Here is a 70,522-nt window from a genome sequence, read left to right on the forward strand (position 1 = left end):
GTGCTACCAGTAGCAGCAGATAGCAGTGAAGTTGCCGATACTCCCTGGACACAGAGCACGAGTTTAAATTGTAGTGCAGCTGCTGAGACAGTGTGCCAGATACGAAGGAACGCAACCAGGTACATTGCTGTTAACCGGAGAGTGGAGTGTTCCTTGCAGCCTCGATCTAGTCTTTTTAATTCTATTTATGTACTGTATACCCCCACCCCCTGCTGTTATTTGTTCATTAAAGTACAGGAAACCGTATATATTGTGTTGTGTTAATTTGTTATAATCGTTACTGGTATATTTCTTTCTCTGCACAGTCTCAGTTGTGGTGATATACATTCCCCAAACGATCCCCACCCCGTGACAGCGGACGAGCTGAGAGGGAGGAGAGTTATTAGATAAGCACGCTACCAAAGACAAAGACTATTAGACCGGTATTAAAAACAAGCTCCCTGATCCTGAATACGGTGTAGCCCCATAAAGGCCCCCCCCCGCATTTAACGTCACAATATCTACATATACTCATCAATATAGTCTTCGATGAAATGAGATAGTACGTAGTAGATTACAGTAAATATATTTTTTCAAGTTACATCTGAATTGAATAACTCAACAAAAGCTACATATTGAAAGAATTGAAACAACATTAACAATTTACACTATGAAGCACAAGATTTACAAGATTTATCAAATTACAGTTTTCTTTCAGTGACACAGTGATCAAAATCGTATATGCAAGCTTAGGAGCTAAGGATTATGTATCTAAAAAACGATGCGAGTTTTAAAATAAGCAACTTACATCTCAGACTGGTTCTGCTTGTGGTGAATGCTTCTTCTTTCTTCGTAAGGCAGGGAGTGTGTTAAAATCTATATTTACGGCGAAATTACCAGGAGATATAAAAACGAGTCGGTGTTTATACCCAGCTTTAACAGACAACACCTATCATCTAGTGTGTAAGTATATCATTAGTAAATATTGTTTTCACCTAGTGATGACGTGTTCATTTTTAATATTGTGTGTGTTACTTGATAGTATTTATGTGTATTTTTGTGAATTCGGCATTTTAAATTTGCTATTGTTTTTAGTATATGCTATTATAATGCTCGAGAACATGCTGTGCGTGTAGACTTTTGAGGTGATATAAAAACAGTGTCACAGTGATCGGGTAATTCAGCGTATTTTTGCAGTTTAATGTGTTCGTTTGTGCTGGGCAAGATCCTACTTCCTGTGACTGGAAATCAAAGTGATGGAAATAATGTTTGTAGGATATGCTGTGGAATATTCGGGCCACAATCGTTTTAGGATAGTGGGTCAATCAGTTCAGTGAATACAAGTGGGAGGGGAGTGGCTACGAAACCAGTTTCTCCTTGTGTTTTGGTTTATTTACCCCACTGCTACTTTTTAACATTAATTGTGACATTAACTGGTGACCCTGGTGTAGTCAGTGTGAACAAACAACAAACGCAATCATGTACTATCGGTTTACGGTTTATTCAATAAAGGTCAATATTGTTTAAGTTACATCGCACAATGCTCAAATCCCAACAGGGATACCAGTCAGACTAGAACTATGTGCGTACAAGTCAATTCAATGAAAATGTACAAATAACCGAAAAGGTCCCCCCTGGCCTATTTCAAAATCCTATTGTTGAAAACTAAATGTTGCGACTGCAAGTATAACTTCGAAAATCACAGGTAAAATCTTAATTTTGATTACATACCACAAATTCATAGTTGAAATTACGTCAAAAACCAAATGTTAGAATTCAATAATTAATAGAAGTTAGCCGTCATTACCCATGGACGTATACTCTACCAGGTAATCAAAATAGTATTCTTTAGGTTTAACAAAAAATATCACACTACGTAATTAAAATAGTATTTTTTTAGGTTGAACAAACTATACTCTACTACACCTGCTATTCTAACAAGCTATATCACTTAATTAAAATAGTTTAAGAGCATCGATGATACGGACATTCGATTCATTGGAACTTCCCAACTTGAATTTTGTAAAATGTAATCAAAACAACATACTCATGAATAATTTAACAAGCATTGTCAAATCTCGTCTCTATTTTGTTTTCACAGAATTACGTTCATATGTGCAAATTACGTTGTATAACGCAATATGTATATATATATAAAGATCCTTATCCAGAAATCGTTAAACGAATTCAAAATCTTTGTGCTGTACCAAAACAAATGTTCTAAATTTTTTAATTGAACTGAAAAAAATATTTCTTCACTTGTTACCTTATAAGGTAACTCCCAAATTGCCTTCCATTTTCCTGCTATGTCCCGCCCATAATTCATTGACCCATATTTAGTTTTCGCGCTTAGGGGTTCAAATTTACTTTTTACCAGTATTTTATAGAAATCTTTTGTTTTACCTTTCCCATAATCAATTGTATTATGAACATTCTGTCTAGTTACATAGACGTGGTCGTTAGATTTCAAAATATTTTTTTTTCATTTTGATGGAATTGCCGAAATAATACTTGTATATGTTATAAAATTCACAGCAATATAATATTTTTCAGTACTGATGTGCCATTTACTGTAGTATACAGAGCTTCAATTTATCAAAATATATTTATTATTCTAAATTGTATGCGTTACAATTTTCTGTACACAACTCGGCTCTTTCTGTTTATTCATCTCACTCCAATATATAATAATATCCATGTAAAAGGGAGGTTTTCTATCATTTATTTGGCCCAAATCCTAATTGCACTAGAGTAAATATTTCAAACCCCCATAATTTCTAAAAATAATAATAACTGAATAGTTGATTCTGTACATATAATTTTTACAGCCCAGGAAAGTTTTATTGCTTTGTTCAAAATTGCAATATCCACGATACGAAGGCCTCCTTGATAGTTAGGGCTTTACATAGTGTTTTTTACTAAGCCACAAAAAATCTTATCATCAAAATTTAATTTTCTATTATTTATGTGGCCCAGGTAAATGCCTAAATATCTAATTGGCTCATCAATGGGAGAAGTGCCATTGCCCTTTCATAGTACCTACTAATAAAAGTTAATCCTAAGTCCAGAACACTCATGAAAATACTAACAGAATAAGAATGTGCTTAACTGACACCTGATTTCGCCAAAAGAGCGTGGTATCATCTGCATACCCCAAAATTCGAATTGCATTGTCATAAGGCAAATGTATTCCTTCAATATTCTTACTCAATGCCTTAAATATAAAGTTTTCCAAAGTATCGTAAGCTTTAGAAAAGTCCACAAATATGACTGCCCCTGTGTGCTTATACTCTTCACAATAATCGATAACATCAGAAATAAGCCTAATATTATCCATAATTTCCTCGCGAAATAAAAGCTAATTGGTCTTCGTGGATAATCTTGGGCAAAATAGTTTCATGACGTTTTGCAATGCACCCACTGACTAGCTTATAATCACTATTCAATGAAGAAACTCGTCTCCAATTGCCTAGCTGAAGCTGGTCTTTATCTGGCGTTGGCAATAAGGTAATGACTGCCTGCCTTCTCTATAACCATGTATAGAGCTACTGGTAATACCTATTAATTTCTTTTAAAATGTCTTTTTCACTCGTCAAATATTATGTTCTTTGCTTCAACTCAACAATGGTCTTTTTGAATAATTATGTTTCTCTAAATTCAAAAAGAATTTTGTACTTTTCTCACCATTTTTAAACCATTGAACCCTCGACAGTACAATTGAACCTCTGATATTATTATCATTTATTGCATCTAATTCTTGGTTTTTATTATCGTATTGGGATAATATCATCTCATCTCATATCATTCTGTAGTTCAAGCATTATCCCCGTACCTTATTTCGTCTGTCTTGTGCTTTCTTTTTTGAAAATTCAACTGTCGCTTCTCTAATGTTATATTTTAAAAACTCGAACAAAGCTTGATCATCCATATTTTTATTTTATCCACGACACTAGAGATCAGCATTTTAATCATTTAAGAATATGAATTATCAGTTAATAAGTCACAATTAAACCTGCTTTTTACCAATGTCATAAGTTATTAAAATTGCACCATGGTATGATTTAGTACAAGGCATGATGTCATACTTCCTAATATTTCTAAATACAGTTGGCGATGTCAAAAAATAATGTAGACGAAACGCAGCATTACCTCTTCGCTGAGTAAACCTATACTGTGCTGGGTTTAATTTACGGTAAACATCAATAAGTGATAAGGAGTTAATAAATGTATAAATGTATACATGTAACGGGACTATCACCTCTTCTATTCATTACTGGATCAAGGGGGATATTTAGATCACCTCCAATTATCAAATTGCAGTTTGCAAAGTTATAATTAATTAAACCTCTTACAGTGGCTAAGAATTCAATGTGTTTCTTATTGGGTACACTTCAACAAAAATATACCTCCCATCATTATCCACCACCTTATTTCTAGTAGTAAAATTTAAATATTGCTACCCCACACCTATTTTGTGTGTCATGTGAATAAATGGCATTGCCACACCACTCCCTCTTTCACACACTCTCCGAATTAGAACAACTATGAGTTTCTTGAACCAAAATAATGTCACCCCTTTGTCTAAGAAATCTAAAAAACCCTTATTTATTATAAGAATGTCTCATCCAACTAACATTCAAACGTAAAATTTTGAATTAAATCATAATAAATTATACCTTAAAAAAATAAATAGAATGAAGAGAAAAAAATGATTTGCACTCAAATATTACTAACAAAATATGTAATAATGCAATAATGCTGCAGTTCCGTGAATCATACTTCACATTCCCAATAACACACAATATTGTTTTAATAACAAAAACAACTAGAATTATGATACCAAATTAAAATCTTACACTTAATTATACATCCAAAATGAGATAGAAACTGTATGTTAATTACAACACTAGAAAATAACCATAAACAATTTGGTAAATAAATCATATATAAATACATAATTCAATAAAACTCGACATTTTTTTTCCTTACCTAATGTCGGATCTATAGTTTAACTATTTTGTTTGGAGTCAAATAGAAAAATGATACAAAATTAAAATCTTACACTTAATGATACCAACATAAGATAGAAACTGTTTAGTAATTGGCACTGATTTAGTCATAAAGTAAGAAAGTTATATTGCCAGTCTAGCACAACCTTAAAAAAGACCATAAACAATTTGGTAGATAAATCATATATAAATACATAATTCAATAAAACTCAACATTTTTTTTTTCTTACCCAGGGTCTAATTTTAACTTGTTTGTTTGTTCTTCTTCTTTACATTACAGCACAACATCTTACTGCTTTCCATCAATACTGCTTTCCATCAATGTACAAAACACACCTTCGAAAAATAGGTCGTTTCTCATCATCGTAAGTACGTTTAATAACAGTGTTCAATGTTTTCTTTACTTGAAAGTCTTCAATAATCCTATCCCACTTTACGTATATTCTTGTGTTCTTTAACGCTATTCTTTGTTTTCGTACGATTTCTTTCTTTAGGCGACTGAAGAACTTCACGAATACTTGTCTTGGGTAGGGCCGGTTCTCTGTTTTAGCTACTTCACCAATATTTATCTGGAGAACATTTTCCACTAAACCCGCTTGCATAACAAATTTACAACACACTTCTCGTTGTCACCTACCTGTATATCGTGCAACTGCAAGTTATATTCACGCAAATACCTTTCTTGATTCTTTTGTTTCAAAACTGATTTTCATTCTCCAGTTCAGGAACACGTGTCATAAGTTCATTGACCCTCTTATTCACATTCTCAAACGACAATTTCTTGCTGATGTTCCTCCAAATTCTCCTCGTTCTTTATTAAATCACTCTCAACTGCATCCACTCTGCTGTTAATAGTTATATTTTCTGATACTAACTTCTCCAAATTTTTATCAATGTGTGTTATTGTATTTATCATAAACTCTTTGATGTCAGGTTCGCTGCCGTCACCTGCCATTACTGTATTGTTTTTATTCATGAAGTGTGTAATTTTACCTCAAGTTTCCAATGGCCTTTGAAGAAACATCTTGGCTTTCTACCATTTTTCTCTTCTCTTCTCTCGTTCGACCATTTGGCATCTAAATATTTAGTTATAAATATCAGTTCTACCTTCCAGACATGCTATCAGCTATTCTAAGACGGGTTGTACAACCAATATAGCAACTTTCCACGGGCCCACGTGCACTGCACCTATATGTTCATGGCAGCGCCCTCAACACATAAAGGGTGATGTTAGTATTGTTTCTGAATATGTTGCTTGCGTCCATAAAAATAGTACGTTTTAACACGAACATGTGGACATTTGTAAATTTTTTGATAACTTAAATTTGATAGTGGACTATATATTTAACTTTACCACTGTACGATATTTGTCAATGACAGTTCATTTAAATGTACCTATTTTTATAACACGTACAAATGTGCATAAACTAGTGAGCAAAAGTAAACAATCGCATGACATTCAGTGGTGTCCATTGACAGTGATATGGTCGGACAGTAGTCGCCAGTCATTACCTGCAGGATGTCCAGGGTCAATAAGCTGACATAGAGCTAGACAGAGGCTATGAGGTAAGGCAGGCATCCCACGTGTTTCTGTTTTTTACCCGAATATTCATTACTTGGCTGTTTCGTATTCTAGAATTAAAATTATGATACATACAAAATCTACATATAAGCACATGGTAATAAAATTAGTAATAAATTTAATATCGCTCGTCATACAAACATCGGAATTGTACATTTTGTGCGCGTGTGGCACCTTTAAGACCTTTCATATCGAATAACTGAAACAATAAAATAACAGTTCACCACCAACTTTGATAATTTATAATAATTTTTATTGATTGACGATTATAAATCGAAAAGATATCGATGCATTAAATGGTTTTCAAGTCACATATCCATATCACAGTAAATATAATGATAATGTGATGGAGGTAGTGGCATATTGAAAATATGCAAATGGATCAATATTCTTATAGCAAAATCTGCGTAGAAAAACAAATTTTCAAGATATTAATACGTTAGTGGAAATTCACGCGTAGCATTGTGAATGTGTATTACTATATTATCCATCATGCTAAGATCTGTGGATAGGAAACTCAAAACAATGTTTTAATTAATAAACACATCAATTGGGGAAGAATATATGCATTTGAATATGCACCCCCATCAAGGGAACGCCTTACCATATCATGTTTTTTGTATTATGCAGAACTATTATTTCAACATCATTTCAAGATTATTACAAATTAACATAATTATACGCTATGCTCTTATAAAGATTGAAGTTACGTGCGAATATCTGCATATCATAACAAATACTGATATTTGATGATCTGCGCTGTATTTATTATACGTGTAATGTGACACACTGATGATATGCCATGGTTATTTATGACAATGATCTATTGTCTCAGCATATTGGCAGGATACATACAATCCATCAATCATTATGTGAGTATAGCGAGTGTGGTTTGAATAGACACCGCAGATCCAATTTAACACTTGCTGCATATTTTCTATATTATTATTATAGAGCCAATGAAGGGAAATCAAGGCATACCAAAAGAAGGTAAATTTCAGTACCAATAATTAAAGCCAATAGTGTTATATCAACCTAGCCACAGAATACATACATCCGTTTAATCTGTTAAAGGACATAGTGTATTCAATTCAAATAAACACAGCCACCATATATAATATAATTCATGACGAGTATATGGAAAATACTGTATAAAATTGCGTATCAAGGGTGCGGGGCATGAGAGCTGGCGAATGTAAATTTCTCTGAACAATATTTTGCTTCTAGTCAAATTGTCAATACTTTGTACTTTTAATTTACGTAAAATCTAGCAGTTAACATTGTCTGTTACATCGATTACCAGTGTCTGTTTTAATGATGCTTACTATTTAATTTCAAAAAACGAGACACAACTTGTGTCGTTTATTGGAAGTATCTCAAATGTAGATCAAAATCCAGGTTTGTATGATTTCCGAAAAAAACTGCAGGATCGAGCAATGGTAATAGAATTGAGCTGTATATGGCATGGTACTCTGTCACTGGTCAAGGTATTGTGGTCTTATTATTGGTTCCTCTCTACCCAGCACTAAATGGAAACTTGATATGAAATATTGGTACTTAACCTAAGCAGCGCCCCTGAGCGTGATGTTCTTAATCAAAGCAGCGCCCCTGAGCGTGACGTTGTTAATTATACAGTCCCTATGTAAATATCTACATTACAAATTCACTAACTCCATTAAAAAGAGTCATGTTATTGGATTATTTGACATCAACCTTTTCGTGTGGGAACAATTAAAAATAATTAAAATATAATTTTCAACACAGTTTTTAGGTTAAATTACCTCTCACCACCCATCACATCATATTTCTTACGGTATTTTGAGAAATAGCCGATTTTTTTGTATGCTTTATACAAACTATAGAGTTTATGTGACAACAATTTCATTAGATCCAAAATTTCAGTAAAACTATTAGCAATATACATGAAAATTATAATGTTAAATAAAAATGAACAGTAAGTAATACGATAATACACTTACAAAGTTCTCCATGTTTGATTACATTAATATATTTTGTTCATATTACTATCAATATTATCTTTGCCATTATTAAAATTACGGTTGATATAATAAGAGATCGACTATCATTTTCCAATCATGGTATCGATTATCGTTCAATAACACAGAAAAATACTTGAGCCATTCTTCAGGAAAATATAATTCGGAACACCAGGATTATTGTTAATTGTTTGGTGGTAATTGCAATACGCCCAGCCACATCAAGCTAAATAACATTTAAATCATACGTTATGGTGCCAAAGTTATCAATACAGTTAGTATCGAGACTGTGGTGAAATATCATTTCCACTGTAAGTGTAACTGCTACCAGGATGCATGTCACATAGAAATACAAATAGTCTATATCTATTACATCACCTCTATTACCACGATGCTTAACAATTTCCAAATACAATTACAGTGCTCTCACAAGTAAATTTTTATTGACCAAAGCGACTTTACATTAACGTGAGTTCACATTGGGATTAAAATAATCGGAAAGAATAAATTCTCTATCATCGTGGTCATAGTAAACTTCTAATGTAAGCATTAAAATAACTGCATTTAACAACTCAACGTTGATTTTACCGAACGGTATAATTAGTTTACTTCTTTTCGTACAGCAGGTATAACAACAAGTAAGCAATGCATACCAAGTGAATAACGTAACCGTTCTTTTATTAATCTAATCATACCCAAAGAAGTTTTTCGATTGCACTCGGTAAAAGGATGGAATTTTCAGTGTTTCTTTCTCCAATGAAATAACCACATGAATGTCTGCGTGTATGTCTAATTTTGTTTTCAACCAGATAAAATAATAAATAATCATGTGAATATTTATGAAATAAAGTCCTACTCAAGGTACAATTTACATTGACAATGTTATCATCAACACATTGAGAAGTGTTTTTATCATAATTAAAATAAAAAAAGGACCTGCATTTGTCTTTGAGTATCTTTAGCCATGAGCAACCAATGCTCGGAGACAACAACATCGCCACCCTGGGTGATATTTTTAAAATATTAGTCCAAAGTTTCATTGAAATCAGTTGAATAGTACATAACAAAAACGTTAGAAAGATTAGAATCGGCTAATTAAATGAACTAATTGATATGCACAAATTTCAACCAAACCTAGCCAGGTCTGAGTATTATCTTAGAACATTTATTTACCAAGTTTCATTAATTTATACATGTATGTCTATAACTGGCTAATTAATATACGAATTAGGTAATAAGTGTACACGGAATTCAATCAAATTTCATTAAAGTTTAATAGTTGCTTCTTGAGATAGAAGTGGAACAGATGCAATAACCGCAAAGACTCCCATAGCGTGCTTCGCACACGAGAGTCAAAAAGTGTCAGCAAATGTTGTTCTTCTGTCTTGGTGTTGTAAATTAACAAAAGTATTAGACGCACAGTGACGTATTTTGATTTACATTTGCGAATATGCACGTCGCTGCCAACATATTTGTTCAGAAATAAATGGCATCATATAACTACAATAAATATATCCCGTAAGAATAACATCAGGCACGAAAATGAATATCGCTTTAATTTTACGTGGAATGCGATTTTTAAATGACGATGCAAGACATGTGTTTTATTACAATGATCTTTAAGATCAATATATATTGAGTACATTGGTGACCTTTCTATCGTTTAAAAGGAATAGCTAGTTTGTTTAAATAAACATCTTCTTTTACGCGAGTGCATATTTTCTTACTTGAAGTGGCAGAATCGAGAGATTTGGTACCAGATAAAGGTAAAATCAAGTAATTGTACTTAAGCCCAACAGCATTATGTATATTATTTTCACATTCACATTTCACATCATTTTGTGCAGTTATGTATGTTTGTTTACATATTGCAAAACAACATTTGCATCTTTCACCATAAATGTTGTGCTAGAAGAAGAACTAAATTTTGAATCATGTAAAAATAATATGCTATGAAGCTTTTTGATTTATGACAATTATCTATAATTACAACGTACTAGTAGAATACATACGACCATTCTAATCGTTTCAATGTCATAATGATTGGTTATAATAAACACTGCCAATCCAATTTAACGCTTGGTGCAAATTCGTTTTAGCAACATTGAAGCTTGGAGTGAATCGTACTCCGTATACAGAAAACACAAAATCCATATTTTACTACAAACGATAGTGCATATGTAACCATTTGCGCAACCGTATAAGGATCGAGAATAATTAAGATCAAATATCGCATAACTTGCCCTTTACCTCTTGAGCATTTCGAAAACATTGCCAATTCACGTTGCATATTTTCTTAATTGTAGAGACAGAAAAAAAGAGTACACTGAGGAAGAGGTAAATATATTATTCACATCGAAACACAAAAGGTTGTTAATTGACAGATAATAGAAAAGTAAACTCAAAAGTGTGTTTCAAATAGTATACAATCACACAAACTGACGTTATTTTGTGTTATTAACATGCGACACACTTAGGCAATTTTGAAATACAACATGTGCATTCACTACATGTTTGTTTCTCTGAACAGGAGGTGACCGTTCCCAGTTACTTATTGTTGGTGAGTAGCCATTCTGAAATTCTGACTTTGGAAGCATACACAATCATCGCCAGAAATGGGTGGACAAAATGGCCGACTTTCGCTCTGACCAGTGTTCCCCAGTCAAATAAACATCACAGAATGTGCCATAGAGAATGCCTTGCATAAACGTATATTAAAACAAAATTTAATTTTGAGTTTATATTTTTCATTTTTTCACTTTTGTGTGCTTCGTAATAGACAGGTGACGTTTCAAACTTTCGATATGTTATAGATGTTTCAATTAAAATTCCACCATTAAATGCCCAACTTGCCGTAAAACCTGATGATAAATTCTACACTGGCCCATGGACGATGTGTATTTGTGTGCCATACATAGGAAAAGGCAGTAACGCAGGTAACGATCAATATATTATATCGGCCGTTTTTCCTTTTTATAAAAGAGGGGTTTCGTCACACTGTCTGTCCGTGTGTTGTGTATTGTTCCACGACAGTCTCGACTTTTGTTTTGTAATGCGTCAAACAAACGTAATTTGCATACCAATCACCATTGACGACCACAATGATACTTACACGATTGGTCTGTTCACATATTTTTGTATTAAGTATATAATAGGTGGCTCTTCAATGCGATCTTAAGAGTGTACCAAAAAACATCTGGTCCTCTGGCAACCACAACCATTTATTACATGGCTTCATATGATCAGCTAACAAATACAAGTGGGTACGGAACAAATGAAACAAAAGATTACCTCACTTACTATTGTTTCCAACCCCAAGCTGTGAACTACTTAACATAACAATAGACTGTCAATTAGGCTAAACAATAGACCTTTAAAATCTATGACATCATCCGTTGTCTTGAATAATTTTGCATGTAATTATAGTCACTGCAATGGGATAGACAGGAAATCCCTACTTCACCAGATTCCATTGTCCATTTCTGGCAATGTTGATGATTTATTATACCCACAATATACCTGTTTAGCATTATTATCTTCATGATTTGACCTATTTACATTTTAATATTTGTTCTTACACAGGGCCGTTAACCAGGAAGCTGATATATCGCTAACCATGGCATGTCATTATACTGATAACAAACACATTGGAATAAAGTTGTGTAGTACGCATGATATAAAATGCACTTGTCATATTTATCAATTAATAAAGTAGAGAGAAACAAGTAACTGTGTAATTAAGTTCCTCTTTACACAACCATGTTTCTATATTTTCCAGAAAAGGCCCTCTAACGTTTGCATGTAAACGAATATGATTACCTAATTCCGTGTTTATCATAATTCGAAGGATAATTTAATATAATTTTACAAATTAACTTCATAGGTGTCAGTTTAGGTCAACTTTCTTAAAAATAAAAACCCCTAATAATCGTTGGAATCAAGGCCATGATTATCAAACTTAGTACTATAATTACATATTGACTAATCAAAATATATGGACAGGAAATAAATATAGACAAATATATGACACCGACGCCGACTATATAGTGCATGAATACGTGGTGGCAGAGTTCGTACGGGTTTAAAATTGGATAAACTGCGTGTAAATAATGTACGGGTGGGAATGTCATAAACGATGTTGATCTGTCAAATTCAAACCAAAGTGTTGAGATCCCTGACACGATTCGATTCATGAATTTTAAAGATTGTTTATGAAACGTTATATAAGCCAGGTTTCAAGGTTGTTCACTGGTTTCCCACTTCATACTAATGGCGCCACCATATAACCTTAAAAACAAAGGTGTATTTGTATCTCGATGAGGGCGCCCTTACATTGGGCGCTGACGACAATCAGCATGCACGATGAGGCTTTATATTTTGAGATTTTAAGGCCAGTTATGTTAAATTCCGCATAATAGGGTAGGACCAAACAAGACTGTGGAAAGTCCATGCGTCCTAGTTAAATAAACTACTATAATATTTCAGTCAAAGGTTATTCAATGTGTACGTGAGCTTTCATATCCGATTTTTTTTTAAAAATGTCATCAAATTAAAAGTCACCAACCATGCAGCCATTTTCATTAATATTAGTCTTGTACTTTTAAGTGATTAAACGTGCGTACTACATTTCTTGGCTGACCTTTACTGGTCGAATCACTGAGGTGAGCTGCTATTGTCGCGATAGTACTTGCTTTACTGTTTCAGGTCTGGCTGCATGCTGTATGGCTTCTATTTTATCTGACAATACTTACAAAATACTGTATAACATGTTGAAATAGCTGCATGCAATTTTAGCGGATTTGACTCTTGGCATGAATTAACAGAATCTTAATTTAGCGTCTTAAGTGTCGACTATCTTCCTGTCAGAATATACTTTCTGTTAAATTAGCTACATGTTGAATTAGCGAATTTACAGACTAGCTAAAGTATCTAAAATGCAAGCTAAAAAGACATGTTTTACAGTACCTTCTCCTACCTTGTGACCAATAAACCAGTGACCAATTAGTAAAATCAAAACCAAAGTAGGTCTTGCGGTTAATCCTGCCTTCCTTAAAGAAAACGTCCTGTGCAATCTGTACATGCTCCTTCCATGATTTTGAATAAATTAAAATGTCATCAATTAAATTACCAACAAAATACGCACCATACAGGAGGAAGAGGCTGGTGCATTCACAAGTCCGAATGGCATTCGTCGAAACTGAACTAAACCATTAGGCTGTCTTTTCTTTAGCCTCATGTATTGTTGTAATCAGTAACTGTTACAAAATATAGAGTAAAAATTGGTGATTAGTGTTGCAAAGTAATGCAGCGATTCACAAAATAACGAATCATGTATCGACAAATGACATGACAGAACAGCAACAAAACTATTGACACACAGCAACACATCAGAATAAACCATGGCATGATTATTCACGACTTTTATATCACCAGTCTACGAATATAATATGTAGTCCATACACTGACTAGTGATTATTTACGAGCTGTCTGTTACACTGTAAATCTTGGAAGCACTTACATGTTTTTTTAATTAAAACACACAGTTGTAATTGAAAGCACATTGATGTAAATAAAAAATACCTTTATTTTTTTATCAAAGCAATAGTGTTTTGGAAAGTTATTAAAACATTTTAATGCAGAAAATGATGCGCATTGCAAACACACAAAAATACTCGTTTTCATAATGTTGTACGGGGACATACATGTGTCATTGAAGTGTTTATTGACTGGAGGCATTTATGGTCTAATGCATTCAACTTTATTCAAGCATTAAGCATTATAAACAAAACATTATTGTATATATGACAACTGGAAAATCACCGAAGGTGACGTAATTCAATGCAAAATGAGATGGGTCATGGCATGACATTTAGAAAATAATTTTATGTCAAACACCAGATTGTGGAAGAATTAATTGCATGTACGTATACGCCTATATGATATTGCCAACAATATTGTTTTACCAACCTAAGTGCAACTACAAATCGAGAGGCGTGGTGAATTAAGTATTAAGTGGCCTGACAGATTTTGATACAATGATGCTTCAACCTAAAACATAAGACTATACATGTTTCACACAGTGTCTCATACATTCACATTTGGGTTTGTTTGGGAAAAAAATCTTTGAAATACACTTACAGATTTAATTCCAGGACTTGAAAGAAATCATGCTCAACTCGGGTGATCATAGTTATATCACTTGGGACATATGTAAGATTTACTAGTATATCAGCGTATATATTTGAATGTTTTGATATGTTGTCATATTCAGTGTTAATCGCCCATTGACTTTATGTATAGTCTGACATTATGTTTTAAGTGTCACTTCGGTATATTACAACCATCTGTTTTCTTTCTGTGTAATATGATACATTTTGACAATGATGCAAAGCTGATAGATACACAACAGTATATATGCGTTCAATATTCCTGATCTCCATACAGCTTAAATATCTTCATGCTTGTGTGCAAAACTATACCATAGTCACATAAGAGTACATTACAAATGTTACTTAATAAAATTCATACACTTGAACAAACGAGTGGTTTGATATCCCCTAAAACTATTACCAATAGAATCTTTGGTGCGATCTGTACTCCGGTGGTTATTAGCCTAAATGTTTCATCATTTGCTGAACTATAATCCATTCACAGGAACAGCACAAGACACATTATTTTCTACAAATGGGGCGATAATATGAGCATAAGGGAAACGGGGAATTGTCAATGACCTTTTCCTCGAGTTAACGAATATAGTTTATGCTAGGTATACCATTATAAAGAATGTTTAGGCGTGTCATTTGAATTAAAGGAAATATTACACTGATAATAATACCATTGGCTTAATTGCTAACTATGTCATCATGGAAGATTTATCTTAAACTGTATCAGTATATTCCGAAGTTCTGTTATAGCAAACAGATTAGTATCAGACATCCATCATCAACATCATCTGCATCACTATCGAGGAAACTACAACAAAAAGCCATTCGTTTTAACCCAATCAATGAAAATAAATAGTTAATCCACTGAGCTGAAGCAGTATTGTAGTTTTAAACTTTAAGTAGATATTTTAGATATGTTGCCATAAGTTATTTATGTATAATGTGGATTATCATATTGTCATTGTGAGTGTCTTTTCTTGAATTTATCGCTTTTTGTTTGACTCCTCAATAGGTTAAATCAATAAAAAAACGAAAAAAATAACGGATTCTATCGGATATCAATCAGATCCTAAATCAAATTTACCACTTAATTTCATACTTTGTAATACCTTGCAGACTGTATACGGGCGTTCTGACTATATACCCATCTGCTTCATTTGTCGAAATTAATTCTGCATTGCATTGTAAGTGTTTAGTAGCTATCATAAACGTGTGTACATGTCGTATACATACACACTCATGAAAAATGCATAGTAAAGTGTTTTACCGTGAAACATTACATATGTGTTTGTTTTCTGAAGTGCTTCAAAAAGAACAGTTTGGAAGTAAAGTGTCTAGTAACTATCATGAACTTATATACACGTCGTATAAATAAACACTTGTGAAACATGCATAGTCGCGTGTTTTACCTTGAAACCTTGCATGCGTGTTTGTTTTAGGAAGAAAAGTATTTTAGTCACTCTAATGAACACAAATGTCTTACATATTAACACTTTGCAAAACATTTACAGTCTGGTGTTTTGAGTTGAAACATTGCTGGCGATGTTGGTTTCTGTAGTGCTTCAAATTGCACAGTTTCGAGAAAAATGTGAGAATGTTCAGATGTGATTGGAACTACAACAACTGTTCACCAAATGCAGAGTATCAAAATCTATTACGCTATATAATTTACCACGTGTCTTTATATCCAGTTGTATTATAGGTTGGAAAGACCATATAAGCGTACATGCAATTAATTGTTTCCACAACCTCGGGCTTGATATAGAACTATTTTTTAAGGTAATGTCTTGACCATCACATTATGCGTTGAATTAGGTTACCTTCGGTGATTGTAATATATACATTATAATACTTACCTACGAGTCTCCAGACTTTTCACCCACTTTGTAAATATTACTTGCATAAATTAATATGTGAATAAGTTTCAACAGAAGTTATAAAAAGTCTCAATGATTTTACAGGCTGTTGAAAACGCAGTCACTTCTTTATGTATAGAATCATAGAAATTACAACGCTACGCCAAGAGATATTTTATGATGCTACAACTGAAATAAGTTGGTAACCGTGCGAAGATTGTTTGTATTTATGCAAACGTAACTGCAAGATTTCACGATTTGCATCATCAAACAAACACTGATATCAAGAAATTACACACTACTATTGAGTACCACTCAATCAAGTAGAAACAAAAATCGTTCAAAATTAGAAGAAAATGCTATGCATGATTATTTCGTGATAGATGTTGTCGGACACACCCGGATAGTTCCCTGTTCTTTTATTTGAAATACCCACTCGCTTTTATATCTCCTGGTATTCACAACAAAAGTGCTAATTTTAGAGAAGAGACTAAACCCACTCCCGACCTATGACACACTCTCAGTCTGACGACGAAAGAAGAAGCATTCATCACAAATAGAGGTAGACTGAGCTGTAAGTTTCTTATTTTTTTACAGTTTTTTAGATTCATATTCATTAAATACTAAAAATGGATTACATTGATATTTATCAAACGGGAATTAGACCACTGTATCTGATAGAAAACTGTAAACATATGCTTCAGAGTGTAATTACTATAATAGACGTTGCAATGTTACTAATGAACAGATGATTTATTGGGAGGTATAACTGCCACAAAATAATGGGATCAAGTGACATTTACTGCAATTCACCCAATACTACTCCGTCACATATAGCGATACAGAAATGTAAATGTAATCTAAAAATACATATTTGTATTCAATGAGTATTGTAAAATATCGGGCTCACGTCGCATATGTTAGCATATTGGAAAATGTGCTTGGGTGTTTTGTGCAAGTTGAAAGGAAATCAACCATACTCTGATACACACACACTTAACATATAGGCGAATCATGTAAAACAATAGCAGAATTACGTACACGATCATTTACCAAAGTCTGTGTTTACACTTACTGACAACCTGTGTCGCTCCCTCACAATAACATACTACTCAAAAAAAGAACAGTGGAACATTGCAAGCAAATGCGGTATATATTCTTAAAATACATACTGGTATCAAGATCCACACTAGAATGAAAGAACAAAATATTTAGAAACGAGCACTTTGTTACAAGGTGAGATGATATGCATAAATTGTTGTTACCATACACAAACTCCTGGTATGTACATCTGAAATAGGAATTTAACATTTGGAACTCAAAGCCGTCACTATTTATAACATTTTTTTATAAGCAACAGTCTGGATTCGAACCAAAGATTTTAGGTTTTTCCGTTCAATGCAACATGTTGGTCCCGTTTACAATTATTGGATATGAGTGACAGCATCAAGAATAAATAACCTGAATGCAAATATTCTCCAACGCAATCCTAGAATGAACATGTCCATGAATAATAATGCCACTAATATCAAATTCAATTTCAATTTCAACTTTTCTACAGATGTCAAGCTATAAAGCAATGATGGTATTATGTGTTGTTTTACTTTTGGTCGTAACTAAAAAGGTAAGGATTTCCGGTATCGTTGTGTAGTACATACACCTAAATCCCAGATGTACCGTACTTGATTTACTCATCACAAATGAATAAAATAAACTCAAATATGCCACAAATCAAAATAAAAATCATATGCACTATACCAACATTTTAAAATATAGCAATGTAATACACTCTCATACGTGAACAATAACACAACAATAACAAATGAGATGTGTGTGTGTTTCTATCTATTAAGATTGTTACTAGGAGTGGGATATCCATTACAATTTATATGGATAACATAGAAATAGCACTTTATCAAATACTACTGTATTGTTACAAATATGTACATACTGATTCATGTACACATCGATATCAGAGCAAAATGACGATTTCAATGTGCATACCATTTACATATAAGGTCTCCTACAGAATTCACGCCACAATACAAATTGTTATCCCATCAAAATTTTACATCCGTTTTTCGATTATTTTTTCAGCTCGTAATGATAGCATCAGGTATTTTACAAATGGCACATTTTCAATCGAAAAGCTTTTTGGCACAATTTTATCGCAAAGACGATATTTTCATTGCCCATTGAATATTAATGCAAAAGAGACGATTTTCTCCGTAAATCGTATCACACCGTATCATCGTATCGTATATGTTTGCGATTACCAAAAGTTTGTGTGTGTTAAGTATTCCCAATTATACACATTTGATGTTTTTTTTTATTTTAACATTGGATTATATGACAGGATATCATGTAAATTGTTTTCCATTAAGTATTTATAAATTCATACAAAATATCCAACTGACACATTGAATGACATACGAGCTACTTCATTGAATACCCACAACAAATACTTAACGTGGGCGTCAAATCGTACAGATTTTTAACAACTACGTGCTATAACAATTTCCTATAATGCGTACTGTGTTACCAATATTTTAATTCAGTAATCCGTAATTTGAGCACTGTCTATAGCTGTTCTTTGTTGGCGATCCGCTCCGCTAGGATTGCCCTTATAATCACTTTTGTCGTTTTGTGTGTGTGTGTGTGTGTGTGTGTCTGTGTGTGTACATTTCCAGTGTTCCAGTGTTCACATATTATTTCTTCTGTGATTTTTTTGGCTTGGCCGATTTCGTTCAAACTTGGCAGGTAGGTCACACCTTAACCCTAGTTATAAGGAAAAATCTGAAAAATTTTTTTGCCCCACCGTTGCCATAGCAACAGCCAAAAAACTGATTTTTGGATAGCTTCGCGCCAAATGTATCTCCTCCTACAAATTTGGGATAAAACACTTCAAACATAGCTCATTCTACTCAGCTTGAGTGTGGGCACAAAGTTGCCATTTGAATTTTTGATATCTGTTTTCATTACCGAGAAATTTGACCCCAAAGTTGGGGTAACTTTTCACCAGCAACGGCTCGGCTGGTTTTGTTCATACTTCACAGGTAGGTCGTGCCGTCACTAATTGGAAAAAAATCCTGGCCCACCACTGCCATTGCAACATCCAAAAACTGATCTTTGAATACTTTCGCCCCAAATGTATTACCTCCTTCCAGTTTTGTACACATTCAGCTGGCATCGGTGTCGCTGGGTGTATATGATAAAGGGAAGTTGTGCAACCAAATTTGCCGAGTTCGCAGTTTTTCGCCAATAAAAAAATAACTAAGGCAACAACTCACGGTTTTTCAGCATTTTTGTAATAAAGACATTATTCTCCATCAATAATCCGCCCAAAACAGGAACATTTCTACTAATTCTTGTGTTTTTTCGACGTTTTTCGAAAAACCTGCGATTAGGCTGTGAAAGTAGAACATTCCGGATGGAGCGAAATGGAAGAGCCATATTTAACGCGTAAAAATAGAACACGTATTTTGACCTCTATGCGGTCGTCGCCAAAGAGCCCGCGTCCATCGCCTGGCAATGCTCTTCCGTTTCACCAGTTGCGTTTTTTTGACTAGAATTTGGGCAGTACTGTCAGTCACGAAAATTGATGAATAAATTAATACACATAAAATATGAATCACGGGCTAATTCAATGGTCACCGAACACTCCACTGTGGCAAGATAGTAGCGTACTGTATATTTGACCCAGATTTGACAAGCGTGGTACAGTTTTTTGCGCGTGTCCGTAATAACGCGCACAAAGGATTGTGGGACAGAGTCCTTTATTTGCTGGCATTCTTGACTTTTGACTGCAGTTCTTTTTTATATTTTAGAGTGAATGCTTTTGATATGCTCTTAGGTTTCTTAATATCCGTCTGAAATTCTGGACTGTGGTCATATTTTTCGATTACGAGTCGTATATTTAAATAACTCACCGTGACTAATGTTTTCCATTATGAAGTATATTATTATGAAGGTCAACACACTGTACTTTAGGTAAATATTTACCATCTCGTTATTTCATTATTTCGCTTTCACGCATTTACAGGAAACGCTTTATTCTAGAAAATGCTATCGCAAAATGGTTGGAAATAATAAATGTAACAGCAGAATACGTCCTAGCACAGTCACACGACTAGGAGAGTGATTGTGGTCCTAGTAATAAACTAAGTGACTTCCAAAAACTGAATGGTGTTTGCGAACTTCGTATTAGTTATAAACTGACGTTAGCTTCACGTTTATGTCACACCATGGAAACAGCCAAAAACATGGTGCTTGATTTTGAGCGGAGCGGATCGCCAACCAGCCTACCGGCTTGTTGTTAGTACTTTTAATATTTTACCTGTTATTTAGGAACACAACTCAAATAAAATTTAAAAATAGTTGTGACTGAACGGGTTTTTAAGATGATCATGTCAAATTATAAAAGCATATTCAAAACAATGTATATTGCCACCAGTCAACGGGCAGATTTCTGTTTTATATATGTCACCATCGTTCATGTAATAAAGGAACTTCTGATTTTTGCATATTTTTGTTTTTATATAAACAGGCCCAAGGTTATCGACTTTCGCTAAGAAGTAAGTATTCATTAAATGTTAAGCTCTCATACGTCATAATCCAGTTTTCAATATTTGTGGAGTGTGTAAGCGTTTAAAATCAGATAATAATACAATGTTTTGCTGGCGTTGTTTTGTATGTATGTGTGTTTGTATGTTTGCTTGTTATTTTAAAATGATTGCATGTTTATTAATGTTAACTACCATAATTATAAATACCGTATATTTCAGCGTACATTGATGTATGTTGTTTGTCATGTAAGGCATCATGCGCATCTTCGATAAGAAATATTGCTCCAAGATCAGAACAAACTCTTGTCCTATTATGGACTGTGATGAATAGTATTTTAATTAGAATTTTTAGATTGTGACATTGTAATAATAAAATCACTTTACTGTATCACTATGATGCTTCATGACAATGATAAATTATATTAACATTATACAATATGCATGCAAATATTTATTTGTTTAAATGACAAAGCGAGTATGATTTAAGTACAACCTATCTAATCTAACGCTTGGTGTATATTTCCTTTTATATTTGTTGCGGCAGAGGAAGGATGGGTTCAAGAACAAGAACAAGGTAAATCTGAGCAATTTTAACTTAAATGATCATTATTTTGTATATTTTATTCACATCCACAGCATGATAATTATGATTCACTTATTGAAATAACAATATACATTTAAATTGACACAGGATAGACACACTTTAATTCATTTCACAGTATTTTGTTGACGACGTTGGTTCATTGATAGCTCAAAAACTATGAAATATTTGTTATGACATATATGAAAGTAGCTAACTTTCAGACGCATAACTATATATTAAAATTTGGATAAAATCTCCCTTTGACATCCATTAACGCGGATTTATTTTTCAATGATATTATCATTGCAAAACAACTTAAGAAGTTGTGGAACACACACTTGCTGAGAAAGAGTTGTGATTCATACAAATTTGATGAATTAAATTTTGTTTCAATTGCAATGAAAACAATTGTTTAGGAATAGCTTCATCAAAACGGTTCGGATGAATTGACGTCAGTTTTTATGAGGAATTTTCCTTGCTGTATTATTCGCGCTTGCTTCATATCTTCGTTTCAGTCAAGAACGTTGCATTGAGGATATTCAAAGTTCTTATGCCATATTGAGATTATAACTTGTATGTTCTGTTATTTGATAACAAATATGGGACCTCTGTGAGTGAAATATGATCACTTGTGCTCTATTAATATTGCCTATCCAAATATGCTAATTTTCTGCAAACCCCGGCCTGTCTGATTTTTAATTATGTTAAAAGCCACATGATATCAAAATATTATATATATAGTGCACATATCAATTACGAACAACGCAAATAATTATCTAATTGTAGACAATGTATTTGACAAGTGATTAACTAATGCAAACAAATAAGTTTCTGGAAATAAAGTGTGCGCATATGTCACTAGAGAATTACGCGACTTTTCATGTTTATTCACTGTGCGATCAAGATGGAACACTACCACGAATGATAATTGTATATATATATATATAAATTTGTATATGTATATTAAAGACAGATTAAAATTATTTAAAAATTTGAGATTAGCCTTTCAAAGAAGAAGCTTGGCAAATTATATTTGTCTGTTATCTGATATACGTGAATATCATTATCGAAATTAATATTGCTTACAGCAGATATATTTGATTTTACATCTGTTGTTTTCAGTCTGATTAATTTCAGAGAACCTCTACCACCAATTTAATTTAAAGCTGATTTTTTTCAGATATCAAAAATGTTTTTAGAACACCCCGATGAATTTAATTTAGCAAATTAAGCAATCATCATGGATAGAGTTAGGTCTGTGCATTTGTTCCTGTGCGCAAGTTTCATTATAATATGGTGATTAATCCTCAAATTGATAGAAACCTGGAAATTAAATTATTATGCATAATAGGTGTTTATCATGGGTGTATATAAACCCCAAAGTAATTAGAGTACCGCATTGTCTTAGAGTATAAATGTACCAACATTCATTGAAATAAGATATGTAGATATATTGATGAAAAGCTGAAAACAAATTATTATGTAAATCATGAAATTCATAAGCACAGATGTAATGTAACAGACCATCTATGTACCAAGTTTCATTGCAATGGGATAATTAGTATTTGAGGCCGAAAATTGGCTAATTAAGCACATTTGGTTATTTATATTTAGCAACTCCCTCCCAGGTATGTGCATAGTCATTGAACATCAAAATGGATTTAAATGTAATGATTAGTACTTGAAATATTAGCAAACAAAGCTAAAAATTTACTAATTATACAAATTACATCCATCACTACTTGAAATATCGGAGGAAAGCCAAAAATAACAAATACTTATACAAATTAGATAATTAATGTGCATGAATTTTCACCCTAAATTAACCAAATATTTGTATAAATCCAGAGCATCTATGTACCAAGTCTCATCATAATCCAATGAATGCACGTGGATCTTTAGGTATCAGTGGAAGAGTGATAGAATAGCTTGGAATGGACAAAAAATTGATAATTATCATGCAAAGTAGGTAATTAATATGTAAAAACCAAAACCTAATCATAACTGCGCATTAGCTCAAAGCATCTATGCATACAAAAATAAGTTTCATAAATTTTCATATAATTCATGAGATATCATAGGAACGAACACACACACACACACACACACACACACACACACACACACACACACACACACACACACACTACATACATACGTACTAACTGCAATGGTTCCCATTGTATGCATTGATTTACGTTTGTGCACCCGTTTTCACAACAATTTCTAGTAACAAATATTTTGCCAGGAAAAATAACACATGGCGATGATTGAAACATAGTCACACTACTGTCACGCTATTATGATTGATTACACTAATCTATGATATCAACATAATTACAGAAACTATTCCATCGTTTAAAGAACATAGCAAAACTTGTTTAAATAACAATTGTCTATCCAATCTAACACTTGGTGCATATTCTCTTGTTTAATAGTTGTGACAGAAGAAGGGTTGGTATCGGAACAAGGTAAGTCTGAGTAACATTAATTTAAAATATTATTTTGCATATATTACCCCCCCCCCACAGCATGATGATAATTATAATCTGTATGAAAAACACGAAATACATTCGAATCGACTAAATATAAACTCACTACAATATGTACATGATATAACTGTTGATAACACGAAAGGAATGAAAGAATGTTTATGACATATTTGAGGGGAGTTAAACTTCAGACAAAAACTATAGATTAGATTGTGAATAAGATCGGAATTTATGACCTATCAAAACATAATTCATTCCAATGATTCGTTATTGTAAAGTAACCCACAAACTTATAGACGTATATTCATGATTGTCGATACTGGTCGTGCTTCATAGAAATCCAATCATTACGATTTTGGGTCTAATTGTGAAGGAAACAACTGGGAAAGAATCATCATAGACAATTTAAAACCGTTCGAACGAATTGTCATGTGTTTTATTCTTTGTTGCAAGTTTTTATGAGGAATTGTCCTCGACGTATTTTTCGCACTTTCTTCCACCTTCTTCTCCATAAATGATTTTGTACCAAGGTTATTCAAGGTTGTCATTTCATACTGTCCTTTATTTACGCGTTTATTTGTTCATACAATCAGCACCTGTACTGGTTGCACTACAGCTAACTCATTATTCAGTTAATGCAAATTATTTGAAAAATATGATTATTAGTTCAACCTACATTGATTCTCGTTTGTGCACACATTGGCACAATATGTACAACTGTAGTCACAAATACTGTGTCATAACAAGATTGTTCACACGCCTATAACAATTAAATGGCGATGATTCATGCTTTGATTAATATACGCGGATAGTGGAAGCATAAATCCGCACTACTGTCATGCTATATCTTATTGCAATTATCCACGATATCAACATAATTACAGAAAACATGCAATGCTCCTGTCGTTTAAAACATATAGCGAGGGTTGTTCAAATAACAACTGTCTATCCTATCTAATGATTGGTGCATATTTCCTAATTATAGAGCCAGAAAAGAGACGGCGGCGGCCATTTTCAAGAGGTAAATTTGAGTATTAATAATTTAACCCATTAGCATTATATTCTATCTATACGACATCGAGCATGATCCATATAGCAATATACAATACATATACATATCAATGTGTAAAATATATACAAACATCAACGTCCATTATGCCAAGTATGTTAATATGTGTCAAGAGAAATTATTAGCTTGTAGTTGATAAAATATATCAGACAACGATCATTAAATTTAAAAATCCCACACAATCATAGTCAACAGTGAGTAGATGTAGACATGGTTGCAAGAAATTTAATGGGTGGGTTTTACATTATCACGCGACCCGTACAAATATGAATACATGCAAGGAATTCGGGCTATTTATGAAAACATCATATACATTCATTATATCTATATTTTTTCTTAGGATGGCAAATGAGTAGGTCATGGTTCTAGCTATTTGTGTTTGGTAAGTAAACATCCTTAACATTAACTTTGAGGTATGTACAACTTCTACGTGTGTTTTGCAACAATCGTAACAGTATAGACATTCAAGAATACCACATCCACTATATTTTTGGTGTGGTTTATTTGAAAAAGAAATTTAAATCAAACAAATTATAATACCATTTAACCATTTTTTTCACACAGGAATATGAAGTTACTACGTTGTCTGCATAATTATTGGAATGTGATTATGCTGGTACTGAATTTTCAAAATCATTAGAATAAAGTAGTTTAATAAACATAATATAAATATACATTCGTCTTATATGGTGATTATTATAATTTGTGATTAAATAATTTGTTATGCTATTTTTTACTATCTTTGTCTCCAAAACGCCCCCTAGATGACATTGAAGCTAATATAATTGTAGTAACCCGGAAGGTACTTTTACCTACGTAAATATATACTACATGAGTGTAAGTTAAAATATATATATTTACAATGTTGTTGAATATACTATGCTTTTGTAAGTTGTATGTGTTGTCAGTGTGTGTACTGTGTACTTTTTTCTCTCATTCTCCCAGTCAACGCCAATTTTATAGTTTCCATTGCAATCACCAATGTGTGAAAGTATTTGTGGCAGAGTGCAGCTCACCCCTATATAATAACGCGTGTAAATACAGCACCCATTTCCGATAGCAAATGTCATTAGACCATCTTTTAATAACATGCGAAGTGCATCTGTGTTTTTTTTCACTTTTAATTTCAACAGCAAATCAAAGTACTCATTCTTACTATATTGATCAATCTAAGACAAAACAAATTGGACAGCTTTGATGAGCATCGAAAACTCGGGAACACTACAACGCGCCATCTTCCTTTGTAACATACTATGATCAATTAATAGTTCAAAAGGAGAATCATAAAATTGGTGTTTGCAAACTACTCAAATTGTTTAAACGGTCACTGGTAGCATAGTGGTTGTTCCATCAGACTCATGATCGAAAGAACCAAGTTCTAATCCTGCCTTAGGCTGAACATCAAAGAATCGATCCCTACCCTTGGTGAGTGTGCCACAGACTCAATAAATGCTTATGTTCGACCGAGCCTGGTTGACGCCAGGATAGCGCATTAAAATTGCCATTTGACATAGAGATGGTCGCATAGCCCTGTCATGTAGCCCCAAACATGAATACGGCTTCTGTGGCAAAATGTGTTAGCACTAGCACTTGCAATTTGTGATACTCCAATGTCCAGTGACACTCAGTATCCAGAGTGACACTAAATGCTCAGAACTGTCGCCCGGCACAACAAAATTATTAAAAAAGAAACTACTCAAATATCAGTGACATTGGGAACAGGAGAAGAGATATGGTTATGAAGTTAGGTGATTGCATCCGACTGGCAGACTTGAGCTGGGACACACTTACAAATATTGTTGTCTTAAAATTCTATAATTTAAAAAAGGGTCATTTTTTTTTAAATTGTCGTATTTTATAGAAGAAATATAATAAAGTGTATCACTTTTTTATGGAAATCCTAGAGACATGCATGCTTTCTCATCAGTGTCAATACATGAAACCCCAAATATTCTGTCATAATTAGCTTCTAATTGACATGTACATTAACAATAATGATTTGACTCTAGTAGGTAAAATAAAAATTAATAGCTTTAAGGAATTAAATAAATAGTCGAGTCGCTTATAATTGACATTGCTAGTAAAAGGCAACTTGATATGCTATTGAAACGGTAAGATAAATATTAAGATAAATTTTATGTACATAACATTTCATCTGTTTAATTTATTTATTTGCCACGCAGTACCAGAATATTCTTTCTTTATATACCGTGCACTACGCTGGTGTATATATTGCACTTGGTACTATATCTTTTATGTAGATGGAATATTACGTAATGCTAATATTTTCTGGACGAGATAGCTGAAAGCGTAAGTACGTATACAACATAGGAATGCACTGAATTGTCTTTCCAAATGAGTGGTCGAATCGAACTGATCGGTAAACAGTATTATTAACCAGAATCACTGCTGACGAGGGCAGTACATGCTTCTTCGGGAATAGGTATCTCATTTTTCTTCTGCTTATAAAAGAGAAACTTGAGTTAAATTAGGGAGGATATAACTACAAATGTTGATTTGGTATCTCACACTTCAACTTCAAATCTATAAATCTGCTGAGCTCTGATAACGACAAAATTATTTTTGAATAAAGAAATCTGTAAATTTATATCTAGTTTATGCACATGTGTACGTGTTATAAGCACATTTAAATAAACTGTTATTGTACCACATAATACATTGATAACTATTGCACAGTGGTTAGGTTACAGAAATTACAGAAAATAAAATATGTAGTTCACTACCAAACTTAAGCTATCAATAAATTTACAAACGGTGTTGGCAACATGTTCGTTTCAAAACATACTAATGTTTATAGACACAAACAAAATACTCAGAAACAATTCTAACATCACCCTTTATGTTCTAAAAAATCTACTGTATATAATTACACTAAATAGGAGTCTTGACCCGGACAGATAGAATGACTATTCTACAATTCAAACACAAGTACCGTGATCTTTATTTAGAATAAGTAAACATCATACTCGTTAGTGATATATACATATTGCGTTATACAGTGCGGTTTAATTATACTATTTTGCGCATATAAACGTAATTCTGTGAACAAAATGCAGGTGAGATTTGATAATGCTTGCTAAATTATTCATGAGTATGTTATTTTGATTAGATTTTACAAAATCCAAATTGGGAAGTTCCAATGAATCGAATGTCCGTATCATCGATGCTCTTAAACTATTTTCATTAAGTGATATAGCTTGTTAAAATAGTAAATGTACTAGAGTATATTGGTAAATACTATTTTAATTACGTAGTGTGGTATTTTTTTGTTAAACCTATAGAATACTATTTTGATTACGTAGTAGAGTATAGGCCCATGGCTAATGACGGCCAAGTGAACTTCTAATACTTTTTGAAATCTAACATTTTGGTTGTTGACGTAATTTCGACTATGAATTTGCGGTATGTTATCACACTTTAGATTTTACCTGTGATTTTCTAAGTTATTCCTGCGGTCGCGACATTTAAAGATCTCCACACGTTGCCTCAAAATATAAAAAATACCAGAAAATAACTCAGACGGCCCGCAACGTTACTCTGTCTTGTATTTTCCAGATTGACAACTAAATTTTGTTACAGACATTGGAAAATGTTGCTGTTCTACAGCGTAATTCGCTGATGTGTACCCTTGGTTATCTTGTAAATGAAGCGTGGGTGCACAATCGGCTGGTAACATTGTTGCTTGCGCTTGTCTATTTTATTTTTGTGCTCGCCGTTGACTGAAAATGTACAAATAACCGAAAAGCCGCCCCCTAGCGCTCCAATAAATGAAAATGTTAGACTCCAGAAAATTTTAGAAATTCTTTTGGCCGTCATCAGCCACGGACCTCCTAGGTTTCATGGTACAACATAAGTAAGTGTAGCTGTCTTCAGAAGTATTATTTTTTCATTTCCTTTTTTTCATATTCAAAACCAAGTGTTGATACCTTGATTGAGTTTGTATTTGATGACACCCCGGTATCGTGGCATATTATGGACATTTTTGGTATAATTGCGAATGGTGCACGATTGTCTTCACACTAGTAAAACAAAATAGTTAATTTTCTTTTTAGAAAAGTGCTAAATATTAATAAAATGCGGCGATAAACGCGTGTTATTGTTATTTTGCGGGCTTAACGATGAGACTAATTAAAATAGATTGATAAGTTCTGCGCATGCTCCACTCATTCAAAACATCAACAACATGGCTGTCGCCGGTGCTAACGTGTTTGTATCACAAGTTTCTCGTAATAAAAAGAAATCTTGTACGCCAGAAGAAAAAAAACGCATGAATGCAGAGGTACAGTTCGACCTAAAATTATCAGAGTTTATATAAAATTCAGTAAAGAAGTTACGCCATTTTACCGGGTAGTTTCCAAAACTTCGTTGTATTTCTCCCAAAAGTATCCGTCGTTATTTTGGTCGATTGGGATGTCAAAGATACGAGTATTATCCAAGCGAATTACAATCATGAAAAAATAATTGTTTCAAATAAGTTTCCATAGGAGACAAAAACATGCAAATTTGCCGTTTCCGAGCCTTTAATTTTGGCACTTCAAGCAATACTTTAACAAGCCGGTGGGCTGGTTGGCGATCCGCTCCGCTCAAAAACAAGCAACATGTTTTTTGGCTGTTTCCATGGTGACATAAACGTGAAGCTGACGTCGGTTTATGACTAATACGAAGTTCGCAAACACCATTCAGTCTTTAGAAGTCACTTAGTTTAGTACTAGGACCACAGTTACTCTCTCCTAGTAGAGTGACTGTGCTAGGACGTATTCTGCTGTTACATTTATTATTTCCAACCGTTTTGCGATAGCATTTTTTAGAATGAAGCGTTTCCCGGAAATGCTGGAAAGCGAAATAATGAAATAACGAAATGGTAAATATTTACCTAAATTGCAGGGTGTTGACCTTCATAACAATATACTTCATAATGCAAAACACTAGTCACAGTGAGTAATTTAAATATACGACTCCTAATCGAAAAATATGACCACAGTTCAGAATTTCAGACGGATATTAAGCAACCTAAGAGCATATCAGAAGCATGTACTCTAAAATATAAAAAAAGAACTGCAGTCAAAAGTCAAGAATGCCAGCAAATAAAGGACTCTGTCCCACAATCCTTTGTGCGCGTTATTACGGACACGCGCAAAAAACTGTACCACGCTTGTCAAATCTGGGTCAAATATACAGTACGCTACTATCTTGCCACAGATTGTTTAGTAGTGGAGTGTTCGGTGACCATTGAATTAGCCCGTGATTCATATTTTATGTGTATTAATTTATTCATCAATTTTCGTGACTGACAGTACTGCCCAAATTTTAGTCAAAAAACGCAACTGGTGAAACAGAAGAGCATCGCCAGGCGATGGACGCAGGGCTCTTTGGCAACGACCGCATAGAGGTCAAAATACGCGTTCTATTTTTACGCGTTAAATTTGGCTCTTCCCTTTCGCCCCCTCCGGAATGTTCTACTTTTGCAGCCTAATAGCAGGTTTTTCGAAAAACGTCTAAAAAACACAAGAATTAGTAGAAATGTTTCTGTTTTGGGCGGATTATTGATAGAGAATAATGTCTTTATTACAAAAATGCTGAAAAACCGTGAGTTGTTGCCTTAGTTATTTTTTTATTGGCGAAAAACTGCGAACTCGGCAAATTTGGTTGCACAACTTCCCTTTATCATATACACCCAGCGACACCGATGCCAGCTGACTGTGTACAAAACTGGTAGGAGGTAATACATTTGGGGCGAAAGTATTCAAAAATCAGTTTTTGGATGTTGCAATGGCAGTGGTGGGCCAGGATTTTTTTCCAATTAGTGACGGCACGACCTACCTGTGAAGTATGAACAAAACCAGCCGAGCCGTTGCTGGTGAAAAGTTACCCCAACTTTGGGGTCAAATTTCTCGGTAATGAAAACAGATATCAAAAATTCAAATGGCAACTTTGTGCCCACACTCAAGCTGAGTAGAATGAGCTATGTTTGAAGTATTTTATCCCAAATTTGTAGGAGGAGATACATTTGGCGCGAAGCTATCCAAAAATCAGTTTTTTGGCTGTTGCTATGGCAACGGTGGACCAAAAAAATTTTCCAGATTTTTCCTTATAACTAGGGTTAAGGTGTGACCTACCTGCCAAGTTTGAACGAAATCGGCCAAGCCAAAAAAATCACAGAAGAAATAATACGTGAACACTGGAACACTGGAAATGTACACACACAGACACACACACACACAAAACGACAAAAGTGATTATAAGGGCAATCCTAGCGGAGCGGATCGCCAATAGACGTCTGACGTACGCCGGATCAATGGATCAACAGTTTATTGTTTTCACAGAGGATTCTCATCTAGTACACCAAAAACTGTACGTATCGCATTGTTCGATGAACTTATTAAAACGGCAGTAATCCTGAGTGGAATAAAAACGAACGGTTATTTATTCATCAATTGAAAAGTTTTCACTTCTGACTTCCATTTTAAAAAAACAATGCTCGCATTTTGCAGTCCGGACACGGTCTGATTTCCAGTTTGCTGATCAGTTTATAACAATAGACATAATGTCTGTTTCCGTACCTCTGTTTTGAGTGAAAACACTCAAAAAGGCTATTTTTGAGAGAAAAATACATACACTTTTCTAGTTTTAGGGAAAAAACACAATTCACACACGGAGCTACCTGAAAATATATAAAATGTAGGTAGTCAAATTCCAACTGCGAAATACAAGTTTGAATGTAAGCGCCCACAAACCTAAGTCTCATCCTCAAATTTGCAGTTAGCAATTTGCCATTCCGTATGTTTGTCAATTCTCTTATTTACTATTAGAACTTTTTTTCTATAGTTTACAAAACTTGTTGGGTATATGTATGATTATTCGATGAACTTATTGAAACGACAGAAATCTTGAGTGGAATAAAAATGAAATGTATTCATCGGTAATGTATTCATCAATTGAAAAGTTTTCACTTTTGACTCCCATTTCAAGAAAACAAAGGCTCGTATTATACAGTTCGGACACGGTCTGGTTACCACTTTGCTGGTCAGTTTATAACAATAGACAGAATGTCTGTTTTTGTACGTCTGTTTTGGGTGAATACACTCAATATGTAATATCTTATATATAAGCGCCCACCAACCTGGGTCTCATCCCTAATTTTACAGTTAGAAATTTGCCATTCCATTTGTTTGTCAATTTTCTTATTTACTATTAGAGCTTTTGACTTTATTAATTGTAATTTTCCATATTTCACAAAACTTGTTGAGTATATGTATGATTTTAACATTAATGTATAATGCAAAGCGTATTGGCGTCAAAACACATTCTTGTCTGAGGTCTTCATTCATTTGAAAACATCTGGCTTCCATTATCCATGGCAACGCCCGCAAACATTTGTTTTTAGCGGAGCAGATCGCCAAACTTGTTCACGTCAACACTATAACAACATGGCAATAATGGAGGCACTGCTATTCAATGTAACTCGTGACTCAGTAACTTTCAGGAATTTAAATGAAAAAGTATATTCATGAAGTTATATATGACCAGTATCAGTGTGGTTGAAAATAAAATCACTGAAACAATATCTCATTATTTAATTAACGTTTTAAAGTTTCAAAATGAGAGATTGTATTTTAACAGATTGAACTGAGATTTCACGAAAAACTGTTTCAACATTTCCATCGGGAATCGTGTCCATTAATATTCCGCAGATGCCTGCCATTTTTTGTAAACTATTCAATGCAAACAGATGTACTATTAAAAGTAACACGAATAATTGGTTGTGCTTACTATTATACTATTATATCAAACTAGTTATCGAACATCATGGCGGCAAATCAGTCTATAGAGTCATTTCCCCACGATATGGAGGTGCTAAAATTACTTTTGTATTTGTATTCAATGTATCTTCGGGAAACTTATGCAGGTGAATTGAATCACTGTCCTATCATAAAATATGTTTTGAGTCATGTGATTTACCTTATAAAAAGACATGTTACTAGGGGTGGACAGATTTATAAAGACTCAGACAAGAACACACCGGACCTGGTCCAATGGCTTTAGCCGTTTGGCCAACGCCCAGATACAACTTTTGACTCTATGCTTCGTTTTCCCGATGTCTACATCCGAATAAAGATCACTGGTTCATACCACTTTGCGCTACAGTCGAAATTCAGATACCTGACAGATTCCCGGTACAATGATCCATGTGCTGACGCCATTGCGTGATCGATTGATTGGGCGAGACAATACACACACCTACTACAGACAGTGGAGCTTTACTCGCCATGCACTTTTATTGAACTTTAAATCTACATGTATTAGATAATTCTTTTATTAGTTTATAGCCAGCACTATTATGTCATGACTTCATCTTGCAACAGGTTGTATGTATTTTCACCAACAATCCAACACTCAGTTAGAAAGCACGCGGTTATTAAATGCATTCATGTCTAGGCAAACATTTGAATTCCATCGAAATAAAAAAAAATAACAATCTGTAAAATCCTGAAATATTTAATATACTTACTATTTGTATTTTAGTGAATCGTTTATTGGAAATATATATGAATGACGTAATCAAATTACGAGGAGTGGTAATACATGCGTGTTCTCGAGGCGGAGCTACGTCACAGGACGTTCTATGTTGCTTGAAGACTCGCATAACTGTACCATGTATTTCTATGGGCTCTGCGCGAGCTGTTGGAAAACGCCAGTCGAAGAGCCGGTGAAAAAGGCTATAGTCGAGAATACATGACAAACTCAATTTTGAAGTTATCATATATAACGGAATGTATACGTGTTGCACACATAGGGGTAATTCTATATATCACTAATGGTTTATTTCAGTTTCGACGAATGCTATTCGGGCTTGTGAGTGCACCAGCCTCTTCCTCCTGTATGATGCGTATTTTGATGGAAATTTAATTGATGACATTTTAATTTATTCAAAATCATGGAAGGAGCATGTACAGATTGCACAGGACGTTTTGTTTAAGGAAGGCAGAATAAAACGCAAGACCTTTAAAGTGTTACTTTGGTTTTACTAATTTAGAGTTTATTGGTCACATGGTAGATGACGGTACTGTAAAACATTTCTTTTTAGCTAGCATTTTAGATACTTTAGCTAATCTGTAAGTTCGCTAATTCAAGATGTAGCTAATTTAACAGAAAGTATATTCTCACAGGAAGATAGTCGACACTTAAGACGCTAAATTAAGATTCTGTTGGTTCATGCCAAGAGTCAAATCCGCTAAAACTGCATGCAGCTATTTCAACATGTTCTACAGTATTTTGCAAGTATTGTCAGATAAAATAGAAGCCATACAGTCATTTTTAGGCATGGCTGCATACTATCGCAAATTTGTACCAAATTTGGCGACAATAATAGCAGCTCCCCTCAGATAATTGAGCAGTAAAGGTCAGCCAAAAAATGTAGTCTGGGGAGATTCCTAAGTACGCATCTTTAATCACTCAAAAGTAAAAGACTAATATTAATGACAAATGCTTCACGTTAAATATTGATTTTGTAATATAGGCCATTTTCGATCGTCGAATAATGAATTCCGCGTGCAATACGACAACTTGATGACAACCGAAACTAAAAAACTGCTTTTGGGCAGACAGACATCTCTCGAATCCCGTAGCTGTTATACTTATTACATGTATATATATTACATATATGTCAAAGACGCAAATCATATATACGATGCATTTATACTAGTGACTATACAATCTATCAAATCTGTGGCGGTATTATGCATTTTGTGATTATGCGCGAATTAGCGAATTTACTAAATACAAATATTGCGTATCTTAAAATTGATATTACTGCAATTGATTGATTTCATATTCGTATTTGATAAACGTGCGATGAAGTAAAGCACAGTCCCTTCATAGATACTACAAGACAATGTACACATTCCGAGGACAATCCGCCTAGCAGTATTAAGTTATACATTTCACGTGCCCGGATAGAATAAGACATACCCCTTGTCTATACCACATTCAACAACCGGAATGCACGAACTCCCAAATCTCAAAACAATGGTTTTTAAGACACGACAATGAAAACGACTATAATACAACGTCTACATCATCAACACCAAAACGAACACGTTGTTCTGCCACCCGCATGGTTGGTGCTTTTTAATTTGATGAAAAAAATATTTAGAAAAATCGGATATGAAAGATCACGTACACATTGAATGACCTTTGACTGAAATATTATAGTAGTTTATTTAACTAGGACGCACAAACTTTCTACAGTCTTGTTTGGTCCTACCCTATTTTGCGGAATTTAAAAGAACTGGCCTTAAAATCTCAAAATAAAACGTCTCATCGTGCATGCTGATTGTCGTCAGCGCCCAATGTAAGGGCGCCCTCATCGAGATGCAACTACACCTTTGTTTTTAAGGTTATAGGGCGCAAAAAAACAGTGTGAATAGCGTCATTAGTCATGTATGAAGTGGGAAACCAGAGAACAACTTTGAAACGAAACTATTATAACATTCCGTAAACAATCTTTAAAACTTAAGGAATCGAATCGTGTCAGGGAGTCATGTGGATCTTAACATTTTGGTTTGAATATGACAAATCAACATCGTTTATGACATTCCCACCCATACATTATTTACACGTATTTTTATACAGTTTCATTCAATTTTAAACCCATACGAACTCTGCCATCACAATATTCATGAACTATATAGTCGGCGTCGGTGCCATATATTTGTCTATATTTATTTCCTGCCCATATACTTTGATTAGTCAATATGTAATTATAGAACTAAATTTGATAATCATGGCCTTCATTTCACCGATTATTAAGGGTTTTCTTATACGAAGGTTGTCCTTGGGATTATGATAAACACGGAATTAGGTAATCACATTAGTTTATATGGAAACGATAGAGGGCCTTTTCTGGAAAAGATAGCAACATGGTTGTGTAAAGAGGAACTTAATTGCACGGTTACTTGTTTCTCTCTACTTTATTAATTGATAAATATGACAAGTACATTTTATATCATGCGTACTACACTATTTTATTTCAATGTGTTTGTTATCAGTATAATGACATGTCCATGGTTAGCGATATATCAGCTTTAACGTCCTGGTTTACAGCCCTGTGTAAGAACAAATATTAAAATGTAAATAGGTCAAATCATGAAGATCATAATGCTGCACAGATATATTGTAGATATATTATGATCGTCAAATTGTGTATGCTTCCAAAGTCAGAATTTCAGAATGGCTACTCACCAACAACAAGTAGTTAGGAACGGCCACCTCCTGTTCAGAGAAAGAAATAGTCTAAGTGTGTTAATAACACAAATTAACGTCAACGTGAATTGGCAATGTTTTCGAAATGCTCAAGCAGTAAAGGGTAAGGTATGAAATATTCAATCTTAATTATTCTCGATCCTTATCCGTTTGCTCAAATGGTCACGGATGTACTATCGTTTGTAATAAAATATTGATTTCGTGTTTTCTGTATACGTAGTACGATTCACTCCAAGCATGTAGATGTCAATAGAATATACACAATGTTGCTACAATTTACCATCTCCTGGTCTTCAGTCTTTCTTTTCTCCCGTTACAATTAAGCGAATATGCACCAAGCGTTAAATTGGATTAACAGTGTTTATTCTAACCACACATTATGACATTGAAACGATGGTCGTATGTATTCTACTAGTATGTTGATATTATAGATAATTGTCATAAATCATTAAGCCTCATAGCATATTATTTTTACATGATTCAACATTTAGTTCTTCTACTGGTACAACATTTATGGTGAGAGGTGCAAATGTAGTTTTGCAATATACATACATAACTGCACAAAATGATGTGAAATGTGAATAATATACATAATGCTATTGGGCTTAAGTACAATTACTTGATTTTACCTTTATCTGGTCCCAAATCTCTCGTTTCTGCCACTTCAATTAAGAAAATATGCACTCGCGTTAGAATGTAAAAGATGTTTATTTAAACAAACTAGCTATACAATTTAAACGATAGAAAAGTCACCAATGTCCTGAGTATATTGGTTCGCAAATGTAAATCAAAGTAGATCACTGTGCGTCTAATAGTGTTTATACTTCTGTTAATTTACAATAATAACTAACAAGACAGAATAACAGCATTTGCTGACGTCTTTTGACTCCCGGGTGCGAAACACACAATAATGGTCTTTGCGGTTATTACATTAATTATCAGATTTATAGACATACATGTATTTTAATGAAACTTAGTAAATAAATGTTCTGGGTTAGTACTCAGACCTGGCTAAGTTTGGTTGAAATTTGTGCATATCAATTTGGTAATTTGCATGTTAATTAGCCGTTTCTAATCCGTTTAACTCTTTTATGTACTATTCAACTGATTTCAATGAAACTTTGGGCATTTATATCAAAAATATCACCCAAGGGTGGCGATCTTGTTATCTCCGAGCATTGTTTGTACATGGATAAAGAAACTCAAAGACAAAGGCGGAGCCGTTTTTATATTAATGATCATAAAAACACTCCTTATTGTGTTGATGATAACATTGTCAATGTAAATTTCATCTGCTGGAATGTTAATGAGTTAGGTTGATATCACACTATTGGCTTCAACTATTGGTACTGAAATTTACCTTCTTTTGGTATGCCTTGATTTCTCTTCATTGGCTCTACAATATAGAAAATATGCAGCAAGTGTTAAATTGGTGTCTACGGTGTATAAACCACACTCGCTATACTCACATAATGATTGATGGATTGTATGTATCCTGCCAATATGCTGAGACAATAGATCATTGTCATAAATAACCATGGCATATCATCAGTGTGTCACATTACACGTATAATAAATAAAGCGCAGTGTCTTGTCATTCGTCAATTAAATTATTATATGTATAAAGATCATGATTTATATCGTGCATGATAGTGGTTTGATCTTATCATTCAATGGTCACATAATGTATGTAATAATTCGTCGCCGTGTGTCATATGACGCGATATAGTTCTCGACCCTTCGCATACACGTAGACAAAAGAATATGATATTGCGTCGAAATGATTATATCACATGTCATTGCCATAAGCATCATAGTGTAGGAGTATTGTGTTTTCGCGATTGAAAAATCACATTACATGCACAATAATTAAAGCTTATGTCATCGCCGTTCGTCGTCAGATAAAGTTAGTTCTGATATATATAGTATATATTTATGTTTGTATTTTGGTTAATAAATAATCGGGAAGCTGCAGTTTAAAATGAAACCAAAATATAAAAGAAATAGAGAATCAAGGACTTAAATAAATATATAAAAAAAATCATTTAGGCTATATTATATGTTTGTCAATTAGATAATGTCTTGTTTTTTTTCTATAATTGGTTAATTGTTGATATCATTTATTATTGGTGTGTATATTATATCTACAGTTTGTTAACATATTCTGTCTTTATATACTTCATCGGGTTTTAACATGCATCTGGCAGTTAAAACGAAAAACAAGGGCATTTTGTAACGAAATATATAAACTGCTGGTAATTGAATATTTTTCGAGAAAATACTAATTGAGCACAAGTTAGCTCATTTTTTTAAACAAAGAATACAATTTTTATACTCACAATATGAGAAAAAACCAAACTCATATCTATCTCATCTTCATATGTCATAACACAGTTGTTAACATTAATAATTGTCAATGAATAATCATCAACAAAATTCGTTGTTTTAATGGTGATCTCTCCGAAAATCTACGAAATTGTTTGTGTGTGTGTGTCAATCACTATTATTTGGTCCATAACATACATCTTTGTTTGCATAAGCAACAGACAAAACAATCAAACAAACGAAACTAACGCCAGCAAAAACTATTCTACGAATAATTTGATAACTGGATTATGCAAGGATTTACGGTGAATAGTATTATATGGTTTGTAATCAACAATTACTGAATACTAACCTCGAAAATCGCTACCACGTTGAGCCTATTTATATAAATATCAAGGTATGTAAAAGTAAGATTATCATTATTAACAACAATGTATTACAAGAAGGGTCACAAAAATTAGATCGAGAAGATTTGATGTGAAGTAAATTTTTATGAATATAATGTCACGAAACTCACAATTGAAATTCTTCTGAGTAAAGTGTTATGTCACAATTATATTTAAATTTCTTCCATGAATGACAGATGAAAGTATTATATGTGTTTGGCAATTGTGAGGCGAACAATACAAACCGTACATAAATCAGTTTGATAAATTAGTTTAATTGTCTACATATGCATATTTGATGTTGGTAATTGGTGTAGAAATTTATATGCAACATGATCTATTTTATGGATTCATATTCATAAATAAACATTTTCGAAATTATCTAACAAATATTACATGCATTCATCGACCAATCAAGAGAATCATGTTCAATGCAAAGAAACACAAAGTGCATGTGAAATGAACATGCGTGTACATGCTAGTTCAAATTGACATGTCTGAAGTGTAGTTTGGGATATGTATAGAATGGTAGCCAAAGCATGTAAAGTTAACTGACAATGTCAATGACTGTAGTTTTTGTAACAGTTTGTTTTTGATTTAACACATAGGCAATAACTGCTAATTTCAATTTGGTTGGTATCTCAAGAATCAAATAAAAGTTAATGCTAGTTAGGTTGAGCGTGAAATGAAACATAGTAATATTTATTCTAAATTTAGCAGCAAGATTTCAGTGTAATTAGAAATACGGTTTGATACAGGACTGACTGAATTGACATCAAATTAAAATACGACCAGAAGGCGATACTGATAAATACACAGATGAAGACGATGACAATAAACCAGAATTGATATCCACAGCAGCTTTACTGTGTGTTACTCAAGACAAAACAACAATAACAAATTACTACTACTGAATCTCAAAATAACATGAAAAGATTAAATGTTTTGCGGATGAAACTATGTGTCATTAATTACTTTAGATTGAGATTAAAAAATAAAATAAAGAATTTCAAGAGGAGAAGAGAGAGAAAACCCGGATCCACCACATATAATTAAGTGATAGTTAACATTGTTTATAGTATGAAAATAATCATAAGAATAATAGAGTTTGACTCCCGAACTTTGATGGTGAGTGGCAGAAATCATATATCAGAAATATGGAAATATGACATGGTAGAATGCAATGAGCAAAAACCACAAAGCATAGTCAATATGGTCCATGGATTAAAATAGGGAAAGATTATTATCAAACAATATAGCTGAAGAGCTCCTTGGCTTGTAGGGTACATCACCACAGTTCGTACATCACCACAGTTCGTACATCACCACAGTTCGTACATCACCACAGTTCGTTAACCCAGAGAAGAACAACACCACACAATCATCCCACAAACTGTCTTGTATGTCATTTATCATTGTGGAGGAATTATAAGCAAGCGACTATACAAAGATGATGGGATAGACAAACGACGTATAATGTGATAATCGATACAATGTTTCAATGAATTTTGAAGACATTATTAGAACATCCAATATTGAATAAATTAATTAAATTAAGAGTCATCGCCACTGGAAGTGCAGTGATGCAACATGATGTATCAGTATCATTAACACATTAATATGATACATCAGAGGAAGCAGTTTTAGGCAGAATGTTTCTTCTTGGGACTGACATCATATGTTAGATATTATGACCCACAAATGATGTTATGATAACAGAGGTTTGAAGAGTTGAAAAGATGATTAATCAACACCCAAATACTGGCATATAAAGATGAAGAGAGTGACAGTCATGATTGGATAAATTGGATGATAGTTTCTGAGCTGCACTGATGATATTGATACTGATGAGTTCGTCATGCAATAGATGCGTATCAATTGATATATCAGAATGTAGTTATTAAAATGGCGTCATCATTCATCATCTTTGCAAAACAAAACATGGAGTCATTATTGACAAGAACATGCAATTAAAGCAGCACGTGTAAGTCAGCTAGTGTTGGTATTCATAAAATTGAGTATGATTTATAATGTCATTCATATGCAATGTGTAGTTTATATGTTACATAACTGTGTGTACTATAACATATATACAAATTATACCTTTATATCTGCGACCAGAAGTAACACAACACATATTACCATTATTGCTTTATAGCTTGTCATCCTTCTGTCATAAAAATGAGAGATGTTCAATAAATTGTAGTTGTAATCAAATTGCTGTTGTCATGACGATACTATGGGGCGACGCCCTCAGTGGTGGAGTCCACATGCCGTCATGACAATGCATGCAAAGTATTAAGACTATTGGTTGAGCGATTAACACTCAGTGTCAATCGGGCTTATGGCGACGATTGAAGTTGTCATAAATATCTGGCTGTACTATACTACTGATATCCTTATGACTGAATGGTGCGTATAAGTGTCGAGCGATCCTAGAGTACCACTCACTGTCTTGCGAGTTACCCATTCCCCGTTACAACTACTTCCCGTATATTCAACCTGACGAGCCATCCATCTATAACAACCCTGATAGACGAACCCTGCATCGTTTACACTCGTTAAATAACATGCTTTATTATATTTTATGTATTCGTTCTTGGATCTTTTAATCCAGCATATTTATTATTTCTATATTTCAAACATAATATTGTATGATGATATGTGGCTTAGTGTATTATGCCCATAACATCGATAAAATAAAGTAAAGTTTGAGTTTTGGCCAAGCAAATGTGTAACCATATTTTAACTTAATATCCATTATGTGCATAGTTGATAGTGGACTGTATTTGCAGATTTATATATAGTGAACAGCGTTTCAACTGTTTTTCATATATAGGATGCTGGACAACATTACATTCTCTGTCAATAGCGTATGATTTGTATATGACTACAATTTTACAGGCGAGACCAGATCAATATCTATATAAGAGAGTATGGTGGACTGTACTTCAACTATGCCAAATAGATTGGTAGATTGGGACAACCCCTGGTACCCATAACAGAGAACCGGGATTGTTATTGTATGAAGTTGATTGTGATGTCACATGTGAAATTTCTTTTTTAATTTGCGCTTCTACGTTGTGTTGTACTACACTTTTGGAAAGCATTGTGCGACTACCATTTCATGCAAGATACAGTCTATACCATAAAAGCATTACCATGCTAACTACGTCGCTGCCAGGGTACACCCCAGGAAGTGAATCACGACGGTTTATTGTAGAAAAAAGAAGCATTATATTGCGCACACACAAACACTTATTGGTATATCCAATTAAGGGAGGGGTGGGGTGATTATAATGGTGTATACTATACATTGCGCTGTCAGCCAGAATAGCTATCATTTCATTTCATTTGTTTAATGTGCGTTTGATCGTATTTGTACGTATTCGAAATTGTGTATTGATGTGCATAATACATATTTATATAGTACATTTCAGGAAGGTGAAAAATACGTCTGGGAAGGTGGTGGGGAATTACATGATCAGCAGAGAGCGGATAGAGCATACCAACTAAAACTAGTTAGCATGTGAGGACAGCTAAAGACAGATATAGAACTATGGAGATTAAATAGAAAAAAAATAACTGGCAAATTTTTCAACCACTTTTCCACCAAAATTCCAAAACTTCCAGACTGTAAGGATGGAAAAGGTATAGATGTTTTTCACATGTATAGCATAATAGCATATAACATTTTAGTTTCATTTTGGACTCCAATCATATTTGACCTTAGTAAAATGTTCAATTCCAATTAATTAAAATTCCAATTAAAACTGTCGTGGAGTTCAATTTTTCTTTTTCACCAAGCCTTACAGTGGCAAAACTTAAACTTTGTTTTGCCCTGAATTGCATTTACTGAATGCTGATTTAGAGTGAGATGCGGATACAACTAGCCTAAAATGTTGCCAATGTGTCGTTATAATCGTGAATACACTCATGGCTCCAAAAATAGTGATTACTTTAATCGCACCCGATAAACTCGATTTTGTTAGTCACCACTGTAAAATCGCCATTTGTATTGTAAATACCCTGAAATATATCAAAACATGTGGGTGTCAACATTTCGATATGACGTGGTTATTGAGTTCGTCATAAGCAAACGTGCTCACACCATTGGGGTAATAGAAAACAATGGGTCTGTTATCCGGTAATTTATGCGTGTTTTGTTTGCACGATTTGGTGAAATTGTAAAGCCACGGATGGTCTGTGCGAGGCGTGATCAAACGTCCTGTCACTATATGGGAAAGTAACAAGATGTCGGGTCAGGTTCTGTGCATAGGAAAGCTGCTTATGGGAGGGGCGTATATTATATGCATAGAGAAGCGAACGATGCTATTAATACCATGTATAAATGTATAAATGTACATATATTGTATTCCAGTACAAATATAGTGAGAATAATGCAGTACGTATTTCTACAAGCAAACGAATGAGTTTCCAGTGATGAACTGTGGTTTTAATAACAGTGTACAGAAAACCTATACAAATACAACCGATATATATAAATTGTTCTAAGACTTTGTTTCCAGTGATTCACATAATTAAAAAACGAGACAATTATCAATATATTAACGGAAATTTGTGGACACTATCTGAATATCATAGTACATAAACACAATTGTTTTTAAAGATTCTGTATTATCTACATATGCTACATATAGTCCTCGATGTAAGGAGTATGTATTGGATTACGGTAAATATCACTTAATGCCACCACAAGTCAAACATATTGGACACATTAAAGTGATCATATACATTTACATTCTGAAACATTTATCAAATTAGAGTTTTCAATCAGTGATATATTAGTCTAAAATGTATATGGAATTGTTTTGTTACACATTGATGAGATTTTTTGAGTAGTTGAAGGGTGGTAGTCGAATTTAATGTAAATAAACAATGTATTTTACAATTTTACACGCGTTGTGTACGTTGCTATGAGTCCATATTGAACAGAACGCGGCGCGACGACCATTGCCCTTAAAGGAATATGAATCTGAGAAAAAAAAAACGTATGAGTGTTGAAATAAGTAACCTACATACTAGTCTGGATCTGCTTGTGGTGGCTGCTTCTACTTTCGACGTAAGGAAAGGAATGTGTTTAAAAACTATATTTACAGTGAAAATACCAGGAGATATAACAACCTGGGGGTGTTTGAAAAACCGAGTGCAGGAAAAATACCCGGATATATCAGACAACGTCCATCATCCAGTGTGTATGCATATAATTAGTATGTCATTAGTATGTCATTTGCCCGCCTAGTTTGTTTGTTTCTTTGGGTCAAATTTGCATAAACAATGGGTAAATAGATAGCAAAGATAGCGGTCCACCATCCCCTGTATACATAATGGTGTGTTCTGGTTGTAGATGCAATCACATAACACTAATGTACTCATTCCGTCATTCCATAGACAGGCACAATTGAATTTACTGTATATTTGTGTAAACAAAGTCAACTGTCCTTGGTGTACATGTAGTTTAGATGAAGACTGGTCTCTTTTAGTTATTCTAGCGTCTCTTGAGACAAAACCACATCACAGAATAAGCTCAAGATCTGGCAGACACTCCGCTCGCAAGCCGTCCGGCATATGCACAAAAACAACACGCCAACAGACTCAATCACTAATCGATTATTTTTCAGCTACATCCAAGGTCTGTGTTTACACTAACTCAAAGCATGTTTCCTACAGTCATAATAAACTTGACTCAATAAACAACGAAACATTGTAAACAAACACTGATATAAAGAAATTACACACTACTATTGAGAAACAAAAATCGTTCAAAATTAGAAGAAAATGCTATGCATGATTATTTCGCGATAGATGTTGTCGGACACACCCCTGTTCTTTTATTTGAAACACCCACTCGCTTTTATATCTCCTGGTATTCACAACAAAAGTGCTAATTTTAGAGAAAAGACTAAACCCACTCCCGACCTATGACACACTCCCTGTCTGACGACGAAAGAAGAAGCATCATCACAAGCAGAGCTAGATTGAGCTGTAAGTTCCTTTTTTGCAGTTTCATAATCATTAAATCCTAAAAATGGATCACATTGATATTTATCAAACGGGAATTAGACCACTGTATCTGATAGAAAACTGTAAACATATGCTTCAGAGTGTAATTACTATAATAGACGTTGCAATGTTACTGATAGAAATTTTTGAACAGATGATTTATTGGGAGGTATAACTGCCACAAAATAATGGGATCAAGTGACATTTACTGCAATTCACCCAATACTACTCCGTCACATATAGCGATACAGAAATGTAAATGTAATCTAAAAATACATATTTGTATTCAATGAATATTGTAAAATATCGGGCTCACGTCGCATATGTTAGCATATTGGAAAATGTGCTTGGGTGTTTTGTGCAAGTTGAAAGGAAATCAACCATACTCTGATACACACACACTTAACATATAGGCGAATCATGTAAAACAATAGCAGAATTACGTACACGATCATTTACCAAAGTCTGTGTTTACACTTACTGACAACCTGTGTCGCTCCCTCACAATAACATACTACTCAAAAAAGAACAGTGGAACATTGCAAGCAAATGCGGTATATATTCTTAAAATACATACTGATATCAAGATCCACACTAGAATGAAAGAACAAAATATTTAGAAACGAGCACTTTGTTACAAGGTGAGATGATATGCATAAATTGTTGTTACCATACACAAACTCCTGGTATGTACATCTGAAATAGGAATTTAACATTTGGAACTCAAAGCCGTCACTATTTATAACATTTGTTTATAAGCAACAGTCTGGATTCGAACCAAAGATTTTAGGTTTTCCGTTCAATGCAACATGTTGGTCCCGTTTACAATTATTGGATATGAGTGACAGCATCAAGAATAAATAACCTGAATGCAAATATTCTCCAACGCAATCCTAGAATGAACATGTCCATGAATAATAATGCCACTAATATCAAATTCAATTTCAATTTCAACTTTTCTACAGATGTCAAGCTATAAAGCAATGATGGTATTATGTGTTGTTTTACTTTTGGTCGTAACTAAAAAGGTAAGGATTTCCGGTATCGTTGTGTAGTACATACACCTAAATCCCAGATGTACCGTACTTGATTTACTCATCACAAATGAATAAAATAAACTCAAATATGCCACAAATCAAAATAAAAATCACATGCACTATACCAACATTTTAAAATATAGCAATGTAATACACTCTCATACGTGAACAATAACACAACAATAACAAATGAGATGTGTGTGTGTTTCTATCTATTAAGATTGTTACTAGGGGTGGGATATCCATTACAATTTATATGGATAACATAGAAATAGCACTTTATCAATACTACTGTATTGTTACAAATATGTACATACTGATTCATGTACACATCGATATCAGAGCAAAATGACGATTTCAATGTGCATACCATTTACATATAAGGTCTCCTACAGAATTCACGCCACAATACAAATTGTTATCCGATCAAAATGTTACATCCGTTTTTCGATTATTTTTTCAGCTCGTAATGATAGCATCAGGTATTTTACAAATGGCACATTTTCAATCGGAAAGCTTTTTGGCACAATTTTATCGCAAAGACGATATTTTCATTGCCCATTGAATATTAATGCAAAACAGACGATTTTCTCCGTAAATCGTATGACACCGTATCATCGTATCGTATATGTTTGCGATTACCAAAAGTTTGTGTGTGTTAAGTATTCCCAATTATACACATTTGATGTTTGTTTTTTTTATTTTAACATTGGATTATATGACAGGATATCATGTAAATTGTTTTCCATTAAGTATTTATAAATTCATACAAAATATCCAACTGACACATTGAATGACATACGAGCTACTTCATTGAATACCCACAGCAAATACTTAACGTGGGCGTCAAATCGTACAGATTTTTAACAACTACGTGCTATAACAATTTCCTATAATGCGTACTGTATTACCAATATTTTAATTCAGTAATCCGTAATTTGAGCACTGTCTATAGCTGTTCTTTGTTGTTAGTACTTTTAATATTTTACCTGTTATTTAGGAACACAACTCAAATAAAATTTAAAAATAGTTGTGACTGAACGGGTTTTTAAGATGATCATGTCAAATTATAAAAGCATATTCAAAACAATGTATATTGCCACCAGTCGACGGGCAGATTTCTGTTTTATATATGTCACCATCGTTCATGTAATAAAGGAACTTCTGATTTTTGCATATTTTTGTTTTTATATAAACAGGCCCAAGGTTATCGACTTTCGCTAAGAAGTAAGTATTCATAAAATATTAAGCTCTCATACGTCATAATCCAGTTTTCAATATTTGTGGGGTGTGTAAGTGTTTAAAATCAGATAATATTACAATGTTTTGCTGGCGTTGTTTTGTATGTATGTGTGTTTTTATGTTTGCTTGTTATTTTAAAATGATTGCATGTTTATTAATGTTAACTACCATAATTATAAATACCGTATATTTCAGCGTACATTGATGTATGTTGTTTGTCATGTAAGGCATCATGCGCATCTTCGATAAGAAATATTGCTCCAAGATCAGAACAAACTCTTGTCCTATTATGGGCTGTGATGAATAGTATTTTAATTAGAATTTTTAGATTGTGATATTGTAATAATAAAAATCACTTAACTGTATCACTATGATGCTTCATGACAATGATAAATTATATTAACATTATACAATATGCATGCAAATATTTATTTGTTTAAATGACAAAGCGAGTATGATTTAAGTACAACCTATCTAATCTAACGCTTGGTGTATATTTCCTTTTTTAATTGTTACGGCAGAGGAAGGATGGGTTCAAGAACAAGAACAAGGTAAATCTGAGCAATTTTAACTTAAATGATCATTATTTTGTATATTTTATTCACATCCACAGCATGATAATTATGATTCACTTATTGAAATAACAATATACATTTAAATTGACACAGGATAGACACACTTCAATTCATATACACAGTATTTTGTTGACGACGTTGGTTCATTGATAGCTCAAAAACTATGAAATATTTGTTATGACATATATGAAAGGAGCTAACTTTCAGACGCATAACTATATATTAAATTTGGATAAAATCTCCCTTTGACATCCATTAACGCGGATTTATTTTTCAATGATATCATCATTGCAAAACAACTTACGAAGTTGTGGAACACACACTTGCTGAGAAAGAGTTGTGATTCATACAAATTTGATGAATTAAATTTTGTTTCAATTGCAATGGAAACAATTGTTTAGGAATAGCTTCATCAAAACGGTTCGGATGAATTGACGTCAGTTTTTATGAGGAATTGTCCTTGCTGTATTATTCGCGCTTGCTTCATATCTTCGTTTCAGTCAAGAACGTTGCATTGAGGATATTCAAAGTTCTTATGCCATATTGAGATTATAACTTGTATGTTCTGTTATTTGATAACAAATATGGGACCTCTGTGAGTGAAATATGCTCACTTGTGCTCTATTAATATTGCCTATCCAAATATGCTAATTTTCTGCAAACCCCGGCCTGTCTGATTTTTAATTATGTTAAAAGCCACATGATATCAAAATATTATATATATAGTGCACATATCAATTACGAACAACGCAAATAATTATCTAATTGTAGACAATGTATTTGACAACTGATTAACTAATGCAAACAAATAAGTTTCTGGAAATAAAGTGTGCGCATATGTCACTAGAGAATTACGCGACTTTTCATGTTTATTCACTGTGCGATCAAGATGGAACACTACCACGAATGATAATTGTATATATATATTTATGTATATATATTTGTATACATACGTGGACAGAGAAATTAAGACACGACTACATGAGTAAAGTTCACTCTACAGTACTGTTTCGTAAGGTACATGGAGTACCTCACTCATCAGGAGTTAAGACTTTATTAAATAAACCACCGAAACAGACTACGTTATAAGCGCTACAGATTTGCATAACAATGGAGTGTGTTTACGATATTAAAACTAGTTGTTGCATAGCAACAATTTGGCTCTGTGTCTACAGGAAGAAAAAAGCTCATTTCTTTTATTTAAACTACAGTAATGTGGTTGGAAAATTATAATATATTTCTCTCTAATACATAAGTTGCAACGTTTGCTTGAAGTATTGTATGGTGCAGCACGCGATAACACTCTCCATTTGATGTCGTAATCGATGTTATTGTCTTTTAATGACCAAGCGTATTTACTGAGCTCTGTTGCGTTTCTCAATGATTGGTTGCGTAGCGATGCTGTGTGGTTTCTGTACCGGGTTTTAAATTCATTTCCTGTTAGTCCCACATATGTTTCACACTTGTTGTTGTCTTGCCGTCTGATATTAGCTTGGTAAAACAAGGCCGATTGTAAACAATTTCCGTCTAAGGGGCATTCAGATTTCTTACGGCAGTTACATAATCTGTTGATCTCGGTACTGGGTGTATTGGTGTTGGCCGCTGTAAGCTGTTGTTTGTTTTGATTACAGATTATTTGCTTCACGTTATTCGTACAACTGTATTTGTATATGTATATTAAAGACACATTACAATTATTTCAAAATTTGAGATTAGCCTTTCAAAGAAGAAGCTTGGCAAACTATATTTGTCTGTTATCTGATATACGTGAATATCATTATCGAAATTAATATTGCTTACAGCAGATATATTTGATTTTACATCTGTTATTTTCAGTCTGATTAATTTCAGAGAATCTCTACCACCAATTTAAATTAAAGCTGATTTTTTTTCAGATATCAAAAATGTTTTTAGAACACCCCGATGAATTTAATTTAGCAAATTAAGCAATCATCATGGATAGAGTTAGGTCTGTGCATTTGTTCCTGTGCGCAAGTTTCATTATAATATGGTGATTAATCCTCAAATTGGTAGAAACCTGGAAATTAAATTATTATGCATAATATGTGTTTATTATGGATGTATATAAACCCCAAAGTAATTAGAGTACCGCATTGTCTTAGAGTATAAATGTACCAACATTTATTGAAATAAGGTATGTAGATATATTGATGAAAAGCTGAAAACAAATTATTATGTAAATCATGAAATTCATAAGCACAGATGTAATGTAACAGACCATCTATGTACCAAGTTTCATTGCAATGGGATAATTAGTATTGGCCGAAAATTGGCTAATTAAGCAAATTTGGTTATTTATATTTAGCAACTCGTTCCCAGGTATGTGCATAGTCATAGAACATCAAAATGGATTTAAATGTAATGATTAGTACTTGAAATATTAGCAAACAAAGCTAAAAATTTACTAATTATACAAATTACATCCATCACTACTTGAAATATCGGAGGAAAGCCAAAAATAACAAATACTTATACAAATTAGATAATTAATGTGCATGAATTTTTACCCTAAATTAACCAAATATTTGTATAAATCCAGAGCATCTATGTACCAAGTCTCATCATAATCCAATGAATGCACGTGGATCTTTAGGTATCAGTGGAAGAGTGATAGAATAGCTTGGAATGGACAAAAAATTGATAATTATCATGCAAAGTAGGTAATTAATATGTAAAAACCAAAACCTAATCATAACTGCGCATTAGCTCAAAGCATCTATGCATACAAAATTAAGTTTCATAAATTTTCATATAATTCATGAGATATCATAGGAACGAACACACACACACACACACACACACACACACATACTTGTATTGCTATATGTTCCGAGGACTTCATTGGATTAACTTTTAATATAGTTGAATTAACTTTTAATATAGTTGCGATATGAACTCGATTAAAACGCGTTCCTATATAGGGTTGCGTTTTAATTGGAGTTTAATTAAACTCAATTACAATGCAATACAATGGAGAATTGCATTTTAATTAAGTTTAATTAAACAAGAGTTGAATATCCCGTGACTGAACATAGAAATGTTTGCGAAGCTTAGGTTTAGTATCGGGGTAAGGTATGGTATAATTATATTAATATTAATATAACGTGAACCATACCTTCCCCCGATACTAAACCTAAGCTACGCAAAACGTATTAATAATCGAATTAACTATTAATATAAATTATGTTTTCCGAGGACTATGAAAAAGGTCCTCGGAAGGTGTGTATGTCCTCGGAAGTAGCTATATATCTGTATTTTTGTACTCGGAACATATAGCAATCCAAGTACACACACACACACACACACACACACACACACACACACACACACACACACACACACACACTACATACATACGTACTAACTGCAATGGTTCCCATTGTATGCATTGATTTACGTTTGTGCACCCGTTTTCAAAACAATTTCTAGTAACAAATATTTTGTCAGGAAAAATAACACATGGCGATGATTGAAACATAGTCACACTACTGTCACGCTATTATGATTGATTACACTAATCTATGATATCAACATAATTACAGAAACTATTCCATCGTTTAAAGAGCATAGCAAAACTTGTTTAAATAACAATTGTCTATCCAATCTAACGCTTGGTGCATATTCTCTTGTTTAATAGTTGTGACAGAAGAAGGGTTGGTATCGGAACAAGGTAAGTCTGAGTAACATTAATTTAAAATATTATTTTGCATATATTACCCCCCCCCCCCACAGCATGATGATAATTGTAATCTGTATGAAAAACACGAAATACATTCGAATCGACTAAATATAAACACACAACAATATGTACATGATATAACTGTTGATAACACGAAAGGAATGAAAGAATGTTTATGACATATTTGAGGGGAGTTAAACTTCAGACAAAAACTATAGATTAGATTGTGAATAAGATCTGAATTTATGACCTATCAAAGCATAATTCATTCCAATGATTCGTTATTGTAAAGTAACCCACAAACTTATAGACGTATATTCATGATTGTCGATACTGGTCGTGCTTCATAGAAATCCAATCATTACGATTTTGGGTCTAATTGTGAAGGAAACAACAGGGAAAGAATCATCATAGACAATTTAAAACCGTTCGAACGAATTGTCATGTGTTTTATTCTTTGTTGCAAGTTTTTATGAGGAATTGTCCTCGACGTATTTTTCGCACTTTCTTCCACCTTCTTCTCCAAAAATGACTTTGTACCATGGTTATTCAAGGTTGTCATTTCATACTGTCCTTTATTTACGCGTTTTAATGTTCATACAATCAGCACCTGTACTGGTTGCACTACAGCTAACTCATTATTCAGTTAATGCAAATTATTTGAAAAATATGATTATTAGTTCAACCTACATTGATTCTCGTTTGTGCACACATTGGCACAATATGTACAACTGTAGTCACAAATACTGTGTCATAACAAGATTGTTCACACTCCTATAACAATTAAATGGCGATGATTCATGCTTTGATTAATATACGCGGATAGTGGAAGCATAAATCCGCACTACTGTCATGCTATATCTTATTGCAATTATCCACGATATCAACATAATTACAGAAAACATGCAATGCTCCTGTCGTTTAAAACATATAGCGAGGGTTGTTCAAATAACAACTGTCTATCCTATCTAATGATTGGTGCATATTTCCTAATTATAGAGCCAGAAAAGAGACGGCGGCGGCCATTTTCAAGAGGTAAATTTTAGTACTATTAATTTAACCCATTAGCATTATATTCTATCTATACGACATCGAGCATGATCCATATAAAAACCACAAAATAATATAGTAATTGACAAACGATAGATAAGCAATATACAATACATATACATATCAATGAGTAAAATATATACAAACATCAACGTCCATTATGCCAAGTATGTTAATATGTGTCAAGAGAAATTATTAGCTTGTAGTTGATAAAATATATCAGACAACGATCATTAAATTTAAAAAACCCACACAATCATAGTCAACAGTGAGTAGATGTAGACATGGTTGCAAGAAATTTAATGGGTGGGTTTTACATTATCACGCGACCCGTACAAATATGAATACATGCAAGGAATTCGGGCTATTTATGAAAACATCATAAACATTAATTTTATCTATATTTGTTCTTAGGATGGCAAATGAGTAGGTCATGGTTATAGCTATTTGTGTTTGGTATTAAAACACCCTTAACATTGACTTTTTGACTTTTGCAACAATCGTAACAGTATAGACATTCAAGAATACCACATCCACTATATTTTTGGTGTGGTTTATTTGAAAAAGAAATTTAAATCAAACAAATTATAATACCATTTAACCATTTTTTTCACACAGGAATATGAAGTTACTACGTTGTCTGCATAATTATTGGAATGTGATTATGCTGGTACTGAATTTTCAAAATCATTAGAATAAAGTAGTTTAATAAACATAATATAAATATACATTCGTCTTATATGGTGATTATTATAATTTGTGATTAAATAATTTGTTATGCTATTTTTTACTATCTTTGTCTCCAAAACGCCCCCTAGATGACATTGAAGCTAATATAATTGTAGTAACCCGGAAGGTACTTTTACCTACGTAAATATATACTACATGAGTGTAAGTTAAAATATATATATTTACAATGTTGTTGAATATGCTATGCTTTTGTAAGTTGTATGTGTTGTCAGTGTGTGTACTGTGTACTTTTTTCTCTCATTCTCCCAGTCAACGCCAATTTTATAGTTTCCATTGCAATCACCAATGTGTGAAAGTATTTGTGGCAGAGTGCAGCTCACCCCTATATAATAACCCGTGTAAATACAGCACCCATTTCCGATAGCAAATGTCATTAGACCATCTTTTAATAACATGCGAAGTGCATCTGTGTTTTTTTTTACTTTTAATTTCAACAGCAAATCAAAGTACTCATTCTTACTATATTGATCAATCTAATACAAAACAAATCGGACAGCTTTGATGAGCATCGAAAACTCGGGAAAACTACAACGCGCCATCTTCCTTTGTAATATACTATGATCAATTAATAGTTCAAAAGGAGAATCATAAAATTGGTGTTTGCAAACTACTCAAATTGTTTAAACGGTCACTGGTAGCATAGTGGTTGTTCCATCAGACTCATGATCGAAAGAACCAAGTTCTAATCCTGCCTTAGGCTGAACATCAAAGAATCGATCCCTACCCTTGGTGAGTGTGCCACAGACTCAATAAATGCTTATGTTCGACCGAGCCTGGTTGACGCCAGGATAGCGCATTAAAATTGCCATTTGACATAGAGATGGTCGCATAGCCCTGTCATGTAGCCCCAAACATGAATACGGCTTCTGTGGCAAAATGTGTTAGCACTAGCACTTGCAATTTGTGATACTCCAATGTCCAGTGACACTCAGTATCCAGAGTGACACTAAATGCTCAGAACTTTCGCCCGGCACAACAAAATTATTAACTACTCAAATATCAGTGACATTGGGAACAGTTAGAAGAGATATGGTTATGAAGTTAGGTGATTGCATCCGACTGGCAGACTTGAGCTGGGACACACTTACAAATATTGTTGTCTTAAAATTCTATAATTTAAAAAAGGTTCATTTTTTTTTAAATTGTCGTATTTTATAGAAGAAATATAATAAAGTGTATCACTTTTTTATGGAAATCCTAGAGACATGCATGCTTTCTCATCAGTGTCAATACATGAAACCCCAAATATTCTGTCATAATTAGCTTCTAATTGACATGTACATTAACAATAATGATTTGACTCTAGTAGGTAAAATAAAAATTAATAGCTTTAAGGAATTAAATAAATAGCTTCGAGTCGCTTATAATTGACATTGCTAGTAAAAGGCAACTTGATATGCTATTGAAACGGTAAGATAAATATTAAGATAAATTTTATGTACATAACATTTCATCTGTTTAATTTATTTATTTGCCACGCAGTACCAGAATATTCTTTCTTTATATACCGTGCACTACGCTGGTGTATATATTGCACTTGGTACTATATCTTTTATGTAGATGGCATATTACGTAATGCTAATATTTTCTGGACGAGATAGCTGAAAGCGTAAGTACGTATACAACATAGGAATGCACTGAATTGTCTTTCCAAATGAGTGGTCGAATCGAACTGATCGGTAAACAGTATTATTAACCAGAATCACTGCTGACGAGGGCAGTACATGCTTCTTCGGGAATAGGTATCTCATTTTTCCTCTGCTTATAAAAGAGAAACTTGAGTTAAATTAGGGAGGATATAACTACAAATGTTGATTTGGTATCTCACACTTCAACTTCAAATCTATAAATCTGCTGAGCTCTGATAACGACAACATTATTTTTGAATAAAGAAATCTGTAAATTTATATCTAGTTTATGCACATGTGTACGTGTTATAAGCACATTTAAATAAACTGTTATTGTACCACATAATACATTGATAACTATTGCACAGTGGTTAGGTTACAGAAATTACAGAAAATAAAATATGTAGTTCACTACCAAACTTAAGCTATCAATAAATTTACAAACGGTGTTGGCAACATGTTCGTTTCAAAACATACTAATGTTTATATACACAAACAAAATACTCAGAAACAATTCTAACATCACCCTTTATGTTCTAAAAAATCTACTGTATATAATTACACTAAATAGGAGTCTTGACCCGGACAGATAGAATGACTATTCTACAATTCAAACACAAGTACCGTGATCTTTATTTAGAATAAGTAAACATCATACTCGTTAGTGATATATACATATTGCGTTATACAGTGCGGTTTAATTATACTATTTTGCGCATATAAACGTAATTCTGTGAACAAAATGCAGGTGAGATTTGATAATGCTTGCTAAATTATTCATGAGTATGTTATTTTGATTAGATTTTACAAAATCCAAATTGGGAAGTTCCAATGAATCGAATGCCCGTATCATCTATGCTCTTAAACTATTTTCATTAAGTGATATAGCTTGTTAAAATAGTAAATGTACTAGAGTATACTAGAAAATACTATTTTAATTACGTAGTGTGGTATTTTTTTGTTAAACCTATAGAAAACTATTTTGATTACGTAGTAGAGTATAGGCCCATGGCTAATGACGGCCAAGTGAACTTCTAATACTTTTTGAAATCTAACATTTTGGTTGTTGACGTAATTTCGACTATGAATTTGCGGTATGTTATCACAAAGTTATTCCTGCGGTCGCGACATTTAAAAATCTCCACACGTTGCCTCAAAATATAAAAAATACCAGAAAATAACGGCCCGCAACGTTACTCTGTCTTGTATTTTCCAGATTGACAACTAAATTTTGTTACAGACATTGGAAAATGTTGCTGTTCTACAGCGTACTTCGCTGATGTGTACCCTTGGTTATCTTGTAAATGAAGCGTGGGTGCATAATTGGCTGGTAACATTGTTGCTTGCGCTTGTCTATTTTATTTTTGTGCTCGCCGTTGACTGAAAATGTACAAATAACCGAAAAGCCGCCCCCTAGCGCTCCAATAAATGAAAATGTTAGACTCCAGAAAATTTTAGAAATTCTTTTGGCCGTCATCAGCCACGGACCTCCTAGGTTTTATTTTCGTTGGTACAACATAAGTAAGTGTAGCTGTCTTCAGAAGTATTATTTTTTCATTTCCTTTTTTTCATATTCAAAACCAAGTGTTGATACCTTGATTGAGTTTGTATTTGATGACACCCCGGTATCGTGGCATATTATGGACATTTTTGGTATAATTGCGAATGGTGCACGATTGTCTTCACACTAGTAAAACAAAATAGTTAATTTTCTTTTTAGAAAAGTGCTAAATATTAATAAAATGCGGCGATAAACGCGTGTTATTGTTATTTTGCGGGCTTAACGATGAGACTAATTAAAATAGATTGATAAGTTCTGCGCATGCTCCACTCATTCAAAAGATCAACAACATGGCTGTCGCCGGTGCTAACGCGTTTATATCACAAGTTTCTCGTAATAAAAGGACATCTTGTACGCCAGAAGAAAAAAAACGCATGAATGCAGAGGTACAGTTCGACCTAAAATTATCAGAGTTTATATAAAATTCAGTAAAGTAGTTATGCCATTTTACCGGGTAGTTTCCAAAACTTCGTTGTATTTCTCCCCAAAGTATCCGTCGTTATTTTGGTCGATTGGGATGTCAAAGATACGAGTATTATCCAAGCGAATTACAATCATGAAAAATAATTGTTTCAAATAAGTTTCCATAGGAGACAAAAACATGCAAATTTGCCGTTTCCGAGCCTTTAATTTTGGCACTTCAAGCAATACTTTAATAGACGTCTGACGGACGCCGGATCAATGGAACAGTTCATTGTTTTCACAGAGGATTCTCATCTAGTATACCAAAAACTGTACGTATCGCATTGTTCGATGAACTTATTAAAACGGCAGTAATCCTGAGTGGAATAAAAACGAACGGTTATTTATTCATCAATTGAAAAGTTTTCACTTCTGACTTCCATTTTAAGAAAACAAGGCTCGCATTTTGCAGTCCGGACACGGTTTGATTTCCAGTTTGCTGATCAGTTTATAACAATAGACATAATGTCTGTTTCCGTACCTCTGTTTTGAGTGAAAACACTCAAAAAGGCTATTTTTGAGAGAAAAACACATACACTTCTCTAGTTTTAGGGAAAAAAACACAATTCACACACGGAGCTACCTGAAAATATATAAAATGTAGGTAGTCAAATTCCAACTGTGAAATACAAGTTTGAATGTAAGCGCCCACAAACCTAAGTCTCATCCTCAAATTTACAGTTAGCAATTTGCCATTCCGTATGTTTGTCAATTCTCTTATTTACTATTAGAACTTTTTTTTCTATAGTTTACAAAACTTGTTGGGTATATGTATGATTATTCGATGAACTTATTGAAACGACAGAAATCTTGAGTGGAATAAAAATGAAATGTATTCATCGGTAATGTATTCATCAATTGAAAGGTTTTCACTTTTGACTCCCATTTCAAGAAAACAAAGGCTCGTATTATACAGTTCGAACACGGTCTGGTTACCACTTTTCTGGTCAGTTTATAACAATAGACAGAATGTCTGTTTTTGTACGTCTGTTTTGGGTGAATACACTCATTATGTAATATGTTATATATAAGCGCCCACCAACCTGGGTCTCATCCCTAATTGTACAGTTAGAAATTTGCCATTCCATTTGTTTGTCAATTTTCTTATTTACTATTAGAGCTTTTGACTTTATTAATTGTAATTTTCCATATTTCACAAAACTTGTTGAGTATATGTATGATTTTAACATTAATGTATAATGCAAAGAGTATTGGCGTCAAAACACATTCTTGTCTGAGGTCTTCATTCATTTGAAAACATCTGGCTTCCATTATCCATGGCAACGCCCGCAAACATTTGTTTTTAGCGGAGCAGATCGCCAAACTTGTTCACGTCAACACAATAACAACATGGCAATAATGGAGGCACTGCTATTCAATGTAACTCGTGACTCAGTAACTTTCAGGAATTTAAATGAAAAAGTATATTCATGAAGTTATATATGACCAGTATCAGTGTGGTTGAAAATAAAATCACTGAAACAATATCTCATTATTTAATTAACGTTTCAAAGTTTCAAAATGAGAAATTGTATTTTAACAGATTGAACTGAGATTTCACGAAAAACTGTTTCAACATTTCCATTAATATTCCGCAGATGCCTGCCATTTTTTGTAAACTATTCAATGCAAACAGATGTACTATTAAAAGTAACACGAATAATTGGTTGTGCTTACTATTATACTATTATATCAAACTAGTTATCGAACATCATGGCGGCAAATCAGTCTATAGAGTCATTTCCCCACGATATGGAGGTGCTAAAATTACTTTTGTATTTTTATTCAATGTATCTTCGGGAAACTTATGCAGGTGAATTGAATCACTGTCCTATCATAAAATATGTTTTGAGTCATGTGATTTACCTTATAAAAAGACATGTTACTAGGGATGGACAGATTTATACAGACTCAGACAAGAACACACCGGACCTGGTCCAATGGGTTTAGCCGTTTGGCCAACGCCCAGATACAACTTTTGACTCTATGCTTCGTTTTCCCGATGTCTACATCCGAATAAAGATCATCGGTTCATACCACTTTGCGCTACAGTCGAAATTCAGATACCTGACAGATTCCCGGTACAATGATCCATGTGCTGACGCCATTGCGTGATCGATTGATTGGGCGAGACAATACACACACCTACTACAGACAGTGGAGCTTTACTCGCCATGCACTTTTATTGAACTTTAAATCTACATGTATTAGATAATTCTTTTATTAGTTTATAGCCAGCACTATTATATCATGACTTCATCTTGCAACAGGTTGTATGTATTTTCACCAATAATCCAACACTCAGTTAGGCAGCACGCGGTTATTAAATGCATTCATGTCTAGGCAAACATTTGAATTCCATCGAAATAAAAAAAAAATAACAATCTGTAAAATCCTGAAATATTTAATATACTTACTATTTGTATTTTAGTGAATCGTGTATTGGAAATATATATGAATGACGTAATCAAATTACGAGGAGTGGTAATACATGCGTGTTCTCGAGGCGGAGCTACGTCACAGGACGTTCTATGTTGCTTGAAGACTCGCATAACTGTACTATGTATTTCTATGGGCTCTGCGCGAGCTATTGGAAAACGCCAGTCGAAGAGCCGGTGAAAAAGGCTATAGTCGAGAATACATGACAAACTCAATTTTGAAGTTATCATATATAACGGAATGTATACGTGTTGCACACATAGGGGTAATTCTATATATCACTGATGGTTTATTTCAGTTTCGACAAATGCCATTCGGGCTTGTGAGTGCACCAGCCTCTTTCTCCTGTATGATGCGTATTTTGATGGAAATTTAATTGATGACATTTTAATTTATTCAAAATCATGGAAGGAGCATGTACAGATTGCACAGGACGTTTTGTTTAAGGAAGGCAGAATAAAACGCAAGACCTTTAAAGTGTTACTTTGGTTTTACTAATTTAGAGTTTATTGGTCACAAGGTAGATGACGGTACTGTAAAACATTTCTTCTTAGCTAGCATTTTAGATACTTTAGCTAATCTGTAAGTTCGCTAATTCAAGATGTAGCTAATTTAACAGAAAGTATATTCTCACAGGAAGATAGTCGACACTTAAGACGCTAAATTAAGATACTGTTGGTCCATGCCAAGAGTCAAATCCGCTAAAACTGCATGCAGCTATTTCAACATGTTCTACAGTATTTTGCAAGTATTGTCAGATAAAATAGAAGCCATACAGAGAAGCCATACAGTCATTATTAGGCATGGCTGGATACTATCGCAATTTTGTGCCAAATTTGGTGACAATGGCAGCACCCCTCAGTGTTTTGACCAGTAAAGGTAAGCAAAAAAATGTAGTCTGGAGAGATTCCTAAGTACGCGCGTTTAATCACTTGAAGGTACAAGACTAATATTAATGAATAATGCTTCACATTAAATATTGGTTTTGTAATATAGGCCATTTTCGATCGTTGAATAAAGAATTCCGCGTGAAATACAACAACTTGATGACAACCGAAACTACGAAACTGCTTTTGACAAGGCAGACATCTTTCGAATCCCGTAGCTGTCATACTTATTACATGTATACATATTACATATATGTCAAAGACGCAAATCATATATACAATGCATTTATGCTAGTGACTATACAATCTATCAAATCTGTGGCGGTATTATGCATGTTGTGAATATGCCCGAATTAGCGAATTTACTTAATACAAATATTGCGTATCTTAAAATTGATATTACTGCAAAGAACGTGGGGGAAAATATTACAAATATAGAATTGAGCAGCCGCGAAATGCAATGGATTGATCTCATATTCGTATTTGATAAACGTGCGACGAAGTAAAGCACAGTCCTTCTATAGATACTACAAGACAATGTACCCATTCCGAGGACAATCCGCCTAGCAGTATTAAGTTATACATTTCACGTCCCTGGATAGAATAAGACAAAACCCCTTGTCTATACCACATTTAATAACCGGTATGCACGAACTCCCAAATCTCAACACAATGGTTTTTAAGACACGACAATATAAACGACTATAATACAACGTCTACATCATCAACACCAAAACGAACATGTTGTTCTGCCACCCGCATGGTTGGTGCTTTTTAATTTGATGAAAAAACTATTTAGAAAAATCGGATATGAAAGATCACGTACACATTGAATAACCTTTGACTGAAATATTATAGTAGTTCATTTAACTAGGACGCACACACTTTCCACAGTCTTGTTTGGTCCAGCCCTATTTTGCGGAATTTAAAAGAACTGGCCTTAAAATCTAGAAATAGAACGTCTCGTCGTGCACGTTGATTGTCGTCAGCGCCCGCTGTAAAGGCGCCCTCATCGAGATACAAATACACCTTTGTTTTTAAGGTTATATGGCGCCAATAAACAGTGTGAATAGCTCCATTAGTGATGTATAAAGTGGGAAAACAGAGAAAAACTTTGAAACCAAGCTATTATAACATTCCATAAACAATCTTTAAAACTTAAGGAATCGAATCGTGTCAGGGAGTCATGTGGATCTCAACACTTTGATTTTAATATGACAAATCAACATCGTTTATGACATTCCCACCCATACATTATTTACACGTAGTTTTATGCAGTTTCATCCAATTTTAAACCCATACGAACTCTGCCACCACGGTATTCATGTACTATATAGTCGGCGTCGGTGTCATATATTTGTCTATATTTAATTCCTGTCCATATACTTTGATTAGTCAATATGTACTTATAGTACCAAACTTGATAATCATGGCCTTAATTCCACCGATTATTAAGGGTTTTCTTTATTAACTACCTATGTAGTTAATTTAAAAAATTATATTAAAGTATCCATCGGATTATAAAAAACACGGGAGTAGGTAATCATATTCGTTTACATGGAGACGTTAGAGGGTCTTTTTGGAAAAGATAGCAACATGGTTGTGTAAAGAGGAACTTAATTGCACGGTTACTTGTTTCTCTCTACTTTATTAATTGATCAATACTACAAGTACATTTTATATCATGCGTACTACACTACTTTATTCCAATGTGTTTGTTATCAGTATAATGATATGTCCATGGTTAGCGATATGTCAGCTTCCTGGTTTACAGCCCTGTGTGAGAACAAATAATAAAATGTAAATAGGTCAAATTATGAAGATCATAATGCTAGACAGGTATATTGTGGATATATTATGATCGTCAAATTTTGTATGCTTCCAAAGTCAGAATTTCAGAATTGCTACTCACCAACAACAAGTAGTTAGAAACGGCGGCCACCTCCTGTTAAGTAAAACAATCATGTAGTAAATGCATATGTTGTATTTTAAAATTGGCTAATGTTAATAACACAAAATAACGTCAATTGTGTGATCATATAATATTTCAAACACACGTCGGAGTTTATTTTTCAATTATCTGTTAATTAACAATCCCTTTGTGTTTGATCGATGTGATAATATATTTACCTCTTCCTCCGTGTACTCTTTTTTCTGTCTCTACAATTAAGAAAATATGCAACGTGAATTGGCATTTTTTTCAAAATGCTCAAGGGGAAAGGGTGCATTATGCGATATTTGATCTTAATTATTCTCTATCCTTATAAGATTACGCAAATGGTCACGCATGCACTATCATTTGTAATACAATATTGATTTCGTGTTTTCTATATACGTATTATGATTAATTCAAAGCATGTAAATATGAATAGAATATACACAATGTTTTTCTCTGTCTTTACAATAAAGCAAACATGCACCAAGCATTAAATTTGATTGGCAGTGTTTATTCAAACCAAACTCGCTATGACATTAAAATGATTAAAAGGGTCGTATTATGTTGATATTATAGATAATTGTCATAAATCATAAAGCTTCATAGCATATTATTTTTACATGATTCACAAGTTAGGTTTTGCCCAGGCACATCATTTATGACGAAAGATGCATATTTCAATATGTGAACAAATGTACATAACTGCACACAACTATATTGCATATACATTATACTAATTTACACTAGGTATCATACACAAACGGGATCTTTTTTCGCCTTTTTCATTGTCTTTATCAATATCAGCATATATATCATATAACCATTTTTTCGTCTTTACTGTTCTGGGTTGTATCAATGTAAACACGTATTCGCCCATTTTATTCATTTTGACTAACGACTAATAATGTTAAAAACCATTTTGTTAAACATGAAAATAAGCACGGATTATAAGGATGTGAAAATAATCTACATAATGCTATTGGGCTAAATTACAATAACTTGATTTTACCTTTATCTGGTACCAAATCTTTTGTTTCTGTCACTACAATTTAGAATGTAAAAGAAGATGTTTATTTAAGCAACAATAGATATTCCATTTAAACGATAGAAAGGTCACCAATGTCCTGCTAATATATTGATTTTATAGATCATTGTAATAAAACTTAACACATGTCTGGCATCGTTATTTAAAGATCGCATTCCACGTAAAATTAAAGCGATATTCATTGTCGTGCCTGATATTATTCTTATGGGATCTATTTAGTGTAGTTATATGATGTAATTTATTTCTGAACGAATGAAACTTGGTAAATCAATGTTCTGGGATAGAAGTCATACCTGGCTATGTTTGGTTGAAATTTGTGCATATCAATTAGTTAATTTGCATATTAATTAGACGATTTTAATCTTTTTTACCTTTTTTATGTACTATTCAACTGATTTCAATGAAACTTTGGACATATATATTAAAAATATCATCCAAGGGTGGTGGCGATCTTGTTATTTTTGAGCATTGTTTGCACATGGCTAAAGAAACTCGAAAACAAAGGCAGGGCCGTTTTTATATTAATGATAAAAACACTTCTCAATGTGTTGGTCATAAAATTGCCAATGTAAATTTCATCTGCTGGAATGTTAATGAGTTAGGTTGATATCACACTATTGGCTCCAGTTATTGGTTCTGAAATTTACCTTCTTTTGGTATGCCTTGATTTCTTTTCACTGGCTCTACAATATAGAAAATATGCACAAAGTGTTAAATTGTATATACGGTGTCTATTCAAACACACTCGCTATACTCACATAATGATTGATGGATTGTATGTATCCTGCCAATATGCTGAGACAATAGATCATTGTCATAAATAACCATGGCATATCATCAGTGTGTCACATTACACGTGTAATAAATAAAGCGCAGTGTCTTGTAATTCGTCAATTAAATTATTATATGTATACAGATCATGGTTTATATCGTGCATGTTAGTGGTGTGCTCTTATCATTCAATTGTCACATAATACATATAACAATTCGTGGCCTTGTTTTATATAGTGTGCGATATAGTTCTCGACCATGATTTGCAAACATGTAAACAAAAGAACATGATATTGCATCGAAATGATAGGTTTATATCACATGTCATTGCCATAAACATCATAGTGTAAAAGTATTGTGTTTTCGCGATTCAAAAGTCACATTACATGTACAATAATTAAAGCTTATGTCATTGCCGTTCCTCGTCAGATAAAGTTACTACACTATTTTGGGTCAGGTAAACAAAATTTTCGGTACTGTCTGTTGAATCATCTAATATATATATATGTGTGTACCAAATCTATCTCATCTTCATATGTCGTAACACAGTTGTATAACATAAACAATTATGAAGGAATAATCATCAATAAAATTCGTTGTTTTGATGACAACTAAAATTAGATCTCTCCCGAAATCTAAGAAAATGTTTTTGTTTTGTGTGTATCAATGACGATTCCTTGGTCAATAGCATGCATCTTTATTGCCATAAGCAACGGACAAAACAACAAACAATAAAAAAGCGGATAAGCCAACGCCAGAAAAAAACTATTCTACGATTCTAAACTGTTGCACACCAAAAGAATTTGATAACTGGATTATGCAATGAATTACGGTGAATAGTATATATAATTGGTGATCAACAATTACTGAATACTAACCTGGAAATATATCGTTACCATCTTGAGCCTATTTATATAAATACCAAGGTATGTAAAGGTAAGATTATCTTTATTAACAACATTGTATTACAAGAAGGTTGACAAACATTAGATCGGGAAGATTTGATGTGAAGTACATTGTCATGAATATTATACCATGAAACCCACAATTGACTTTCTTCTCCGTGAAGTGCTATGTTACAATTATATTTAAATTTCTTCCCTGAATGACAGATAAAAGATTATATGTGTTTTGCAATTGTGAGACAAACAAATACAAAACTTACATAGGTGTGATAAATTAGTTTAATTGTCTACATATGCATATTTGATGTTGGTAATTGATGCAGTAATTTATATGCAACATGATCTATTTTATGGATTCATATTCCTAAATAAACATTTTCGAAATTATCTAACAAATATTACATGCATACTTTGACCAATCAAAAGCGTTAATGCAATGAAATAAACATTTTCGAAATTATCTAACAAATATTACATGCATACTTTGACCAATCAAAAGCGTTAATGCAATGAAATAAACATTTTCGAAATTATCTAACAAATATTACATGCATCCTTTGACCAATCAAAAGCGTTAATGCAATGAAATAAACATTTTCGAAATTATCTAACAAATATTACATGCATCCTTTGACCAATCAAAAGCGTTAATGCAATGAAATAAACATTTTCGAAATTATCTAACAAATATCACATGCAGTCTCTGACCAATCAAAAGCGTTAATGCAATGAAATAAACATTTTCGAAATTATCTAACAAATATCACATGCATCCTTTGACCAATCAAAAGCGTTAATGCAATGAAATAAACATTTTCGAAATTATCTAACAAATATTACATGCATACTTTGACCAATCAAAAGCGTTAATGCAATGAAATAAACATTTTCGAAATTATCTAACAAATATCACATGCATACTTTGACCAATCAAAAGCGTTAATGCAATGAAATAAACATTTTCGAAATTATCTAACAAATATTACATGCATACTTTGACCAATCAAAAGCGTTAATGCAATGAAATAAACATTTTCGAAATTATCTAACAAATATCACATGCATCCTTTGACCAATCAAAAGCGTTAATGCAATGAAATAAACATTTTCGAAATTATCTAACAAATATTACATGCATACTTTGACCAATCAAAAGCGTTAATGCAATGAAATAAACATTTTCGAAATTATTTAACAAATATCACATGCATACTTTGACCAATCAAAAGCGTTAATGCAATGAAATAAACATTTTCGAAATTATCTAACAAATATTACATGCATACTTTGACCAATCAAAAGCGTTAATGCAATGAAATAAACATTTTCGAAATTATCTAACAAATATCACATGCATACTTTGACCAATCAAAAGCGTTAATGCAATGAAATAAACATTTTCGAAATTATCTAACAAATATCACATGCATTCTTTGACCAATCAAAAGCGTTAATGCAATGAAATAAACATGCGTGTACATGCCAGCTCAAATTGACAAAGATATGAATCCAATTCTTACACTAATACCGGAAGTATAATCCATTTAATATATATCCGCAATATAGTCCTGTATTGAAATTGTTATGATGTAATCAAATTGTGCTTTGTAGTTGTGAACGAGTTGAGTATGTTATTCAATATCGCTTTCTTATTCTATTTTACTACACGGAGCTACAGGACATTACATTAACATAGTTACTGATGTACAATTATTATTTTTTCTGTCAGTCATTGCACTACAAGATTTTCAAGAAATGTAGATTGATCTTTCAAAAGATTTAATTTGCAACACCTGGAAATAACAAACATATACATATTCCAACTGTGATATGTATAAGAACTATATGTGTAATAATCTAAATACGTAGGTAGTATTATCTAAGGGTTGTTTGTGCAACAGAAACACATATGTAGCCTAACTTATGTATATAATTGTAGGTAAAGCGTGTAAAGTTAATTGACAATGCCAATGTCTTTGCTTTTTGTAACAGTTTGTTTTTGATTGAAAACATTCAAGGAGCAGTGGACTACACAGACTTACTGCTTGATTTACCAAATACACTAGAATCTGTAACTACATGAATAAGTCGGCCTTGACTTTGGGCAATGACTGCTAATTTAGATTTGATTGGTATCTCAAGAATAAAATAAAAGTTCATGCTAGATAGATATGTTGAGCGTGAAATGAAACATAGTAATATTTATTCTAAATTTAGCAGCAAGATTTCAGAGTAATTAACACCGTAAATCAGAAATACGGTTTGACACAGGACAGACTGGATGGGCACCAACTAAGAATACGACCAGAGGGCAATACTGACAAATCAACAGATGAAGACGATGGCAATAGAGTATTACTATCCACAGCAGCTTTACCATATGTTACCCAAGACAAAACAACAATTAAAAATTACTACTATAGAATCTCAAAATAGCATGAGGAAATTAAATATTATGCGGATGAAACTATGTGTCATTAATTATTTTAGATAAAGATTAAAAAGGAAATTAAAGGATTTCAAGACAAGAGAGGTAAAAATCAGATCCAATGTTATATGATTTGAATAGTGATGGTAAACATTGTTTGTAGTACAAAAAAATATCATAAGAATAACGGACTTTGATGGTGAGTTTCAGAAATCATATATCAGAAATATGGAAATGTGACATGGTAGAAAGCAATGAGCAAAAACCAAAAATCATAGTCAATATGGTCTTGGGACTAAAATAGAGAAAGATTATTAACGAACAATATAGCTGAAAAGCTTCTTGGCTGGTAGGGTACATCACCACAGTTCGTTAACCCAGAGAAGAACAACACTACACAACCATTAACATGTTATATCATTGGAAGCAGTGTTAAACAGAATGTTTCTTCTTGAGACAGACATCATATTTTAGATATTATGACCCAAGTTTAAAGAGTTGAGAAGATGATTAATTAATACCTAAATACTGGCATATAAAGATGAAGAGAGTGACAGTTATAATTAAAAATTGGATGACAGTTTTTGAGCTGCACTCATGATATTGGTACTGATGAGTTCGTCATGCAATGGATAGATAGATGCGTATCAATTGATATACCAGAATGTAGTTATTAAAATTATCCCACCATGAATATTGGTGACATCATCATTCCTCATCATTGTCAAACAAAAGATGGAGTCATTATTAAAAAGAACATGCAATTAAAAGAACACGTGCAAGTCAGCTAATGTTGACATTCACAAAATTGAGTATGATTTACGGTGTCACTCATATGTAATGTGTAGTTTATATGTTACGTAACTGTGTGTACTATATGTATAACATACATACGAATTATACCTTTATATCTGCGACCAGAAGTAACACAACACATATTATCATTATTGCTTTATAGCTTGTCATCTTTCTGTCATAAAAATGAGAGATGTTCAATAAATTGTTGTTGTAATAAAACCTTATAACAAACTCGTTAAGTCACATGCTTATCTAAGTCACATTTTGTTGTGTCCATTTTTGGATTTCAATGGGGATCTTTTAATCCAGCATATTTATTATTTCTGCTGTAACCAATATCCAATTATTTCAAACATATTATTGTATGATGATATGTGGCTTAGTGTATTATGCCCATAACATCGATAAAATATTATTAAATAGTGGCCAAACATATGTGTAACCATATTTTAACTTAATATCCATTATGTGCACAGTTGATAGTGGACTGTATTTGCAATTGCATATATATGGTGAACTGCGTTTCAACTGTTTCTCATATATGGAATGCTGGACAATATTACATTCTCTGCAAACAGCGTATAATTGTATATGACTACAATTTTACAGGCGACACCAGATCAATATTTATATAACAATAACTATGCCAAATAATGTTTACCTGGCATATATTTTACAATTTCATTGAATGAATGGTTGGGTTTTCTATTAATTCAAACTATTTCCTGGAATAACAGTTTCTTCAGTGGACAGACATACAACATGTATGTCCAATTCATTTGATTACTTGTAGTTGTCAATCAATACAAATTGTACCCGTTAGAGGACGACATACCTAATAATGCATCCAGATAAACAGGAGCGTGTGTATAAATTATTTGAGCCCACTCAACTGATTAAACTCTGACTGATTGGTAGATTGGAACAACCTCTGGTACTCATAACAGAGAAACGGGATTGTTATTGTATGAAGTTGATTGTGATGTCACATGTGACTGAATTTTTTTTTTTTTTTAAATTTGCGCTTCTAGGTTCTTCTTTTTGGAAAGCATTGTGGGACTACCATCTCATGCACGATTCAGTCTATACCATAAAAGCAATAGCATGCTAACTACGTCGCTACCAGGGTACACCCCAGGAAGTGAATCACGACGGTTGAATGTAGAAAAGGGGTGCATTATATTGCGCACACACAAACACTTATTTGTATATCCAATTAAAGGAGGGATGGGGGATTATAACGGTGTATATTATACATTGCGCTGTCAGCCAGAATAGCTATCATTTCATTTGTTTAATGTGCGTTTGATCGTATTTGTACGTATTCGAAATTTAGTATTGATGTGCATAATACATATTTATATAGTACATTTCAGGAAGGTGAAAAATACGTCTGGGAAGGTGGTGGGGAAATACATGATCAGCAGAGAGCGGATAGAGCATACCAACTAAAACTAGTTAGCATGTAAGGGAAGCTGAAGACAGATATAGAACTATAGAGATTAAATAGAAAAAAAAACTGGCAAATTCTTCAACCACTTTTCCACTAAAATTCCAAAACTACCAACTGTAAGGTCGGAAAATATGTTTTTGACATGTTTTATGTATCAGCATATAACATTTCTTTCATAGTGAACGCAAATCACATTTGACCTTAGCAAAGTGTTCAATTCCAAAATAACACCTTGTATATTAGTTAAACATGCAACTTTTTCTTTTAAAACTGTCGAGGGGTTCATTTTTTCCTTTTCACCAAGCCTTACAGTGGAAAAGCATACACTTTGTTTTTTGCCCTGAACTGCCTTTACTGATTGCCGATTTAGTGTTGAGATGCGGACACAACTAGCCAATGTGTCGTAATAAAGGCATCTATGGCTCCAAAAATATTGATTACTTTAATCGCACCCGATAAACTCATACATATTTAGTCACCACTGTAAAATCGCTATTTTTATTGTAAATACCAGGAAATATATAAAAACATGTGGGTGTCA

At 33.3% G+C, this 70,522-nt stretch overlaps 3 long non-coding RNA genes across 10 annotated transcripts in view; 1 reads left to right on the forward strand and 2 right to left on the reverse strand.

The window, feature by feature from the left end:
- The first annotated feature begins 17,127 nt into the window (after positions 1 to 17,127).
- LOC144351296 (uncharacterized) lies at positions 17,128 to 53,646 on the forward strand. Of its 5 annotated transcripts, none has more exons than XR_014931173.1 (7): positions 17,128 to 17,161; positions 18,149 to 18,211; positions 21,134 to 21,161; positions 21,697 to 21,726; positions 24,183 to 24,206; positions 25,213 to 25,248; positions 25,861 to 25,970. It is a non-coding gene; the product is annotated as an uncharacterized LOC144351296 (long non-coding RNA). The 5 variants fall into 5 exon arrangements; XR_014931171.1 differs by having other exon boundaries at positions 17,138 to 17,161; positions 24,174 to 24,206; XR_014931170.1 differs by lacking the exons at positions 17,128 to 17,161; positions 18,149 to 18,211; positions 21,134 to 21,161; ... (1 more) ...; positions 25,213 to 25,248; positions 25,861 to 25,970 and adding exons at positions 46,280 to 46,342; positions 47,551 to 47,578; positions 48,115 to 48,144; ... (1 more) ...; positions 52,868 to 52,903; positions 53,537 to 53,646 and having other exon boundaries at positions 24,174 to 24,206.
- On the reverse strand, positions 36,269 to 44,400 carry LOC102802224 (uncharacterized). 2 transcript variants are annotated; one of them, XR_014931168.1, is made up of 7 exons: positions 44,330 to 44,400; positions 41,394 to 41,460; positions 39,257 to 39,281; positions 37,940 to 37,975; positions 37,209 to 37,241; positions 36,559 to 36,588; positions 36,269 to 36,422 (listed from the first exon to the last, which is right to left on the reverse strand). It is a non-coding gene; the product is annotated as an uncharacterized LOC102802224 (long non-coding RNA). The 2 variants fall into 2 exon arrangements; XR_014931167.1 differs by having other exon boundaries at positions 44,334 to 44,397.
- Positions 53,647 to 62,265: 8,619 nt separating the features above from the next.
- The window catches only part of LOC102802304 (uncharacterized), a 10,016-nt gene continuing 1,759 nt past the window's right edge, over positions 62,266 to 70,522 (reverse strand). For all 3 annotated transcript variants that reach the window (XR_013420410.2, XR_438278.3, XR_013420411.2), the window contains exons 3-9: positions 68,634 to 68,700; positions 65,276 to 65,303; positions 64,274 to 64,309; positions 63,591 to 63,623; positions 62,776 to 62,805; positions 62,558 to 62,590; positions 62,266 to 62,421 (exon numbers count right to left, since the gene is read on the reverse strand). This is a non-coding gene — a long non-coding RNA (uncharacterized LOC102802304). The remainder of the gene's footprint in view (positions 62,422 to 62,557; positions 62,591 to 62,775; positions 62,806 to 63,590; positions 63,624 to 64,273; positions 64,310 to 65,275; positions 65,304 to 68,633; positions 68,701 to 70,522) is intronic.

The sequence above is a fragment of the Saccoglossus kowalevskii genome, chromosome 12, assembly GCF_978046115.1.
Source record: "Saccoglossus kowalevskii chromosome 12, keSacKowa6.1, whole genome shotgun sequence".
Taxonomy (NCBI): Eukaryota; Metazoa; Hemichordata; class Enteropneusta; family Harrimaniidae; genus Saccoglossus; species Saccoglossus kowalevskii.